We start from the raw sequence: 72,089 nt of genomic DNA on the forward strand, positions 1-72,089 counted from the left end.
TAATTCACTATTATCAAAAAAAAAAGAAAAAAAATAGAGTGAATTTAGTCAGGTACATCGAAAAGGGCTACCTATTGTCAAAGGTCAGCGGGCTTGCAATGATGAATCCGAGCATAGGTCCGTAGGGGAATCTTGATGCCCAACACCTTATGCCATCTGGTGTGGGAGTTGTTGACTGAATGTTCGCTACATGGAGGAATCATTATAAGAGTAAAAGTGCATAATTTATTTATAAATACAAAATAAATAAATAAAAAAAACAGCGAAATAGAAAATAATATTGACCTTGAAAAAGACGATAGTGTGAAAGCCGTCGTTGTAAAAATTCAAGTAAAATGGAATATTACAGATAAAGCCCATGAGGTATTAAAGTAAACATCTACAACTCTCAAAATCCTGCAAGATAGGATGATTTTGAATCAGTGATTAGGTCTTATCTGACCAACTCTTGGAAACTACTAGCTTTAGCAGTATTTTGGAGGATCTAAAGTCTTAGCTTGTGTATGGTCCAAATATCACCGAGCACCCAAGTATAAATTAGCCTTACAACTTTCTAACAGAAACTTAATAACTTCAACTTGAATTGCATTTTGACCTAGGATTTGGGCTGACTTAGTAATTAAAACTTTGTGTGCTTGTGAAATTCTTGGCATTAATGCATTTGAAATTAGATTTTATGAAACAATAAAATAAATTTTTTGAGACAACAGTTTGTGGGTATCTGAGCCGGAAACCCTCACGAGACAAAACTCGTCCACTAGGGCCACCTAGGGGTTTAAAGCCTTATTGCATACGGTAAATGCAATCGCGATTCCTGCGAAAGTGAGTTAGTTTTTATTTTGCTCGAGGACTAGCAAAATGTAGGTTGGGGGGTGTGATAAGTGCTAAATAATGCATAAATTAATATCTTATTCATAGCACTTATCATTATTTTAATTCACATATTTTGTAAATTCAACTAAAAAAAATGTGCTACCTTCATCATTGCATTTTAATAAATTATTAAAGATAATTCAAGTTTTACTTATTTACCAATTAAATTTAATGTATGCAGGTCGAGTCACGCTTAATTAGGTAAAGCCTAAACTACACTGCATCATTTCACAATTTTACATCCTCCAGAGTCGACTCCAAAAACTCTTCTCCAAAACCCAGTGCTTCCCATTAATTCCTGACTCTTCATATGTTCACCTAAATTTCTTTCCACTCGTTCCAACTCTTTTTCCACATGATCCAATTTTAATCTCAAAAACAATAAAATTCCTTCAATTATTTATTTCTCAGATCTCAAAGCATACTATCTTAGTTGCACGGATCCCAAAGCCTCATCCCATCTCAGCCATTCATCTTGCATCACCCAACTCCTCTCAAACCCATTGTTTTTCCCATGCGTTGGAACAAAGAACACCATCTTCCTCCACGTCATTCCTTCCCTCCCATTTCCAAAGACTAGAACCGCTTCCACCTGTGATGAATCCTAGCCTTTATCCCGTTAATCCATATCCCAAAGCCGGATCCCATGTGATCTCCACGTCCAAATACAACCCGGATAAACTCCAATCCCCTGCATCCGCCACGGAAGAACAGAGATCCCAACTATCCAACCTATCCCATCTTCCGGACTGATCCCAGCCGGATTCCCAAATCTCCCAATATCCAAAGCTCTCCTCCCAGCAAATCCAGACTCTTCCACATCCTCTCGTGTCCCACGAACAAAACCAGTCCAGCTAAAGCCGCATCCATTCCGGGATCCACCACATATGAAGTCTCACTTCCAAACTCCTTCCAAGTTAATCCTTATCCCCTGCATCCCAGCAGAACAGAGTTCATCCATGGGATGAATCCAAATCCCAGCATCCCATGAATCTAGCTTACATTTCGTTGTGATCCATCATCATCCAAAGATTTTCTCCCAGCAGCTTCATCCTCCCGAACTCCACATCATCCCCTTCTTTAGCGGAACAGCCTTGCATCCGTTCCCTTCCATCCGCATGAACCCAGCAACCTTCTTCCGGATTAATTCCCAACATCCCAGCTCCCTTGTTCCCAGCTGAAGGAAGTCAAACATTCAAGTCCAAGCTTCCTCTTTGATCGGTTCTTTCAATTTTGAAAATAAACCACACAATAGCACGTATCCTGTAGGATAGTGATTGCGGGTGTCGGTCCACAGGAATTGAAGAATAAGTTATTTTTCTTTTAAAAATAAATCAAGAAGAAGGATTTGCTAACTTGATTTAACTAAATTAATCTATGAGTACGAATTCAAATTTATCAAAGTAGATAGATCTAGGGTTTGGAATCCACCGCATAGCATTGCATTAGGGACTGTGTTCTTAATTTTTATCTTTTGGAGAGGCATGCAAATTGGCGACAAGCCTTTTAAAATAAAAGCATAAAGAGTGTTAGGAAGATCCATCTTCGGTGTAGCATGAAGTGCCTACCTAAGTATGCTAATCTAGGATGCAGCACACTTCATCTTCCTAGGCATGGATCATCTTAGACTACTTTAGCAAACATGATTAGTAGCTAGCATGCTCAAAGTTTAAATATCATAAAGGAATATTTCATTGAAAATAAGAATTTAAACAAGCTCCAAAATAATAAAAAAAATAAGAACTACAATGCCCTGATACATTGCTAGGGCTTCATCCAGCCCTAGACTAGACGTTTAGCCACACATGGCTTCCGGACGACCTCCATATTCAAATGAAATTGATCACCTCCCATTATTCCCAAAGTATCCAAAACTATTCTCTTTCCCCCTCCTTTCTCTCTTTTTTTATTTCTTTTCTTCCTCTTCCCTCTCGGTTTTCTTCTTCTTTTCACCGAAATAGGGGGTCTCCCCTGTTTTCTCCCCCCCAGCTCCCCCTAGCCGATGGCCACCCTCCTCCTTTTATAGAGGATGAAGGGTGTCAATCCGTGGAAATGGCTGATCTTGGGAGGAATACGTGGCCTGTGGAGCGCCGGATTGATTGTAGATGGCCAAAAATGGAGCTGGCCGCTGGATCGACGGGTGGTGGATGGAAGAAGACGAGATGGCCGCGGGATCGATGGGAGGCTGATGCGGAATGTCTGGATCTCGGAGAAGACGGGGACAGAGCTGGAGATAGATGCCGAGCTGGGTTATCGGCTGTTGGGAGCCGATCACGGCTTGGTGCTAGGGATCAATCCGGAAGGGGAGACGCGCAGATGCTTGGATGCTGGGTGATTGCTGGGTCGGAGGCGTCACGGGCGGAATAATAAGGTGGCCGGATCCATGGCATGATACGCTGGGAGGATGCGGAGCTTGTCTCGGACGCTCGGAACGGCAGTGCGGAGGTGGGGATGCAGGGATTTCGACGCGGCTGGGTCGCTGATCACGGAAGGCCGGGATCGCGGAGGAGTGGTGCTGGCTGCACCGGCTGATGGCGGAATACCCGGGGATGGCACGCGGGATGATACGCGGACGGGTGGGAAGGAATGGAAGAATGGCTGGCCGATTTGGAGAAGAAGTCTCCTGTTGCAGCGCTGGGAAGGAGAAGATAAACAGTGAATTATTTTTTATTATTATTATTTTTTTTGTAACACTGTTCATATGAACAGTGTTTTCACGGAACACTGTTCATATGAACAGTGATTCTAGTAATTTTTTTTCCAAAATTACTGTGGATATTTAATTATTTTTTAGTTTTTTTTAGTTTTAAAAAATATAAATTTTATACGAAGGCAGGTAAGGAATTGGTTGGAAATTGGCTTTAGATTTGAGGTGGGTCATGATCGTTGATTTGCTTGAACTTGTTCTCGAGCCTAATGTCATTTAAATTTAATTCGTGCTAAACTGCTTCAGACCGGACTCAACAAGACCAAAAATAAGACCGAGACTTAATAAAAAAGGTTAATCAAACCTTTTTTCCATACAAAAATAATTATCTAATCAGGACCAAAATCTATTTAATTATAGCCTTAGCTTGATTACAACTCCATTAGGTTACTAAACCGGATCAACCCAATCCCCTGTTTTTATGAAAGATCGCAACCAGGAGAGAGACGAGTTCAGAGTCTGTTTTAAGAAAAGAATTATTTACTTCTTACTATATTTTAAATTTATTTCAATGTTTATTCAATTTCATGGTAAAATATGTATTTATTAGTTTAAGAACATTGATAAGTGCTATGGAAAAATAACTAAATTATGAATTATTAAGCACTTATCACTCTTCTTCCGGTTTGATCTCATGGAGCAGCCCAACATCCTCCGGATCACATCTCCCCATTCCGTGGATCACGCCCCCGCTCATCTTCCCCGTATCCGCGATTAGCATCCCACCTTCAACCACCTACGGATAGCTCCCAGTTCATCTTTCCTATTCATCCCATTGTGATCCATCCTTATCCACAGATTCGATCTAAGCTTCAAGTCCAAGCCATCAGCCGTAAGCTCCATCCTTCTGCATCCACGATTCAGATCCCATCCTCTCCATGTTAGCATTCTTCCCTTCCGCATCTAAGGAACAAAACCAAGATCCTCCCCATTCTCCGCGATTTTATCATCTTCCTCTCACCCACTGCCTTCACGGCATCCAAACAGAGCTTATCCTCTTCCCATCGTATCACAACAGTCCCAACGTCCCAGCCATCATTTCGCTTTCCCAGCATTCCAGATCATTTCCCCTGCCTCAAAATAGAATTCCTCTTCCAGAAACAGAATCTTCTTCCCAGCATTCATCCTTAGAGTTCATCCTCTCCCCATCCAAGGATCAGCATCCTTATCTCCTTCTGCATCCAAAGATTCTCTCAGCTGTGAGCATCCACTCGAATTCCCAGCATCCTTATCTTTGATTTGAAACAGGGGAGTAGAGAGGGAGTGGGGGCAGCTTATAAAAAGGGAGTCAGACGTGAAGGAGGGGCATTCCTTCTTCCCCCACCGGGGGGGAGGCTTCTCCCATCTAGCTCGGGTTCATAGGCCAAGTTCCCACATTAATCCAAGGATCTGAGGAGTTCCTGCAGAGGCTAGAGAAGAGAAAACCAAACACAAGCGAGAGGAAGGAAGTCCTAATGGGAGGCCGCTGCTGCCGTCCACTACTCCATGGAAGGCTGAGCTCTTCTCTAGGGCTGGATGCAGTCCTAACAAAGAGATATGGGTTTTATATTTTATTTTATATTCTTGGAGTTGTATGAACTTATTGTTTTTAATGAATATCTTCTTTTATTTCATGTTTAATTTCTGTGATTTTAAATATGAAGTTTATACAACTGTTCTTCATGATCACTAAGTAAATATAAGATAGTCCATGCTTAGGGAAGATGCAGTGTCCTGCCACATTAGTTTAGGGTAGACATTTCATGCCAACTGAAGATGGATTATTTTCAAATTACTTTTGTGAATTTCTATTTAAATGCTTATTAGGCTTGTAGCCAATTTGCATGTTAATCCAAGAATAAATTGAAATACAATTAACCCTTATTCCGATGTTAGTGGTGAATTCCTTGCCCTAGATTTCTTCCAAACTGATATCATTTTAATTGCATTTCTCTTAAATTATTTAGTTCAATAGTCTTCCTAAACTTTCTTTTTAAATATTTTTTTAAGAAAACAACTATACCCCAATTTCTGTGGATCGATACCCGTAATCACTATTTTACCAGATACGTGCTATTGCGTGGTCTTTAATATTGACTATCAATAATTAAAAAACTTCGCCTTGCTGAGGTTTGGTGAGTAGTGGAGGGGAGGCGAGAAGGCGCCTGAGTTCCTCGAAAGCTCGCTGGCATTCCTCCGACCATAAGAAATCTTTCGGTCGTTTGAGGATTTTGAAGAATGGGAAGCACCGCTCAGCCGACCTGGAGACATATCTTTCCAAAGCTGCGACCCGCCCAGTAAGTCGCTGTACCTGCTTGACCGTCTTCGGTGGCACCATGTTTTGCAGCGCTCGGATCTTCTCGGGATTGACTTCAACTCCGCGTTGGGTTACCACGAAGCCCAGGAATTTGTCCGAGGTGACTCCGAACGCGCACTTTGTAGGATTAAGCTTCATTTGGTACTTCCTGAGCTTGGAGAAGGCTTCATTGAGGTCAGCCACATGGTGCTCTGCCGTCCGGCTTTTCACCAGCATGTCGTCCACATAGACCTCCATATTTCGGCCTATCTGGTCTTTGAAGATTTGGCTGACCAGCCTCGGATATGTAGCTCCTGCATTCTTCAGCCCGAATGGCATCACCTTGTAACAATAAGTGCCCTTGTCGGTGATGAAAGCCGTCTTCTCCTGATCTTCGGGCGCCATTCGGATCTGATGATATCCTGAGAAGGCGTCCATGAAGGTTAGCAGTTGATGTCCCGAAGTAGAGTCGACAAGCTGGTCGATGCTGAGAAGGGAGAAACTGTCCTTTGGGCAGGCCTTGTTCAAGTCGGTGTAGTCCACGCACATGCGCCATTTTCCATTGGCTTTCTTCATGAGGACGACATTGGCGAGCCAGTCTGGATAGGAGATCTCTCGGATGAAGCCGGCTTCGAGGAGTCTGTCCACTTCCTCGGCCGCCGCTCGCTGTCGTTCCGGGGCGGAGCCTCGCTTCTTTTGCCTCATGGGTCTGCAGGTCGGTTTCACCTGGAGTCGGTGAACCATGACCTCAGGGTCGATTCCTGGCATGTCGGCGGGCGACCAGGCAAAGACATCCATGTTGGCTCGAAGAAATTCGATCATACGCCCTCTTTCGCAGGAACTCAAGCCGGAGCCGACCTGTACGGTTAGTTCGGGAGAACTTTCTAGTAAAGGGATTTGGATAAGGAGCTCACCCGGCTCTACCCGTTTCTTCCAAGGATCGTCCCGCACGTCCAAGGTTTCGATGGGCAGCATACGGTCCATTGCTTGGGTCGACGCCTTGGCCAGTAGCTCCTGCTGGCTTAATGCTTTGGTCGATCGCTTCGCTTTGTGGGTCGCCATGTAGCACTGTTTGGCCACCATCTGATCTCCACAGACCTCGCCTACTCCTTGGTTGGTAGGGAACCGCAGGAGCAGGTGGTAGGTCGAGACTATAGCTCGGAAGACATTTAGCCTTGGTCGTCCTAGGATAGCATTGTAGGCCGAAGGCAGGCGGACCACGAGAAAGTCCGTCCTCACAGTACTTTCTCGGGGGGCGAGACCAACCGTGACTAGAAGGCTGACCTCACCCTCAACCGGGACTGAGTCCCCGGTGAATCCGACCAACGGGGCATTTATTTTCCGAAGCTGGCTTTCCGCTAACCCCATTTTTTGGTAGGCATGGTAATACAAAATATTTGCTGAGCTTCCATTATCAACTAAGACCCGCTTTACATGAAACTTGTTTACAATCATGGATATGACCACAGCGTCATTGTGAGGAGTCTCAACTCCTTCTAAGTCCTCCTCCGAGAACGAAATGGCTTCGGAGGTGCGTGGGCGCTTAAGGGGGGTCCTTTCCTCGGCTAATTCTTCAGCCGAGCTTCCTCGTCCAATGACGTTGATGGTGCCGGCGATGGGCCTGTTGTCATTTGGATTTTCGGACGGCATGACATTTTTCGCTGGCCTCCTTTCCTCACGTCGGTTCCTCACAAACCGATTGAGTACCCCACGGCGAATAAGGTCTCGGAGCTGGAAACAATCCTCCGTGTCATGTCCGTGGTCCCGGTGGAAGCGGCAATACTTCCTGGGGTTGCGCGGGACTCCTACATCCCGTATCGGAGGCGGAGGTCGGAAAAAGTCCCGACCTTCAATCTCCATCAAAATCTCGGTCCGGGGTGCATTGATGGGTGTGTAGTTCTCGTACCTCCCCGACTGCATTCGAGGTCTTGGCGGGGACCTCGGCCGAGGTGGGGACCTTGGTCGAGGTTGTCCCCACTGTCGAGGCGGACTCCTCAGACGAGGGAGATTCTTCTCTCGGCGGGAGATCGGCTCCTCTGGCGACCGCGCTCCTTGCGGCACTTCTTCTGCTTCTTTGAAGCCCGCTCGGTCGCACCCCGCCTGGAGGCGATAGCCTCCTCAGCCTTTGCATATTTCCGAGCTCGGGCCAGCATTTCGGTGAAGTCGGCGGGGAAGCTCTTCTCGACGGAGAAGAGAAATCTGTAGGAGCGAGCCCCAGTCTTTAGCGCCGACATGGCTATCGACTGGTCAAGCTCGCGGACCTCCCAAGTTGCAGCGGTGAAGCGGTCGAGATACTTCCTGAAAGATTTCTCCTCCTTCTGCTTGACATCCAGGAGGAAGTCCGATGTTCGCCGCTGGCGCCGGCTGGCAGCGAAATTGGTGGCGAACTGCCTGCCAAGCTGCTCGAAAGAGAACACCGTGCTCGGCTTTAGTCCGGAAAACCAAAACCGAGCTGTCCCCCGGAGAGTTGCTGGGAAGGCTTTGCAGAGCACAGCCTCCGAGGACCCTTGCAGTGCCATGAGAGCTCGGTAACTCTCCAAATGATCGAGGGGGTCAGTAGTTCCATTGTAGGGCTCCACTTGGGGCATTTTGAACCTCGGTGGGACCGGCTCGTCCTCGATCTGGCGGGAGAAGGGGAACTTGGTGGTAAATTCAAAGTCCCCCTCGCGCCTCGCCTTCCTACTATGAAGCGCCTCAATCTGGCGCTCGAGGTTCTCGACTTTCCTGTCGAGCTCCCCAACCTGGGGGGTTGCCACGGTAGCTTGTTCCGGCTCGTGGCGGTCCGAGGCTGACTCGGCCTCCGAAAGTTGCGGCCTTCGATCGATGCTTCTCCCTGGCAGCTCCCTCCGGGGTGACGCTCGGGCTGAGTCTTGGCGATGGCTCCACTCTTCGTCGTTGGCCCTCGAGGAGCCACGGAGATTTTGACTCTGGGGCACTGGTCCATTGGGAGGGAGCACTGGCTGGACCTGGGCCTGCGGGGGCGGCATAGGTAGGGATCCCTCGCGCTGCAAGCCTTGGACAGCTGCAGCCAAGGCTTGGACCTGCTGCACCAGGATGTTGAACTGTTCCGGCTGGACTTGAGGAACTGGACCAGCCGGAGATGGTGAGTTCTGGACAGAGTGTCCAGGACTTGGTGGGAGACGCCGGGAGGTATTAGAAGTTCCTTTGCTCCTCAACTTCATGGCCACAACTCGGTCCTTTCCTCTAGCGCCAACTGTTGCTGGAAATTGGACCCGGGGGCGGCCGTCGGCTGAGGAGGAGGAGCTCCGGCGCTGGGTCGGCGGGAGGAGGTGGTCCGTCGGCGAGCGGCGTCCTCCAGTAGACTTGCAACAAACCGATGGCTGGGGTTTTCGGCGCCGGCCCTCCGATGCTTAAGTCAGAGGGAAAATATAGGTAGAAACAATGTACCCAGAGTTTCAGCATCCAGCCCCCTTTAAGGTAGAGGGGTTCTTCTTTTATAGGGGGCACTGGGTTACCTGTGATGCGACGGGACCAGGCTGCCGTATGACTGAGCACGTCGCATGAATTGGTGCATGATCATGTGAATTAATGCCTTGTCGTAGAGGATGAGGTCAGAAGCAGGGAGTTGTCACGGTTGATCGAACGCAGCCGAGCTGGCTTGCCGTGGAGGACTGGAGATCTGCGGACAGCGGGAGCCCTACGCATTAATTGTTGAGTAAGCCGGGGGTCTGCAGAGACCATGCGCATTAATTGTTGAGTAAGCCGGAGGTCTGCAGAGACCATGCGCATTAATTGTTGAGTAAGCCGGAGGTCTGCAGAGACCATGCGCATTAATTATTGAGTAAGCCGGAGGTTTGCAGAGACCATACGCATTAATTGTTGAGTAAGCTACTCAGGGCATGGTCCCAGATCGGGCTGTAGGAGGATGTGACCGCAGCGGGCAGTAGGAGGGGTTCGTCTTCTGGGATCGGATGCCTTCCGAGATCGGTCGCTTTAAGGTTGAGAGTTCCAGAGTTGGACGCCTGGTCGGGCGCCAGGTGGGTCGTCCGAGGTCGGTCGTCCGAGTTCGGGCGCCAGGTCGGTCGTCCGAGGTCGGACGTCCGGGTGGGTCGTCCGAGGTCGGACGTCCGGGTTGGTCGTCCGAGGTCGGACGTCCGGGTTGGTCGTCCGAGGTCGGTCGTCCGAGCTTGGGCGTCAGGTCAGTCGCCCGAGGTTGGACGTCCGGGTTAGGGCGCTTCCGATCACGTGCTAGCGATGCGCCCACGTACTTGGGGGGACTTGTATTTTCCCCAACAGGGTCCTCATCTTTCCAAGCCCTTATTCGTTTAATGTATTTTCTGGATAAAATACGCCGGGAAGATCTTACGAGGCTGATGAGAACCCCTGGGACCCAAATAGGCCCTTCATCCGTTTGACAAACCTACTACCCGACTTTAATATTTATGTACATTTTTTAATCTAAAATTCAATTTTTATGGTCCACACCTAGACTGTCACCTCATTGCGTGAACTTGCTACCTGACTTGGACCAAACTGCCTCCAAATTGGTGACGGATAGGTTAGGCATGGGCCTAAAGCCAAATCCACTAAAACTTTCAAGTCGGTTGGGCTTGAGTTTTTAGACTGACTTGATCTGAAGCAAATCCAAACCCACATAAAGTACCTATTTATTATATAACTACATAGATATATGCACATATATATATATATATATATATATATATATATATATATATATATATATATATATATATATATATATATATATATATGTATGTATGTATGTATGTACGTACGTACATAAACATCCACATACACAGACAGATATAATATTAACTTTATAGTATTTTTTTTCAATTTTTAATGTCTTATCATAGAAACTTTATTTTATAGCTTAGAGAGGTAGAAAGAGTTAAAAGTAATCACATGTTATATTATGTTTTAATTTTTATACTTAGCTTTACATAATGTGTATCTTTCTAAAATTTAGTCAATTACTGTTGAATGGTAAATCATAAAATATTTATTGTTTATGATTTAATTCTTTTAGCATGTACTGGATATTTTATTGATAAATACCTTAAAGCATGAATTGTTTTGGCTTGATTAACTTTTTAAGATATAATATTTGATATTTGACGCGTATTTGAATATGTTCTCATCAACTTTTTAAGGTATAATATTTGATACTTTATAGATATTACTTGGATGCTACTTGATGGACCAAGCGCGAACCAAGATCTAATCTGATTCTTCAATGGACGTGTATGGAACAAAACAGACCCGAAACCCAACAGGTATGGGTCGGTTTAGTAAAACCCGACCCGGCCCAGCGTCTATGGGCCAATTGGCGGGCTTTGAACTGTGAATCAACGGCCGATGGACAAGTGTCGTGGCGAAAGCGAGGGCTCCCTGCTGTCGATCAATCTGGTCCTCACGCCTTTCATCTCATCATCCATCCACATGCGAACGCCAACGAGCGCACGCAAGGCATCGTGGACGCGAGGCAAATATTCGCAACCCACCCTAGAGACGAGGTCCAGTTCCGCCGCATCGTCCAAAACCACACCCCAAGAAATCCCCCCTCCACTCGTATAATAATTCCCGAGGGTTTCCTTCGTCTCCTCCGCGTGGGCGCTATCGGGGCTTTGGTTCTAGAAGATCTGGTGGTGAACCGCCCTTTCCTTGGCCTCCTCCCTTCCTTCCCACGAATCCAGTCCACTTTTGCGCTGTACAAAGGCGGCAATTGCCATCATGTCTTCGGGAAATCAAGGTTTTGTGCAAAACCCCAGCCATTTCCTCTAGCGAATGCTTTCGTTTTCTTTTTCCTCTTATTTTTTATGGGAATTGAGGAATTTTTATTGATTTTCTCCGTCGGTTTACTCGATGGTACCTAGATTAGGTCTACGAAGTTACTCTCTTTTGTCTGTTTTGCTTTTTTTTTCTCTCTCTCTTTATAATTGTTGTTTTTAAATTTATATTCCTCATTTTGAGAGCTAATAATTCACGATTTATGGGGCATGGAGATTTTATCGTTTTCTTGAAGCGTAGACCATCAAAATTAAACTTAAAGATGAAATCGTATGTTATGGATAAAAAACAAAAAGAAATATGCATTGCATGAGTAGCTTAATCAAGTGGCAGTGAGAGTCAGAGACTGGTGATTTTCCTTGCAGACAAGACTGCATCTGACTGGAAGATGATAAAGGGACCGAGTGTTCAAGTTTATAGTCAAGATAGGTTATGTGTTTGAGCCCACAGGCGTTTTCATAATTGAATTCTAGTCTCATCTGGTGCTTTGGAAAATAGCTCCATGCTGTAATGCCATTCTCTTCATATGTCTTTTATTAGACATGGTCGGCGATATTCCATAATCCTTGCCTGTGTTATTTAGTTTAGGAAGTATAAAGGACACAATTTATGGTGCCATACGGGTAACAAAGGGCTGCCTAGTAGGTAGAGGTCAACATGGCCCCTAGGTAATAAGTTACAATCAATAAATTCAGGTATATTTTTAATGAAAAGCTTAAAAGGATAAATTCTAAAATAGCACAAATAAATCTAAGGAGAAATTTGAAAGAAATAGTTATAATCCAACAATTGAAAATTAATGCATCAAGTAAGATGCATTAATTGAGCAGTAGGTATCAACTTGGCAACGTCAAATAATAATTTATAAGTCAATCTCATCCTTGATAGTCAAATATGATGCGAAATTTTAATATGATGCCTAGGTGCCCCAGCATATGCAGGCTGTTTGGTTGGCTATCTTTTAAACAATGTTTTGCATAAATTATGCGTTGGAGATTATAGGAAGCAGCGAACTAGTCGGCTGTTTTGCTGGTCCAGATGAATATTGTTTGATGCTTAATCTGATTCAAGTTATGGGGAAAAGCATTTTGGTAGAGCAGAGGGAGATATTTTGGAGTTAGTTATGGAGAAAGAATTTATGGTTCAAAGCTTGAAGTGAAATATTTGGAACTTTGATGGGCCAAGTTTTGCTGTTTTGCTCCATACGTTTCATTTAGAGAACATGTTTTACTTGAATCTGAAACCTAGGCGCTGACATTCACCTGATAGGTTTTGGCACTCTTTGGTTATCATTAGTATACAACATAATTTTACAGTGAACCCCAAGACAACCCCAAACTTTACCTGTTGTTGTTAGGAATTTGGAGAACCACCTGCAAGATGTGGATAAGAGAGATGGAGTATTGCACCAGTGCTGCAATTTATAATTTGGGCAGTGCAGAATCAGATAGGAGCTGGGTATCAAAAATGTGCTCACAAAGTTCGGAGGTCCATGTGTGCTAATTTTGGCTTTACCTAGTTTGCTGTAATCAGTAACCTGGCCTCTCTATTTTGTCATGCACCTTACAAAACTTATGGATTAACTTAGCCTTTTGGAATTGCTAGTTGGTTGTGGGAACTATGTACTTTTATTTGAGGCTCGTTGGTTGTTGTTTGGTACAATCTTGTTTCTGCAACGCTCTTCAACCAAGAAGAAAGGGCAAAGATGAAACAACAAGCCTTTGGGTAGACTTTCCTAAACAATGTCATTGTTGAATTATCTCAATTTGTTCCTGTCTTAGTAAATTTTAAATTCTAATAAAATGTTTTCTTGTATATACCAAAACTTGTTTGCTGAGATTTTTTCTTCTCCATTTTGAGTTATTCTTTTCTTACTTCATTGTTGATTGTCTCCTTTGCCTCTTATATTCTTTCTTGTAACTTTGTCTTTGAATTCTATTTGACACAATACACTTCTCTAAGTGAAAAAAGAAAAAAAAGAAAATGAAGAAAGGTCCTTATCCTTGCTGTGGATAAGTCATATAGTTTGAAGAGTTTGATAAAATTTGTTAATTGTTATGGACAGATCACTTGATTTTGTATCATGAAGTAGAATGTTTGGTAAATGATTTTAACTTTTCCAATGTGATACTTCTTCCAGATGACAAATCTAGTTCATGCGAAAACAAAAGCTCCAAAACTGAAGCATCATCTGCCCAGCAACAGTCAGGACATAGGACTGCTTCAATACCAACTACTGGGTTCCCCACAAATCCTTTTGACTTCTCTTCTATGAGTAATCTGCTTAATGTAATTATATCTTACTAAACAAACTTTTGGTTGGACTAATTCTCATTAGACTACTTAGTCTGATATGTCAAATAATGTTTAGTGATGAAAGTTTTATACAGTCAGCTATATCTTTCTTCCTTGTTGGGGCATAATGGCAATTTATTTGCCATATACATGTTCTTGATCAGATCCTAGTTTAGATGTCTAGATGTTTTACTGAAATTAGTAATAAAAAAATATATGAAGTAATTAGGTGTAATGTGAACACTTCCTTTTCAGTTGCTATATTCATTTAATTTCAGTAGGGCATGTGACTAATATGGATAGTAAATTGGGTGAGAAAATAGAAGTGGAGGAAAGTAGTTGAGGTCCATAAGGGAAAAAAAGAGGTGGTCTGACGTAGGATGGCAATTTGGAGGGGGCATCGAGATGGGAGAGCGCAGAAGAGGAGAAGTCAGGGACAGCAATCGTTGGTAAAAAGGGAAGGACTGAAAGTGATCGCAACAAGAGAGAGAGAGAGAGAGAGTTGGGAGCAGGGCAACTCAAACTGCAATTAAGTGCTTCATTCTAATCATCAGTTTGGGGGTAGAATGGAGGGGAAAAAATCAAATTAGTACCACACAATTTCCAAAGTGTCTTCCAAAAGTAACTAACAAACTTAACATCTTTATCAAATACTATGGAACTAGGTAACCCATGCAGTTTGATATCATTTTATTAGTGTGAGGAGACACTAAGAATTATTTTAAATAGAAAACATAAATGCCTATGTATATGTGGGTTTTAGAATAGCCAATTATTTGTTAGAAATTTTATTTTTCTCTAAATCTCTTTGCATGTAATGTTGCAGTCAAAGTCGGCGGAACCGTCCTGAGCTGCCCGGTTTGGGGCGTCCCGAGTTGTACCGGCTGTGGATTGGAACAGTTCCGACGACGAAAACGAGACCGGCGCTGGAGGGGAAGAAGGTGAAGGAAAAAGTGGAAAAAAGAAAGCGGGGGAGGAAGAGGGAGAGGAAGGTCGAGACCGGTTGGCAGAGGCCGGGGAGCCGTTGCGTGAAGGAGGGAGCCGCATAAGAGGGGCTTGCTCTGGTTTTCTGTTTCATTTGAAACAGGGACCGAAGGGGCCCCTTTTATTTTTGGAGATTTTTGGTATGCCGACTTTTACTTAAAAATATCAAAAATAAAAGGGCCCCCTCTGGCCCCTATTTCATTCGAAATAGGGGACCAGAGCGGAGCCCTTCTTCTGCGGCTTTCCGACAGCTCTCCGGCCTCCGCCTCCTTCGCTTGGCGGCTCCCCGACCCTCTGCTGGCTCTTCATCGGCTTCCTCGCCCCCCCTTCTCTCTCTCTTTTTCTCTCTCATTCTTTCTCTCCTCTGTCTCTTCTACTCTGTCGGTACAGGCCCGACACGGTATGATGCAGGCCCGCACCGACTCGTGCTGCCGGGCAATCGGTACGGTGCTTGGTACCGGCTCCGCCGACCCTAGTTGGAGTGCTTTATAACTTATTTTGTAAACTCGAAGATCAAAGCTTGATCTAAATGAAATCCTTCCAAGACAGAAATCAATAATTGATTGATGTTGGCATCGACAATTCTTGGGTACAATAAATATGGCCTTGTAGGTTAAGATTCATCCTAATAGCACTAGTTTGTCATTGATTCTGAGTGAAGCTTAAAGGTTTTGGTTTTGGGGTTTTGGGCAAAACTTTGAACCTGATTAGAAGTAGATAGGAGTTTAACCTCATGAAATTTAAGAGAAAATTATCATCTTCTTACATAAAAGAATTCTTTTTGGAGTTTTTGATCGATATTGTTAGAAGAATAAAGAGAAATCTACGTCGAGGAGATCGAGTTTCCAACTTTATCAAGATCATTTATAAGACTCGAACTTGAATTTTGAAAAATAAGCTCAAATATTATGAACAAATTGTTGAGCTATATCTAATTGTAGTCTAATTTTGAAGCATAATAAATACACATCAAGCTTTTAGTTAAGAACACTAGCCTTGGTGCAATGGTAAAGTTTTTCTAGTATGACCTAGGTGTTAGGGGTTTGAAACAAAAAACAACCTCTCTGTACATGGGGATAAGGCTATGTCCATTGACCCTCCCTGAAGCCCATAGTGGGGGGAGTCTCGTGCATTGGGATGCCCTTTTTATCAAGCTTGAAATTGTGTGCATTTTTATTTTTGTGCATTTACTCTTTATGTATGCATGTAATGGTGTCAGATGATTAAATATATCAAATAATTGAAGAATATTTCGTACTTGATGTGTAACATGAATCTCTTAGCATTTTAGTTGGTTTTAGTATAATTTAAAGGCTTTGACAATTTCAGCCCTTTAGTTCGAAATAGTAAAACTATAAACAAGTGTATATTTCTTGGATCTTTTTTTTTTTTTATAGATTGAATTTTTCAAACTCAATTTAGAACAACCAACCTTCGCATATTTCACCAAAGATGTAGTCTAACGGAGGGTGGGTGGGAAGAGAAGAAAGTGGAGGTTAAGTAGGAAAAGGGAAAAGATTAAAAAAGTGAGATGGGGGGGGGGGGGGATGGAGAAATACTTAACTAAGCCTTAATCCTAAACTTGTTAGGGTCGGCTATGTGAATCCTTTTCCTCCATTTTGCTTGATTTAGGGTCATACTTTTTGTAATATGTTGAGATATTAAGTTCTTTCTTGCTACTTCCTTCTGTATGATTTTCAATCTCTCTTTTTTTCCTTCTAAGCATATCAATTCTTTTGATACTAGTACATTTCTACTTCTATGTTGTGCATGTCTAAACCGTTTAAGTGATCATTCTCTCTACTTGTTCTTAATTGGTACTACCTCCACCTTTTTATGAATAATTTCATTTTTTATTCTATTTTTTTATGTATTACCATATATCCATCTCAACATTCTCATTTCGCCTATATTCATCTTGTGCACATGTTGTTTTCTAGCTGTCCAATACAAGGTTGATTGTACTAGAATTGGGATTCATATCGATTGCTTGACGGTATGGTATCGTGCTGTGTGTTCTGGGTTGTACTGACAAAGGGAGAACTAGAGAGGGTGGGGGAGGGAGAACGAGGGAAAAAGAAAGAGGGAGGGAGAGAAATAGAGAGGGAGAGGGGGAGAGAGTGCTCGAAGGCTCTCATCTCATCCTCTGTCCGCCATATATAAGCGGTTGCCCTCGTTTTGAATGAAATAAGGGAGTGCCCTATTTATTTTTTTTTACGAATTTACAACTGAAGTTGGCAAATGGCTTTAATTTCACAAAAAATTGAGGGCATGCCCCTATTTCGTTCGAAACAGGGGTGATCTCTTGTAGACGGTGGATGGAGGATGAGATGATGGCTTTTGAGCCCTCTCTTGGCCTCTCTTTCTTTCCTCCTCTCTCTTCCTCTCCTCCCTCTCTCCCAATCCTTGTCCATCGCTCCCTCTCTCTTTTCCTCTCCTCCTTTTCCCCCTCTGTTGTCAATTTATCGAATCCCTTTTCCTCCCCCGTTGTCAATTTTTCGAATCAAGGGATGGAACTATGCCGGTCCGCCCTTGGATGGTTTGCTATGCCCCGAACCGGGCGGTACAACGTTCTTTGGTCCAACATTTTGGATAATAAGGTATAGCTGGTCGTATGGTTCTTGTATAAAATTTTTCTTTCCACTTCGTTGATATTATGATTACATAATATCTTAACTGCACTCCTCCAAAAGTGCAACTATAATATCTTTGTTGCACTTGTGGATAACATCGTCTTCATTATCCCCTTTTGAATAATCAAATGCTACATACCAAAAACAATCACTTTTGGGAACTTCATAATACCTAGTTTTCACTCTACCTTTATCTGTATTTCTAATTTTACTAAAATTGCATTCTGTGGATTCTGTCTTGGTCCTACTTAACCTAAAACTATTAGATTTTAATGCACTTATTCATAATTTCAACATATGGTCAATCCTAACCTTAGTTTCTTCCACTAAGATTTTATCAATTGCAAATAGCATACACCAAGGAATATCTTCTGAATATGCCTTGTAAACTCATTAAAAATTAGTGCAAAAAGGAAAGGATTTAGAGCAGATCTTTTGTATAAATCTATTGTGATTGGAAACTCACTGGTATTACTTCTAATAGTTTTCACACAGTAACCACTTTATCATACATGTCTTTAATCACATTAATATATCTAATGAAAATTCTTTCTTGTTTAATACTTACTATGTGACTCTTCTAGAGATTCTATCATATGCCTTCTCTAAATCAATAAATATCGTATGAATATCTTGTCTGTTTTTTCTATACTTCTCTATTTACGTTTGAAGGAGAAAAATAACTTCAATGGTCGACATTTGTAGCCTAAAATCAAATTAGTCCTCTGATATCTTTGTGTCACATCTTAAAGTTTCATAGTGTGACTTATGAATTTAATATGACAATATTTAGAATAATTTTGAATTTAGTCTTTATTCTTATAAATCGGTATTGTAGTGCTCTTCTTCTATTCGTCAGGCATCTTGTTGGCCTATAAAATTTTATTAGACAAATTAGTCTATCACGTTACTCTTATATCACCTAAATACTTTCAAATCTTAATATGGATTCTATCGGGTCCAACCACTTTTTCTATTTTATCGTTTTCATAGCCTTCTTTATCATAGATACTTTAATTTTACATATATACTTAACATTTTTATCCTCAATGGAACTTGTAAGACATTCTAAATCATCTATGACTTTCATTGACTAGCTTATCAAATAACTTCTACATCTTCTTTGATCTCGCGCTTCTTAGTAATAACTTTTTGATCTTCATCTTTGATGCATTTAATCCTTGTCATGTCTCTAGTTCTTCTTTCTCTTAGTCTTACAATTTTCTGGATATCTTTCTCCCCATCCCTAGATTCTAACTTGGGATATCTTTGTATGTGCCTTGAATCTAATCTCTTGTACCATCTTCTTAACTTACTTCTTAGTCACCTTATAGCTTTTACACACTTCTCTACATTTGGGTAGTTTTCTATATCATTCTCTTTAACCTTATCCGCCAATTGAATTTTCTTGTTCCATCATCAAGTTTTCTTACTAGATAGCTTCTTTTCCTTTGGTTCTTTTAATACCTTGGTAACCATTTTCCTAATGTTCTTAGCCATCTCTTCCCACATGATATTGATTTCCACATCTGGATTTCATTTAACTTTCTTCTACATTGTATCCTTAAAAATTATCTCTCCTTGCAAATTCCACCATCTAGTCCTTGGTTCCTCTTTTCTTTTGTCATTCTTTTTCATTTTTTAATGTGTATATCTAAAACCACCAATCTATTCTGGGTGGTTAAACTCTCATTTGGTATAACCTTACAATCTTTACACAAAACTCGATCAATTTGACTAGTGATGTGCACTTTTAAATTTTATCAAATGAGAGTTCTTTCTAAAGCATGTTTTAGCTACTACTAGGCCATATGCCATCATGATCTCTAAGATGGCATCTCCTTTCTCGTTTCTATCTCCGAAACTATAATTATCATGCACTTTTTCAAAACCTACACTATATTTCCCCACGTGCCCATTCATATCTCTTTCGATAAATAACTTTTTTCCACTAGGAATCTTTTGAATTAGTCAGTCTATTTTCTTCTAAAAGTGGTTGCCTTGTAGTATTGTCTAATCCTACTTGAGGAGTATTAGCATTAATGATGTTAATAGACTCATCTTCTAACCCCGATTTTATGAAGATTATATTATCTGCTACTCTCTTAATATTTAAATGTCATCTTTTGAACTCTTGTCTACAATAGTTCTTTATGTTTATTTCTATCTTTCCCTATAAGTAATATTTGTTATACCGGTTGGTATCGCACCGTACTGGTACCAAATCGGTATATTGTATCGGCCCATGCACCGACACTCGAGATGTTGAACCTTATCATGCCGTACCACATACTAACACTGAAATAGAATGGTATTAGTATGGGGTTTGGTACTGAGACTGCGAACCTTTTTTATGTGTATATAACATGTTTTACCAACTTTCTTTGCTTTTTCTCTTGTCTAAGTCTCTTGCAGGCAAACTATGTTAAGTCTCCTCCTAGCTATTGTGCATTTCTTCAATTTCTTTGTCATCAATCCTATATTCCAAGTTGCTAAATATATCTTACATTTATGGACTAACTTTTTTACCTCACATCTGTCTACCTACTTCTCACCACATTCGAGCATCGATATGGCACGTCTTATGGGAATACCCTAGTTAACCCTTGCCCACGTTTCAGTACACCTTGAGGTTTGATGTAGTGTGCCACTAGTAGGGAACACTCCAACGGTTTCCTCAGGAATCATCTTCATATGATGTGACTATAATTTTATATTAGCCGTTAACCTACTACAATGCTCGTTTATTTGGGCTTGGGACCAGGTATGTACGAAGCATAAGCAGAGTTGAATGGAGAAATATAGGATATAAAAGCAATGGGTAAAAGTGTTTTTTCTAGCTGAGTAGGATTTAGGTTGCATTTTTTGAGAGGGAAAGGGTTGCAGTTTATTTTTTCACTACTTTCTTTCATTCTTAATCGGAGGACTATCATTTGATGGCTAAGCTTTTATTCATAGGTTATTTTTCCTTTAAGCTTTTGTGGGCCCGATAGTGACTAGGAATGGAGTAAGTTATTGAGCTAATATGAACCCAATAATGTCCATACAAAAGATAAGGCTTCGATGAAAATGGTAAAAAGCAACTTATATGGTGTTGGAACCCTGAATCATCATTTGTAACCTGGCCTCCACATCTATTTAAAATTGGTTTGGCATTTTTTAGTGTATTTTAGTTGGAAATTAAATTGTTCGACGTATTATACAATTTTGATGGATCCTATTTATATTACTAATCATGATATTTTCACCATTTTAGCCTTACTCAAGAACCATGTGCATACTTGTCATTGATTTAGAAGGGAGGTGACTAGTAAGACATTTCAACTTGTTTTTACTCATTCTCTTTGCTCGATCATGCACTTAAATAATCATACAATCGGCTCTGTTTATCACCACTTATGATCTTCCATGAGGTGTGGTATTTATTCTGACTTTATGCTACTACTCAGTCATACAGATTGCAACATAAAAAATTACAGCATCATGCAATTTCACCCATCTAACTTAAATGAATAAAATAATAGATGGTACATATTATGTCTAATTAATAGTCATAGGCATGGTGGTAAATTGACTAGGCATCTTGTGACAACTTATGAGAAGGGAATGTGAGATAATTCCTCTGAATAATCTTTACATGCACTATTTTCGCAGTCTCTTGCTACTAAAATTTGACTGATAATTTTATTTGATTCTAATACAACCAACTTCAAAGCCTCCATATTAACTTGCTTATAATGAATGTAGGACCCAACTATAAAAGACATGGCAGAACAAATAGCAAAGGATCCTGTTTTTAATCAGATGGCCGAACAACTTCAAAAAAGTGTCCAAGGTGCAGGGCAAGATGGTCTTCCTCAGTTGGATCCGCAACAATATATTTCAACCATGCAACAGGTTATGCAAAATCCTCAGTTCATAACAATGGCTGAGCGGCTTGGAAATGCTTTAATGCAGGTAAAATGATATTTTCCGATATTGTATTTGTAATATGCATAGTCCTTCCAAATTTTGTTGTTTGAAGCATGCCTTTGGTCAAGTGGTTTTGACTCGTTCCTGTATACTAACAGGAGCCTGCTATGGCCTCCATGCTTGATAATTTGACTAATCCATCTCAAAAAGAACAACTTGAAGAACGACTAGCACACGTTAAGGATGACCCAACATTGAAGCCAATTCTTGATGAGATTGAGAATGGAGGTCCCACTGCAATGATGAAGTATCATATGCTAAGAACCACTGCAAATTTTCCTGGAAATATGTTTACAAAATTTTCATTAGTATTTGTTTGGAACAGGTATTGGAATGACCCTGAAGTTCTTCAAAAGCTTGGTCAAGCAATGGGCATTGGATCTTCAGGAGAGGCTGCAACTTCTACTGAGCTTTCTGGACCTGAAGAAGCAGAAGAAGAAGGTGGATATGAAGATGAATCTGTTGTCCATCATATGGCCAGTATTGGTGATGTCGAGGTATTTGAAAATTCGGTTTTCTTTTAAGTTGTATGGTCTTTCTAAATTTAGAAGACACCAAGGTTGATAGGCCCCCTATATTTCCTGAGATGCTAGGCACCAAAAAGGTGCCCCCCTGAAGAAAGCAAGGTGCAATTTTTAAAAAGGTTCAATAAATGTATTACTGATAGATAATATATGTATCTTAAAACAATGCAAGCGTTAGAAAATTAAGTTTTAACATCAAAACGCATAATTGTCTTGCATATAAAATATTGTGTTTCACATCTTTTAAAACAGCACCACAAGGTACCACTTCCCATATCATGTTTTTATACAAAAGTCAGCAAAAATAAACCACTAGACATTTTTTAGTAGTTTCAAAATTCAATCGTGATAGCAAGATACCACTTCTCAAAATATGTTTGATTTTTTTTAACAAAATATAACACAATGTAAATCATTGAACATCCTAGATTTGCCATTTATTTATAAGGACTCCAATAGACCAAAATAACCCAAAAAATAAAGCTCGAAAAGAATAAGAAAGTATGGGTAGTTAGAATATTGTTGAACATTGGGGAGACAGTTGCCCAAAGGCTCCTGCTTTGTCCTAGGCAGCTGCATTGCCTTGGTAAACTCGCCTCTACTTGGAACTATTGAGGAGCTCAGGAACTTCCACGCCAGGGCTTAAGTGCCTAGGCGAGGGCCCGGAGCATCTTTGGTAACATTGGAAGACACTAGTTAAAAGCTTGTAAAATAATGACGTATCAAGCTGGCACGCATAGGAATACGTTGAATTTTGGCAGATAGAGGTTTGGTCTCAACTAAATTTTTCTATCAAACATTGTAAAGTTAGTACCAGAATGTTGGATTCCTTTTGTAAAGGAAAAATATCCCGCAAAATCCGATAAAATCGGATGCCAGGTCAGAAAATCAGTTTTAAAATTTTATCTATTTATTTATAACAGGTATAAATAAATAACATAACTATATTATGTTTACCATACCTCGATCCCGCAGCGGAAGATGGTCAAGGTACTCAGGAACAGAATCTGGTACAGGGCCAAGTGCTGGATCAGATACTGGATCGGATGCTAGATCTGGTACTGGATCGGGAACTGGATCTGGAACTGGATCTGGTGCCGGATCTGGTACTGATGGATCTGGTGCTATGCGAGGCCCGGATGTACGGACCCTCTACTTCACACGCACGCCAAGAAATGCAGGAAGGTAGGATGATGTCTGTATAGTGCAAAAACCCTTTTGCAAATAAACCCCTGGAAGAAAAGAATTTCAAAAATTCTTTCTTCCCTTTTTCTTTTTCTTTCTTTTCCTCTTTCTTTTCGTTTCCTTTTTCTCTCTTTTACGGGCTACTCAAAAGATCATGAATCTCCCCTCTCCCCAGATAAAATCTCTAGCTCAGAATGAAGAGAAAGCTAGCCTATTTATAGGCAAAGACAAGGCTGAACCAGGGAAGAGAAAACGCCAAAAGGGAAGAGTAAACGCCAAACGTTTCATGATTTTATTGAATTTTTTGAACCGTTTGATTTCAATTAAATCAGTCTTATATTAAAGAGGTTTCAAAACCGAAGAGACACGTCTCTTCGGATCTTCAAATGGTAGCCGAAAGAGGGAAGATCAAGCGGCCTTCGATGTGTTCGGAAGAAGAAGAACGCGGTCCACGGGAGAAGGTTTGCAGAAAAAAATTGGTCCACTGGACCGAGGAAGAAACCAGAACCAAAAACGTGTCATTCAAATAGAGGGGCAAACAAGTAAATTTCCAAATCAAATTTGACTTTTCTTAAATGGGTTAATTCAAATGGGCTGAATCAAATGGGCTTGGGTCTATTATTGGTTCTAAACCAAATTGAAGACCAATTTGAAAGATTTTGGATCCGAAAAAATTCCACATGAATCTGATTCATGTGAACTCCAATTAGTTCAATTTTCAGATCAATCCGAGTCACACTTGGACTAGAATAAATATAGAATAAATTCTAATAAAATCATCATTAAGCCCAATTACATTCATTTGAATCCAATTCAAAAACAAACTCAACAAATGAGTCCAAATCAATTTCAATTACATTAATTGAAACTTGATTAAGCCAGAATACAGACATAATTAAATACACATCCATGAAATTCAGTATGTACCTCATGTTCAGTGCTAGCTGAACATAGACAAAACCAAATCTCAAATGACCCACAATTTAATTCTCAATTAAATTGGATCAAGTCCTTCCTACTTAACTTGACTTATGTACGTGACTCCGATAGGTTCGAACACTAAGCCGGTAGTACATGAACCACTCCATGCACTAATCGAGGTGACCATTTAGCAATGATACCCGATGTCCGGATAGGTCGAATATGCAAAGCAACATTCAAAAACCCATTCATATGGTTACCGCATAATTCATCCTTTTGACCAACGATGCTCAAGATGACCTAAAGTGAACTGTCACACTTTGGTCCGGTCATCCATATTGTATTTCAATTAATTAAATTCGAATGACCAATCACTTGGTTTACCCTGGCCAAGGTTTTACTAAATTGAAACACAGCGAAACATCAACTCCTATAATCTGGAGCGGTCAATCCCTTCTTGACTCATACACAGACTTCGCGAGTACTTGACTGCACCCAGCAACTTTTCAATATCTGAATTAGAAATTCAGATCGTTCAGTGCCAAAGTACAGTGAGTTGCTTGCAAGTCACCGTGATAGTCTCAGGTCTAAGGGATACTTATGCCCATATGCTTTGTGAGCTAACTCCTGACAGTGGAGTGCTCAACAGGTGAGTCACTGTTCAGCGACGATGTACTCCTACATCTCACCTATATGCCATACCAGTGTCTCCACACTCCTTGGTTAAGAGGACAACCAACTAAATGGCATACAACGACCTATACTTGACATAGCTATTGTCCAATTAATAGCTTGTCAATCGGTCGCGAACCAATTTAAGGACTAAATGATAAAACCTCCTTTATCCACTAAATTAGTCCTAAGGATTTCATCACAATACACAGGAGTTCCTATTTGAAGATGCAACACTTGTGATGAAAAGAATGCCAGAATAGATTTTATTATTCATTAAATAAAACATATACATTATTCTTACAATAAAAATTGGCTTTGGGACACAATTCCCAACAACTCCCACTTGAACTAAAGCCAATTTGTACAGTATCTAATATCCATCTTCGATTTGTGGTAATCGAACTCCTTTACAGAAAGGGCTTTAGTGAATGGGTCAGCTAGGTTCTCCTTTCCATCGATCTTTTGAAGATTGACGTCACCTCGTTCCACGATTTCTCGTACAAGGTGGTAGCGACGCAGAATGTGCTTGGTTCTATGGTGGGACTTAGGCTCCTTTGCTTGTGCAATGGCTCCAGTATTGTCACAATACAAAAGAACTGGACCGTTGATTGAGGGAGCAACACCAAGTTGATTTACAAACTTCTTGATCTAAACAGCTTCCTTTGCCGCATCTGATGCAGCAACATACTCTGCTTCGCATACAGAATCGGCTACTGAATGTTGCTTGGAACTTTTCCAGCAGACTGCTCCTCCATTCAGGGTAAACACAAATTCTGATATACTCTTACTGTCATCATGGTCTGACTGAAAACTAGAGTCTGTAAACCCCACAAGTTTTAAGTCAGATTCTCCATAGATTAACCATTGGTCCTTAGTATTTCTTAAATACTTAAGGATGGTTTTCACCACCTTCCAATGGTTCTCATCCGGATCAGATTGATACCTACTCGCTACTGCTAGTGAGTAAGCAACATCCGGTCTTGTACATGTCATGGCGTACATAATAGAATCTACTGCAGAAGCATATGGGATTCTACTCATACGCTCTCTTTCTTCGGAAGTTGTCGGACAATCTTTCTTAGAGAGAGAAATTCCTTGGCCTATCGGAAGATAGCCCTTTTTGGAATGCTCCATGTTGAACCGCTTCAACATAGTGTCGATGTGCGTGGATTGGGACAATCCAAGCAACCTCTTAGATCTATCTCTATAGATTTTCATCCCTAGCATGTAGGATGCTTCTCCCAGATCCTTCATGGAGAACTGTGATGACAGCCAGAGTTTCACATTTTGTAATGCAGGAATGTTATTTCCAATTAAGAGAATGTCATCCACATACAACACAAGAAATGTGATCACTGAACCGTTAACCCACTTGTAGACACAAGGTTCTTCTTCGTTCTTAACGAAGCCATATGTTTTGATAGTTTTATCGAAACGTATGTTCCAACTTCGAGAAGCTTGCTTAAGTCCATAAATGGACTTTTGTAGCTTGCATACTTTGGACTCGTCTATGGATGTGAAACCCTCAGGTTGTATCATATACACCTCTTCTTCCAGCTCTCCATTTAGAAAAGCTGTTTTCACATTCATTTGCCAGATTTCATAATCCGTATATGCTGCTATAGCTAGCATGATCCGAATAGATTTTAGCATTGCCACAGGGGAAAAAGTTTCGTCATAATCGATACCATAACGTTGACGATATTCCTTGGCAACCAGACGGGCTTTATAGGTCTCCACCTTTCTGTCTGCGCCTCTCTTTCTTTTGAAGATCCATTTGCATCCTATGGGTTTTATCCCTTCGGGTGGATCAACTAGTGTCCATACACTATTGATTTCCATGGACTCCATTTCGGATATCATGGCATTAAGCCACAACTCAGAGTCGGACCTCTGCATAGCATCCATATAGGTGATCGGATCCTCATTGTTCTCATCGAGCTCAATAGGATCCGCGTCATGGACCAAGAAACCGTAGTATCTATCCACTTGACGCGGTACTCTACCGGATCGCCTTAATGGTGCTTCTACATTGGGCTCCGGGTTTGATCTAATCAAAACCGATTCTGTGGGTTCAGTAGATTGTGTTAAATCTTCCACCTGCTGAACTTCACTAAGTTCAACCTTAGAGGCAACAATTCCTTCACCAAGGAATTCCTTTTCCAAAAATGTTGCCTTAAGTCCTACGAACACCTTTTGTTCATTAGGAAGGTAAAAGTAATAACCCCTAGTTTGCTTGGGGTACCCTACAAAATAACACTTATCGGACCTAGGACCCAGTTTGTCAGTTTGAGAACGTTTAACATAAGCCGGACATCCCCAAACCCTAAGGTATGAAAGTGTCGGCTTACGCCCAGTCCATATCTCATATGGAGTCTTCTCAACAGACTTACTTGGAACCTTATTTAGTATTATACACGCAGACTCTAAAGCATAACCCCAAAAAGATAGAGGCAGACTAGTAAACCCCATCATGGATCGAACCATGTCTAACAGAGTTCGATTCCTCCTTTCGGATACACCATTGTGCTGAGGTGTTCCTGGAGGGATCCATTGTGAGAGAATCCCATTCTCCTCTAGATAAGTCAAGAAATCACCGGAAAGGTATTCTCCTCCTCGGTCTGACCGAAGGATCTTAATACTCTTTCCAGTCTGTTTTTCTACTTCATTACGAAATTGTTTGAACATTTCAAATGATTCCGACTTATGCTTCATCAGATAGACATACCCATACCTGGATAGGTCATCTGTGAAGGTTATGAAGTAGGCATAACCACCTTTGGCACTTACGTTCATAGGTCCACATACATCAGTATGTATGAGGCCAAGAACATCGCTGGCTCGTTCACCCTTTCCAGAAAAAGGTGACTTGGTCATTTTACCCAGAAGACAGGATTCACAAGTTGGCAATGATTCACAATCATTGATTTCTAAAATGCCTTATTGGGCTAACCTGTTTATCCTGTTTTTGTTTATATGACCAAGCCGGCAATGCCATAAATAGGTTTCATTGACTTTATCTAATTTAGGGTGTTTATTAGATGTGTACATTACATTTACAGGCAATGATAGAGTATAAATGCCATATTTCATTTGTCCACTGAAAATTTTAGTATCATTCAAAATGATATCACAAAATCTTTCATTTATATAAAAGGTATAACCATTCTTGGCCAAAAAGCCTACAGAGATGACATTCATCAAGAATGCTGGACAAAAGTGACAATCATCTAACATAACTACTCCAGACTCAAAAAACAACTCAATGACTCCTAAAGCTAGGACTGGAACAGATCTTCCATCACCAACATTTAGGAATCGATCGCCGTTCTTGAATCTTCTACTTACTTGAAGTCCCTGCAAAGAATTGCAAATATTAATTGGACTTCCGGTATCCAATACCCAGGTAGTAGAATCATAAACAGAAAAATTACAAGGTGTTATCATATAATTACCTTGTGCAGCAACTGTTTGCTGCATTTTCTTCTTTGGCCTGTTTGGATCAAGGGACGCTAAATAAGCCGGACAGTTCCGCTTCCAGTGACCCTGCTTCTTGCAGAAGAAGCATTCTGCCTTATTCTGATCAGATTTCTGCTTCATAGTCTGTTTGGGCTTAGAAGCCCTAGCACGAACTTTATTTACCTTCTTTTTCTTTCCTTTCTTAAAGGAAGAACGACCTGCAGAAGTTCCACCCACCACATTCACCGACCCCTTAAAGAGTTGGTGATCCTTCTCATAGGTCTGCAGTAAACCTAGCAATCCATGATAGGATACTGCAGGTTTAGTCATTCTATAATGACTAAGGAAGGTCAGGTAGGATTTGGGAAGTGAGTTCAAAATAGCATCCTTGCCCAATTGCTCGTACAGAGGAAAACCAAATTTACTCAGGAGATCAATTTTCTCGACCATGTACAATACATGTTCTGTGATTGATTCCCCTTCCCTCATGCGGGCATTGAAAATCGCACAGGAGGTCTTATGACGTTCGACATCATCAGGTGTCCCGAAAGACTCTTTCAACATTTGAAATATTTCTACAGGCTGTGCTTCTTCGAATTTACGACTAAATTCGTCATTCATCGAAGCCCTCATGATGCAGCGTACGGTAGTGCGATCATTAAGCCACTTCTGATAAGCGTCTCTGATTGCACGTGGTGCATTTGCTGCAGGTTCCTCAGGTGCTAGATCCAATATCACATATAGGATCCGCTCGTGCTCTAATACAATTTTCAACTTCCGATACCAGCTATCGAAGTTAGGTCCATTAAGTTTATCGTTGTCTAAGAGTGTTCGGAGGGACAAAGAGTTAGCCATATCTGAAAGGAAAAAACCAGAGCTAATTAGTATATGATTTATTTTAATTCTAAAGACTTGGACTTCAGTCTAAAGATTTCTCCCACTATTTTAGTCAAATTTTTAGCCTCTACCTTTAATTCGAGGAATTACTTTAATTCCTTAGCGGGTACTAGAATCCACATGGACTGTATACAGGCCCGAGGAAAGCTCGGCCAACCCATATGCATCTAAGGGTAGGTACATTACCAATTATTTCTCTAAATAATTTCTAGTATTTTATTTTGCCCCAGGTGGTAATCAGTAGGCGGAGGCCTCCACTGAAAATCCTGGTCAGATCCAACCATTAATGAACTAACTCGATGACACTACCTAATGTATGATCAGGCCCGAGGAAAGCTCGGCCAACCTAATCACAATCAGATAGCTCAAAGAGCTATCATATAATGAAGGATAATTCCAATATTCAGATGAACACCAGACGGAAGCGTCCTGCATGTCCAACTGAAATACTGGACCAATTATCATCCATTTTAATGGGAGGCTATGACCTAGTTATCTATATAACTATATCATTTTAAGGACCTAATAATTTAGAGGATTTTAGAGAGACCGATAATTCTATATCCTCCCACTGACTGCACTGAGTCATATAGAGGACATAGAATTTCATTGGTCTATGGACATCTAAATCAGTCATACTGATTTCCTTATTGACATGGGTGAGTACCAAGTCTCAAGATATCTAAATCAAAGCTTGAACGACCACATTGGCCAGGTAAGAGAGATCACGGGAGGGTTCCGCCATTAACCGTCTTTCCTAGACACCAACAGAGTTGGCCAGGAAAGAGGTAGCCCCAATTAATAACCGTAGATCCAACTTGCCTTAGACACCAAATGGTATGTCAAGTTGATTTAGATAGTCATTGAGAACTCAGGCTCGACCACTGAGCCACAATCAGATCCAATTGAAGTGTTTGGACATGATCAACTAAACTATTGAGTTTGATCAAATTAGAAAAATGAATTTAGTCTAATACAACTATTGATTCCAATTCAATTCTAACATTAGGTCTAACCTAATCAACTAATCTGATTGTGCTAACCCATGCCCCAAAACCTATGTTCAAATTTAAATTTTAATTCGAATTTCAAATTTTAAATTTTAAATCTTTATTTGAAATTCAAATTTTAAATTTTAAATTCAACATTTAATTCTTTATTAAATGTATTATGATCATGGATTCAAGGTGTCAATTTATTCCAAATATAAACAATTTATATTTAAACTTTGTAGTCATAATAAATTTAAAACTGAAATTTCATAAACATCAATTATGCATAATTTCACAAAAATAAACTATTTATTTTATGATACAAATTAATCTCAATTTTGTGCTAGGACAACCTTTTCACTATAAGGGGTTAACCTTATAGCAGGACAATCTTATAATTCAGCACAAGATTGATATTTTATCAATAAATCTGGATCTAATCTAAATTTAAAAATTAAATCATGCATAATTCTAGATATTATAGGCCAATTCCATCGGCCAACCTGGCTCTGATACCAATTAAAGGAAAAATATCCCGCAAAATCCGATAAAAATTGGATGCCAGGTCAGAAAATCAGTTTTAAAATTTTATCTATTTATTTATAACAGGTATAAATAAATAACATAACTATATTATGTTTACCATACCTCGATCCCGCAGCGGAAGATGGTCAAGGTACTCAGGAACAGAATCTGGTACAGGGCCAAGTGCTGGATCAGATACTGGATCGGATGCTAGATCTGGTACTGGATCGGGAACTGGATCTGGAACTAGATCTGGTGCCGGATCTGGTACTGATGGATCTGGTGCTATGCGAGGCCCGGATGTACGGACCCTCTACTTCACACGCACGCCAAGAAATGCAGGAAGGTAGGATGATGTCTGTATAGTGCAAAAACCCTTTTGCAAATAAACCCCTGGAAGAAAAGAATTTCAAAAATTCTTTCTTCCCTTTTTCTTTTTCTTTCTTTTCCTCTTTCTTCCCGTTTCCTTTTTCTCTCTTTTACAGGCTACTCAAAAGATCATGAATCTCCCCTCTCCCCAGATAAAATCTCTAGCTCAGAATGAAGAGAAAGCTAGCCTATTTATAGGCAAAGACAAGGCTGAACCAGGGAAGAGAAAACGCCAAAAGGGAAGAGTGAACGCCAAACGTTTCATGATTTTATTGAATTTTTTGAACCGTTTGATTTCAATTAAATCAGTCCTATATTAAAGAGGTTTCAAAACCGAAGAGACACGTCTCTTCGGATCTTCAAATGGTAGCCGAAAGAGGGAAGATCAAGCGGCCTTCGATGTGTTCGGAAGAAGAAGAAGAACGCGGTCCACGGGAGAAGGTTTGCAGAAAAAAATTGGTCCACTGGACCGAGGAAGAAACCAGAACCAAAAACGTGTCATTCAAATAGAGGGGCAAACAAGTAAATTTCCAAATCAAATTTGACTTTTCTTAAATGGGTTAATTCAAATGGGCTGAATCAAATGGGCTTGGGTCCATTATTGGTTCTAAACCAAATTGAAGACCAATTTGAAAGATTTTGGATCTGAAAAAATTCCACATGAATCTGATTCATGTGAACTCCAATTAGTTCAATTTTCAGATCAATCCGAGTCACACTTGGACTAGAATAAATATGGAATAAATTCTAATAAAATCATCATTAAGCCCAATTACATTCATTTGAATCCAATTCAAAAACAAACTCAACAAATGAGTCCAAATCAATTTCAATTACATTAATTGAAACTTGATTAAGCCAGAATACAGACATAATTAAATACACATCCATGAAATTCAGTATGTACCTCATGTTCAGTGCTAGTTGAACATAGACAAAACCAAATCTCAAATGACCCATAATTTAATTCTCAATTAAATTGGATCAAGTCCTTCCTACTTAACTTGACTTATGTGCGTGACTCCGATAGGTTCGAACACTAAGCCGGTAGTACATGAACCACTCCATGCACTAATCGAGGTGACCATCTAGCAATGATACTCGATGTCCGAATAGGTCGAATATGCAAAGCAACATTCAAAAACCCATTCATATGGTTACCGCATAATTCATCCTTTTGACTAACGATGCTCAAGATGACCTAAAGTGAACTGTCACACTTTGGTTCGGTCATCCATATTGTATTTCAATTAATTAAATTCGAGTGACCAATCACTTGGTTTACCCTGGACAAGGTTTTACTAAATTGAAACACAGCGAAACATCAACTCCTATAATCTGGAGCGGTCAATCCCTTCTTGACTCATACACAGACTTCGCGAGTACTTGACTGCACCCAGCAACTTTTCAATATCTGAATTAGAAATTCAGATCGTTCAGTGCCAAAGTACAGTGAGTTGCTTGCAAGTCACCGTGATAGTCTCAGGTCTAAGGGATACTTATGCCCATATGCTTTGTGAGCTAACTCCTGACAGTGGAGTGCTCAACAGGTGAGTCACTGTTCAGCGACGATGTACTCCTACATCTCACCTATATGCCATACCAGTGTCTCCACACTCCTTACCAACCAACTAAATGGCATACAACGACCTATACTTGACATAGCTATTGTCCAATTAATAGCTTGTCAATCGGTCGCGAACCAATTTAAGGACTAAATGATAAAACCTCCTTTATCCACTAAATTAGTCCTAAGGACTCATCACAATACACAGGAGTTCCTATTTGAAGATGCAACACTTGTGATGAAAAGAATGCCAGAATAGATTTTATTATTCATTAAATAAAACATATACATTATTCTTACAATAAAAATTGGCTTTGGGACACAATTCCCAACATTTTGGATACTATCAACTTGATTTATCTGTGAATTCTTAGTTCTTTGACCTCTTCTCCTTGTTTTCCTTCTACGTATTTGCAATGTTTTAGAGCCAAAATGCACGACCCCCCATCTAGAATAAGAACTGATTTTCCCTCCGCCATATTCTGCATTGCCTAACATGCAAAACCAAGGTTGTATCCATATTGGGGATAAATTACTTCAAGTTTTCATTAGCAATAAATATGTTAGTCATGATCTTCTAAATCATTATTTGAAATAAGAAGTTTTGGCCTAAAGATGCGGCAAATCATGTAAGTTGTTCATAAAGATTCTGTCATGCATTTTGGCGCCATAATGTAAGCATGTTATTTATGCTTCAGAGAAACTTAAATCCATCTCCTAGTAAATAACATTGTAAATGTTGTATATCATGACCACCAACAAGCCCTCAAATTTGATAGCCTCTCCTGTTTTTGGACTCAAATCCTATCAACAAGTTTCTATCCCAAGCAGTCGTACATGAGGAGAAAGGGAGGGAGGGAGGGATTTTGTGATGTTTCTTATCCCTATGTAACTCTGTCTATGTATCTCTAGTTCTTTGGTGCCAAAGTGCATGATTTAGGGGACGGAGGGAGGTTGCATCCATTTAATTTTTTTTACAGCTTTTTTCTTGGGTGACCTCTCTCTTAACCATGGGTAACTTCATGTCAATGTGTCTCTGTTATTTGGTGTCAAAATTCATGATTTAGGGGAGGAGGGAGCATCCCACTCAATTTTATTACAGATTTTGTGATATATCACTTTATTACCTATGTAGCTTATGTCTTTCTCTGGTTCTTTGGTGACAAAAATATGCAATCTCCATACAAATTGGTAATGTCCATTGCATCAAGCAATGACAAGGGCAAAAATGTTTCACTAACAATTGTTTATGGCAATATACTTTTCACAATTGAAAAAGCAATGATCCATTAAGTATTTTCCTTGCACCTGGATGTTTATGTCATGATGAACCCTTCTTTCTTAATTTTATTTATTTATTTATTTTTGGGGGAGCATGCCAATCGTATATATAAATTATCATTTATGTTAGTTATTGGGAATTATATGTGGGTAAATGCTTTTTTTTTACATTTATTTATTTTGATCCTGTCTTCTTTGGTTTTTTGTGAAAAAATTAATGTTTATGCCTGTTTGCTGATATATTTATGCATATCTGACATGCATAAATTTGTGTTCTTACTTTTTATCTGTAAGTCCTGCTATTTTTTCTATATTTTCCTTTATTATTCTAAATTAACATTGGATTTTAGCTCATAATGGCACAGCTCATTTTCTGGCTCATTTATCTTTAATGAATTAAAATATGCTTTAGTGTTCTGTTCTGTGCATTATTCTTGAGTATATACTTGTGTCCTGTATAGGGCTTGAAGAAAGCCTTGGACAATGGTGCAGACAAGGATGAAGAAGACTCCGAGGGAAGAAGAGCTTTGCATTTTGCATGTGGTTATGGTGAGGTATGATGGATATTCTTGATATTTTTTACCTTATCAGACTAGTACTTCCTAGAAGGAAAAAGCTATGGGGTCCAAACCAGTTACAGACAGCCTGCCAATCTGCTGGTGCCCTATGAATGGCCAAACCTCCTGTCAGTAACACATATCCCCCATGAGTTGATCAATATCCTCTTGCTGCATCTGTTTGGAACCAGTTTGATAACCGGTTTGGGAGCCTGTAGCATAACTCTTCCTAGATTTTTTTTTCCGTTCCTGGTTCTCATTTTTATTAGTGATTCTAATTTTGGTGTAATGTCCCTTTTGTTTATGTTTCATGCTTGAGTTATCATTGTTCTCAGTTAGATTCGTTATCTTGCTGGCATATTATTTTCAGACACATTGCTAGGCTTGTTCTTCCCTTTAACTTTTAGATTCTTCTAACTCTTCTGAATTAAGAACAATTGTAGGAAAGAATTATTGGAACCCTAAAACCAAATCTTGAAACCACTAGATTACGAAAACATATGCACGATATTGGGCTTAAAGGTATAGAGGAATTTTGTTGATGAGTTACATTTGTCTTCGTATCCACATGGATATATGCTGTAAAAGGAAGCTTCTGCTATGACTTAATAATCTGGCATATAAATGAAACGCACTCTGCGGACTCCTATGAGATCTGTCTCTTGATTAGTGTGTGCATATGTCCATGCAGGTGCATGCAGTCATGTCAGCCCATGCGTGTGCATGAAACAAGGCTTAATTTATGACAATAATCTGGCATCTAAATATGCTCTGTTGATTTATATGAGACTGTCCCTTGATTTGCGTGTGTGCGTGCATGCATGTGTGAGACAAGGCTTCTTATATGACTTAATAATCTGGCATATAAATGACAATACACTCAGTTGATTTCTTTGAACAGTGTTGGTCAGCTAGTTATAGATGGAATTTTATATGTTGACTATTTGACTATTGATTTTGAATAATAAATTTGATCTATGTTTTTACATCTGTGATTCTATTTATTCACCTGTATTGGTGTCACTCAAAGAGGGTGGTGAAGTTAACATCTCATTTGTGTACCTAACACTTCTAATATCTAGGCAATGTAATGACATAGTGCTTTGTAACTTAAATTATGCATAAAATGTTAGGGTATCATTTCCTGTTTTAGGGATCATCCAAAGTTTATCCATCTTTGGTGTCTCTTAGTTGATTCAACTAGATACGCCTCATCGATCACAGGAGGAATGGGTTATACAAGCATTTATGTGAAATCATGGGATTATCAAGAAAGGATACATAAAGGAAAGAGTTAGTTAGGATCAGATAATCTATTTTAATATTAAAAGAAAACTCCCCCAGTGTCTCTGTTCATGAAGCACATTTGTGCATATCCAATTTTTGGGTTCCCAAACTACACTGTTGCACATTCATGCATTCCCCCACACACATGTTTTGAGCGCTACATCTCACTCACAGTTTCTGGCTGTTAACCACAAGGTAAAGGATTCAAACCCTTCCTAAAATGTTTATTATTTATTGTTTTTAATCTTTTTCCTTTTTTAAAAAGCATGTGCCACAATCTTGTGAGGGAAAAGCAGAACAGTGTAATTTCCTCCAAGGTGGTCCCAACTCAGAATTAATGAACTGAAAATAAAGGGATTGGCAAATAAAGGATATTCATCATTTTCGAAGATCGGTCATGTTGACAATCCATCGAGGCTTTTAATTTTTATTCCCCTTTTGTTTCACGGATGGGGCATATTTTTTGAGCCAATTTTGGGCTTTCGGGTGCAATATTGCAGAGTAAGAGGACTATATATAACCAATTCAGCTGGTATAAACAATGGTAAATGGTGAGTTTCCATTCCCCGTGCCAATTGAACAATAACATTGTCACTTAGAGGGTTCAAATTTGAGGGTTGCCCCATTCCGCTGGCCCCGGTGCGGTTTTGTCGAAAAAAGAGTCGGAGAATGTAAAAATTAAGCATTTTTGATTGATTTATGATTGAATAATAAACATCTAAAAATGTCGGAGAATAAGATGCAAGTGTCGGAGGTCTCCTAGGAAACATGTCGGAGTTCCGCCGAAAGAAAAATCTGTAAAGCCGAGCGGAAATCTGAGATTCTCCACTGCCCTATACCAGGACTGAATATAGGGCGGCGGAGAACCCACTCAAATTCAAGAAAAAACTACTCTGTGCATTAACATAAATACGGCAGTAAGAAGAGGCAATATCATTTTTGATAAATTGATATGTGCATCGGAATACTTTAACACTTTAAATAAGCGTTAGTCGACCTCCGGAGGACAACAATTTGCTTTTCCAACTGTCGATTCTCTTTTTCATTTTCTCCAATAGAGGAAGGCAATGTCAATCTAAGTGGTACACTTGAAGGTATGGTGGACTCTATCCTCAACTAGGTGAGCTTCAAAGGTTTTTAACTTATTAATAATTGATAAAGAATAATCACTAGATGAACTGAGTATTAGGTGTTGATTTTTTTTCCTTGTCCATCTGCAGAATGAGTCAAATTGTCATTGAGGAAGAAAGTATTGCAATTCCGATTGTAGATACTTTGTACTTTCTTCCCTTCATATTTGTTGTCTTTGTTCCTGAACCTATTAGTTGCATCATGTGAGCTCGCTGAGGCTGTTGTATTTCGGTAGTTGCTTAGAAAGATTTCTCTTAGGTGAAAAGATCCATGCGACTGAATTCATTGCTCAAAACCTAACTGATGCCCTTCATCAGAAAGCAGTATAGTTCTCCAAGTTCTAATCTATATTGAACCTTGCAATCTTAGATCTGAAATCTTGAGTCACTTAATTATTGGTGCCCTTTTGGCTTCTTTAAAGCCAATTTACCAGGACCATAGTTATTTGCATCCAATTCACATTTTTAAGAGCAAAGGAAGGGAACCCTTTTAGGTCTACTAAGAAAGAGGAGAAGAGTTTCGTTGAAGTGGGGCAGTGGGATGGGGAAGCTGCTATATCAATACAAAAGAACTGCAAGTCTAGGAGGGAAGCCAGCTTCTCCCAAACAGAAGTTTTTTTTTAACTTGTGGAGAGGATGGACTAGTCCTAAATAGAAGCATAGAATGGAGAATCATATTCTCAGGAGGATTTTTTTTTTTTTTGGTTTAGAAAACACTATCACGCATCTTTTCTTTTTCTTGGGCAGTATTGTGCCTGTAAACTTGGTTTTTGCATTTCAGGTGAAGTGCGCTCAGGTGTTGCTTGAGGGGGGAGCCACAGTGGATGCACTGGACAAAAATAAAAATACGGCGCTTCATTATGCTGCTGGTTATGGGCGCAAGGAGTGTGTGGCTCTTCTATTGGAACATGGTGCAGCTGTGTAAGTAAAACAGTAGTGTACTTACCTTCATTTCCTGATAATTATTGTTTACTTTCGAGTTCATCTGGTGCAGCACCCTGCAAAATTTGGATGGGAAGACACCAATTGATGTTGCCAAGCTGAATAACCAGGAGGAGGTGCTGAAACTACTCGAGAAGGATGCATTTCTATGAAGGGTTATACTTCAAATCTTGTTTTGGGGGGGGGGGGGGGCAACGGCCTGTCTTGGCATCTCCCCTAGTTTGTTTCTCTTCTTTGTGGGTGGTTAGTTGGGGTCAGTCGAACAAGTTTCATTTCTGTGAGTAAATTATCAACTCTTTTGATGGATCAGGGGATGGATCTTCCATTAGTGATCTTATGCTGTGCTGTCGTATTGAATAGTATTCATTTCTGGGGGAAGTGAGCCATGCTTAATAATGTGTTGTTTCAAGTTTGTCAGCTTATTTTGGTATGTGCTTGAGTTTATGTAACTGAACGTGAAAGGATGATGCATGTGAGGTACGAATCCTCTTATAATACTTGTGAAGTAATTTGCATTTGGTGAATAATTCATACATTAATCTAGGTATCATGTAAATTTATCTTTGAACTGCACGCTAGCATTTTTAATGTGCATCTCACTTGCCTTGAGGTGATGGAAGCCTGGGGAATGCGCTCACGGGGTTTGCAGATCATTGTGCATCTGATCCGTAGACCGAATGGCTGCAATATGATTTTTTTAGATAAGCTGTGATATATGATTTTTCAGTTACTCGTAATGTAATGTATCATATAATACAACCTGGAAAACTCAGACTGGGTTTGAACAGGCATCTTGGACTGGAACTTTTGGTGATATAGTTTGGATTCGTCAATCTTAAAATTTTGTTTGATAGCTTAGCTTGTAATCAGATGATGATATATATCCAGTAAAATCAATATGTATCCAGTAAAATCAATGACCAAATTTTAACAATCAGCAAGATTGGTTCTAGCTTAGTGTAATATCAATACAGTTAAAAAGGAATATTGTAACCGACTCGACTAGATTAGTAAATAAGAAAAGCTGATCATATTTAAAATGAAATATTTTAATTGCTCTCGTCAGATGGGAAAAAAAAAGAGTTCTAACTATTTGTCCACTTATTTGTAAACTTTTCTCTATAAGTATCGAGCATGGGGATCCTACCATGCTCCTTGAGGTACAAGGAGAAATTGGAATATTATATCCTCATACTTCAATCTTTCTTTTACTCTTTGGTTTTTTTCAAAATTCTATTTTGACTTGGGCATCGAAAGGTTTCTAGCTAGATATGTTTTAGCAACCTTTTGATCATTTCTTTTGAATGTAAATTAGCTTTAGTGTCGTATGATGCTCCTCTAGCTCAACCAAATAGAGCAATCTTGTCCATTGTTTTGTCCACTTGTCAGGTCCGGTTTCGAGTGGTAATAAATTGGCGCTAGAGGAAGGATCTTCTTCTTTTGAGGAGGTTTCTTTTAAGATTTAAGAGAGATCAAGTCCAAATGAAATAATCACCATTTCACTAACCAACCTCAGTAAGAGTCTAACAACTCCTAACCTAACATTGGATGGTCTTCGACTTCATAGCCGACTTCTGAGGCGGTAACGGTAGAGTAGCTTAACTTGCTGATCTAGTAAGTATATACTCTAATAAGGTAGTTTGGCGTTTGCAATACCCGAACCAATAATCTACTCCTGCACCATCTGACCATTAGGATGGCCCAACATAGCACACTGGTCATTGCCTTGAGAACTCGGGCTGATACGAAGAAGACAAGCATCCTAGTGCTCATTTCGAAACAAGCTCCATCAGGAGAGCTTCGGAATCCCCTAACTGAAAACACACTCCAAGAGAGAAGTCAATTCATTCATACGAGGATTTTGGCTACTTTGATGAAAGCTTGCCTTTAGTATTTTGGCCTCCTACCAGGATCTATTCATTTCTTTGATCAACTCAGTTGTCAGTTTGTCGCCCACTTTGTGAGCAGCTGGGGGTAGGACAACTAGTTTGTTCATAATGAAGCAGGGGGAAGACGAGTTCCTTGGAAGCTATATTAACTGCTTTAGTATAGAGATGTTGGAGATTCATGACCTAGACCAAAAGACAACAGTATCATTAGTGAGGAGTGGGTTGAAATCTTCTCATTTCTACTTCTTTTTGGAGAAGAGGACTCCTAAGGATTTGCGTGAGCTACTATCCCGAGCAGAAAAGTATATTAAGGCCTAGGAGGTAATGGCTGCTCGGATGGAGGCAAATAAAGGCGGAAATGGTCGAAGAAGGGACTGAGAAGAAAGAGAAGTATAGAGAAAGAGGCTTAGACATGACGGGGATAACCACAAAGGTTTTCTTTTATGGAATTTCTTTTTACCTTTCATGAATTTTCTGAATTTTCTTGCAAACATTGCCATTCCTTCTTCATCATATTCCTCCTCATCACCGGACTCCTCTGATTCAGTTTCCTACTTTGGAGTTATAGACTTCAAGGCAATGGTCTTCCTTTTCTTAACCTCCTCTTCTGAGTTTTGTTTCATGGTCAGCTCATAGATCATGAGTGATCCTAAAAGTTCTTCCAATTACAGTGTATTGAGATCCTTTGCTTCTTGAATTGTAGTTATCTTGGCCTCCCAAACTCTTGGTAGAGATCTGAGAATTTTTTGCACTAGTTCAGAGTTAGCATAAGACTTTCCTAAACTCTTTAGTCCATTTATGATTTCAGTGAATCGAGTGAACATTTCAGTTATAGACTCAGTAAATTTCATTTTAAATAATTCATACTTATGTACTAATATATTTATTTTTGACTCTTTGACTTGATTAATTCCTTCATGTGTGATCTCTAGTTTATCCCAAATTTCTTTTGCGGAGATGCATGTGGATATTCTATTAAATTCACTTACATCAATTGAGTAGTAAAGTACATTAATTGCTTTAGCATTTAATTGTGCAAGTCTTCTATCACTCTCATTTCAATCCATTTTAGGCTTAGGAATGATTGTACCCTCTATACTAACTGTTGGTGTGTGTGGCTCCCTAATTATGATGTTCCACAAGTCATAGTCTAGTGCTTGAATGAATATCCTCATCCTAGCTTTCTAATAAGTATAATTAGTGCCATTAAATAAGGGTGGTCTATTTGTGGATTGTCCCTCGCTAATAGAACATTCTACTTGGGTTGTCATGATCTTTGACTCTTGATCGTAAGATCAACAAATACTATGAGAGCATCTTGCTCTGATACCACTTGTTGCCCAAGGTGACAAGCCAATAGGGGGGCTGAATTGGTTTTTCTTGATTTTCGATTCCTTAATTATGTTAATTGAAGAGTGAGTGACTTAGTTAATATAGATTAAATGCAAGTAGTGAAGTTAGAACAATACATAATACAAACAACAAGAAGTATAGTAGTTCGGTGCTCTCCTATGTACCTACGTCCACTCCCCAAGCGACCCCTTGGGAATTCATTATAATTCCGTGGATTACAGTTGGATTATTTTCCGGGCTCACAATCCAAAAACTTTTACACTTTGGTTTTTTCGGGATCACCAAAAACCTATGTTGGTTTTACGGGCTTACCAACAAACCTTCACTGTTGGTTTTACGGGTTCACCAACAAACCTACACCGTTGGTTTTATGGGCTCACCAATAAACTTTACAAGATTGTTAAGAAGAAGAAGGTTGAAACTCCTACATGAGCAGATATAACAATTATAAGCTACAAAGAAGAGTTAGAATATAGTTATCGCTTTGATAAGGCTCTTCTCTTCTTTGTCAAGGAATGCTTCACTCTTCAAGGGTTGATGGAGCTCTTAAATGCTTCTTTTGATCTGCTCAACCACTTCCTTTTGACTCTTGAATGAAGCACCTCTATGAAGAATACTAGGGCTTTGTTTTTCTTGAGTAAGCTTTGATTTCTATGCAAAGGATGTCTTGTTCTAATGAATAGTGTCATTATAAATACTTTCCCACATGTTTAGCTTACTCCCCATTGGTTAGATTTGAAAAACTATCCGTTACTAGCCGTTGGGAGGTCAAAAAGTACTTCTGCGGAACTAGCCGTTATGCTTCTGCTCGTGCTGGGATCGACCCAAACTTTTCTGGAGTCGACTCAAACCACTGTTCATCATACTTGGGGTCGACTCAACTTCCACTGGGGTCGACCCAACTTTTACTGGGGTCGACTCCTGCTACAGCGGGGTCGGCCCTCTTAGGAATCACAGAACCTTGTATTTCAGCTGTTTTTCACTGGGGTCGACTCAACTCTTTTTGGAGTCGACTCAAGCTACAGTGGGGTCGACTCAAGTTCCATTGGGGTCGACCCTCTCAGAAATTCCAGAGACACAGTTTTGAATGACATAACCTTGGGGTCGACTCATGTTCAGTTGGGGTCGACTCTATGGGGGTCGACTCAAGCATTCCTGGGGTCGGCTCCATCTGGGGTCGGCTCAAGAAAAGTTGGAGTCGGCCCTCTCAGTAAATTTCAGAGACTTGTTTTCTTGAGGCTTGAAGCTGGGGTCGACTCAAGGTTCTTTGGGGTCGGCTCCGCTCCTGGGGTCGACTCAAGCCTACTTAGGGTCAACTCCACTACTGTTCATCCGTGCCATTTTTGCAGAGGTGTGCCTGATGGTTCCATGATGTGCCAGGGTCGACTCCACCTATGTTGGGTTCGACTCATTCCACACTTTGCTGCATCTTAAGGTTAGACTCATCCATACAATCAATGAAATATATTTCAAGCAAATTTGAATGTATGCCATAGTAGTGCTACATACTCTTAACAATAAAAATTACTATTTTGCCCTTAAGAGTACATTTCACTTGAAACTTTGTTGAATTAGAATTTAGAATTCTCTATCCCTTTTTTATTACAAATTTTATCTCATTCTTAATCATTGAAAGATATCTTGATCTCATTCTTCTAATGTATCGAGAGTGTCGAACTCAGTAGTGATGTATCATGTTAACCTTGTAGTACTAATTAGATATTTCCTCAATGGTTGTGTTAATCATCAAAATAACACTATCATCCTCACATGTGTTGTTTGGTAAGAGTCCTAGCTGATTTAGACTCTTAATCCATGCGCCATGAAGAGTTCATGAGTCAAGTTACATTGAGTTCATAAGTTGAGTTACATTGAGTCTATTTGAGAGTCTTAGTTATTTTGGAGTCTTAGTTGATTTGAAAGTTCTAGTAAGTTAGAGTCTTAGTTGTTTACTTGTTGACTTGTTCCAAATTCTGAATTTATGAGTGATGAAACTAGGGGCGCTTCAAACTCATAAAGCTTCCTTGTGAATAAGATCAAGCTACTCCAAGAACATACAAACATCCAAACATACTCAATTATTTTGTGATCATCAATCAAATCAATCCTTTGGGTCAACAGTGGTTCTTTATGGAGGGTCGTTCGAAAATATTTCCAATTGCATTTTATCTTGTCATAGTTTATCCGAGTTTCTTCCTCACAAGTAGGAGTAATGAGTAGCTTAGTTTTCACTATCATAGCCTAGTGCTCGGTTGGGGGTCGGTTCCAAAGAATAGAGGAGGGAGGAGAAGTCGAGCGAGAAGGGAAGAGACTGCCGGCTTGGGAGAGAAGAGTTTTAGAAAAGAACAGGGGAGCTCTGTTCCTTTTGGAGAAGAAAGAAAGAAAGAAAAAAAAAGCATATATTTCATTGTTTCTTTTAGTGCTCCACCGAGAAAAATTGCTTGTTCCCTTGTTTTCATTTTCTTTTCTTCTTACTTTTGTAAGCATTTTTCTTTTTATGCAAGTTATTAAATTTTCTTTTATGCAATCGGGGCTCTAGGTTTTGTTTAATCTCTGCAATTTATTCTGAAATTCTTAGTTTCAAGATAACTCTGAAATTAATCTTTGCTATTCGACTAGTGATTTTAATTCATATTCTGTCTTTCAAAATCGACCCCTACTCTGCATCCAATTTCAATTGCAAAGTTTTCCTTTGAATAGTTAAACATTTCATGAATTCATAAATACTCTTTGATTTCTAAGTACTTGTCTTTTTATTATTTTTAAATTAAAAAAATATTCTCCGACAGACTAGAGAATCCATCAACATCCTCAAAATAATGTTTTTCTTTAATCATTCAAAAATCGATTTCAAATCCGAGTGAACGTTCTGATTTTTATGCAACTCCAATCGCCTCCCTGTGGATCGACCTCTTACAACCACTATTCCTCGAGTAGGAAAGGTAAGAGTAAAATTAATTTAACTTTTGTTCGTCGGTTCTAACAACGATCTGTCTAGCATATTTTTAGGTAGACAGGAATCGGACGAATAGAAATTTGGCGCCGTTGGATGCTTGCACGAATAAAACATTAATTAGTTAATTTTATTTTTAATGATTAGCTAAAATACTGATTAAAATGGTCTGACGATTGTACTTTTGTGCTCTCATCACACCCCCCAACCAGCTTATTGCTAGTCTCTAGCAATTTAGTGCGACAATGATAAAATAGGAGTGCAAAAGTTTTATTTATATACATGAACTAAGATAAATACTCACTTTCGTAGAGCATTACGATTGCACTTAGCACGTGCAACAAGTCGTTAAACCCCTAGGTTATCCTAGTGGACGAGTGTTGTCTCATGAGGGTTTGTAGTGAAGTTACCCACAAACTTCAATCCCAAAATAAAATTTGGTTTGTGAAATGAAAGTCTAATTTCAAGTATATAACTGATAAGAATTTCAAAAGCACACAAGGTTTTAATTACTAAGTAGCCCAATTTCTAGGTTAGTATGCAATTTAAGTTGAAGTCATTAAGTTTTCCGTTAGGGAGTTGTAATACTTATTTATACTTGAGTGCTTAGTGAAGTCTAGACCATGCACCAGCTAAGGTTTCGGATCTCCAAAATATCGCTAATATTAGTAGTTTCCAAGAATTGGTCGGACAAGACCTATTTGCTGATTCAAAATTATCTTATCTGCAGGATTTCGAGAGCTGTGGATGTTTACTTTAATACCTCATGGGCTTTATCTGTAATATTCCAGTTTACTCGAATTTTTACAATGACGGCTTTCACACTATTGTCTTTCTTAAGGTCAATATACATTTTTTTTTTCATTTTTTTTTGTTTTTGTTTTTTTTTGTTTTTTTTTTGCATTAAAGAGAAATGATAATGTATATATTGTGTACTTTTACTCCTGTGATGATTCCTCCATGTAGCTAGCAATTGGTCGACAATTCTCACACCAGTTGGCATGAGGTGTCAGGCATCAAGACTCCCCTACGGACCTATGCTCGGGTTCCTCATCACAAGCCCGCTGACCTTTGACAATAGGTAGCCCTTATCGATGTACCTGACTAAATCCGCCATTTTTTTTTTGGGATCAGAAAAAGATGGTTCATCAGGATTCGAGGTTGCTACCATATTCTCAACACAATGTCGAACCTATACCTTAGAAAATGCAGGCCAGATGTATTGTGAAATTCAAAGCACTAATTAGCTTACAACTCACTAAAAGGAACTTAATAAAAAGAACTCACTTTGCACTACTTCCAACTAGTCATTGGGCTCTTAGATTTTATATATCTTGTGTGTTGTATATATATATTTTTTTTCAAAAATTTTAACTAAAAACTTTTTTTTAATAAAATTTCAAATGCGTAAAAATATCCCCAAACCTAAATCTATCGTTGTCTTCAATGTTAAAGAAAATTTAAAGCAGTAAGAGGACAGAGGAGAAGTACCTGATATGGGTGGGTTAATTGAAAGTTGGGGCAAAATCCCCCAAACCTGCATGTTAGTAATTTATTGAATTTTTTTTTAATAGAAGATATTTACATGTTGGGTTGCCTCCCAAGAGCGCTAAGTTTTATGTCTTCAGCCAGATAATTCCGATTTACTCATAATAGACAGGGTCGGTCAGAAGTGTCTCCTCGACTTCTGGACTCAGATACTCAAGGTATGGTTTTAAACGATGTCCATTGACTTGAAAGGACCTACCATCCTTGGTATTGCATATTACTACTGCACCATACGGGTGCACTTTCTCTACTGTGTATGGGCCAGTCCAGCGAGATTTAAGTTTCCCAGAAAATAGATGTAATCGAGAATCATATAAAAGAACTTTTTGTCCTTGGTAGAACTCTTTATGAGTAATCATTTTATCATGCATGACTTTCATGCGATCCTTGTACTTCTTAACACACTCGTAAGCATCGTTCCTAATTTCTTCAAGCTCGTCGAGCTGAAGCTTTCTATGTTCTCCCGCCTTGTCGAGATCGAAATTTAGGCGTTTGATTGCCCAATAGGCCTTGTGTTCTAACTCGACAGGTAAATGGCAAGCCTTGCCATAGACAATCCTATATGGGGACATTCCAATTGGTGTTTTGTAAGCCGTTCGATATGCCCATAGTGCATCTGTTAGCCTAAGAGACCAATCCTTTCGAGATGGATTGACAGTTTTCTCAAGGATGGTCTTGATTTCTCTGTTGGAAATCTCAACTTGTCCACTCGTTTGTGGATGATATGGTGTACCGACCTTGTGGGTGATGTTGTACTTCCTAGCAAGGGCTTTAAAAATTCTATTGCAAAAATGTTTTCCCCCATCACTAATGATAGCACGAGGGGTGCCAAAACGAGCGAAGACAGACTCCTTAAGAAACTTGATCACTACTTTGTGATCATTGGTCTTACATGCGATAGCCTCAATCCACTTGGACACATAGTCAACAGCTAGGAGTATGTACTGGTGCCCAAATGACATAGGAAAAGGACCCATAAAATCAATACCCCAAACATCAAAGATTTCTACAATTAAGATTGGGTTTAGGGGCATCTCATTTTTTCTTGAAATTTTTCCTAGTCTTTGACATCGGTCACATGCTTTGCAATACTCGTGTGAGTCATGAAATAGTGTGGGCCAATAGAATTCGCACTGCAAAACCTTTGCAGTCGTCTTTTTACCACTGAAATGACCACCACAAGCGTGGTCATGACAAAAGGAAAGGACTTTCCTTTGTTCGTATTCCCGCGATCCACGCGCCTCCTTCCTTCCGCGACTGGTCCAGCCTCTACCGTGGCCATGATCGGATTCTCCCCAAGATCTCAGCTTCCAGCCGGATCAATCTTCCCGAGTCCCTGCTCCTTCCACATTCTCCACGATCCATCCCGTGATGCACTCCCGCAGCTCTTTCGCGATCAAGACTGCAGCCCCTCCTCCTCAGCGCGCGTCTCCACCTTCCGCTTTCAACGCCAGCATCACGCGTCCGTGAATGGCGTCCAACCTTCCGCATGCGTCCCCCTCTTCCCATTTTCCTCTGTTTCCTCAGCTGTCCTTCCGCCGATGATTCAGCCATCCATGCTTGCTGTGGCACTATAAGAGGACGTGGTGGCCGGCTGGTTCAAAGAGAACAGGCGGAGAGGAGGAAAAGAAACAGGGGAGGAAGGCGTGCTCGGTTGGGGGTCGGTTCCAAAGAACAGAGGAGGGAGGAGAAGTTGAGCGAGAAGGGAAGAGACTGCCGGCTTGGGAGAGAAGAGTTTTAGAAAAGAACAGGGGAGCTCTGTTCTTTTTGGAGAAGAAAGAAAGAAAGAAAAAAAAAGCATATATTTTATTGTTTCTTTTAGTGCTCCACCGGGAAAAATTGCTTGTTCCCTTGTTTTCATTTTCTTTTCTTCTTACTTTTGTAAGCATTTTTCTTTTTATGCAAGTTATTAAATTTTCTTTTATGCAATCGGTGCTCTAGGTTTTGTTTAATCTCTGCAATTTATTCTGAAATTCTTAGTTTTAAGATAACTCTGAAATTAATCTTTGCTATTCGACTGGTGATTTTAATTCATATTCTGTCTTTCAAAATCGACCCCTACTCTGCATCCAATTTCAATTGCAAAGTTTTTCTTTGAATAGTTAAACATTTCATGAATTCATAAATACTCTTTGATTTCTAAGTATTTGTCTTTTTATTATTTTTAAATTAAAAAAATATTCTTCGGCAGACTAGAGAATCCATCAACATCCTCAAAATAATGTTTTTCTTTAATCATTCAAAAATCGATTTCAAATCTGAGTGAATATTCTGATTTTTATGCAACTCCAGTCGCCTCCCTGTGGATCGACCTCTTACAACCACTATTTTTCGAGTAGGAAAGGTAAGAGTAAAATTAATTTAATTTTGTTCGTCGGTTCTAACAACGATCTGTCCAGCATATTTTTAGGCAGACAGGAATCAGACGAACAGAAATTTGGCGCCGTTGGATGCTTGCACGAATAAAACATTAATTAGTTAATTTTATTTTTAATGATTAGCTAAAATACTGATTAAAATGGTCTGACGATTGTACTTTTGTGCTCTCATCACCTAGCACTGCACTCGTCTATCATAGCCCAGCACCATACCCCTTCTCCATCCATTTGAATGGTGTTGTGGCGACACAAAATTCCTTGAGGGTCAAGGCACTTAGACTCTTGATATTCTCTATCCTCCTTTCAATTACTTTTTGGCTAATCCTACACTAGCAACACACCTGTGCATGCCAACCTTTGCCATTTGACTTGTCACCACTCTTCTCTACCACACTTGGATGGAACTCTGCTAGCGAGCTCTGTGATACATTTGAACAAGATGGAGAGAATGCTAGCATCTTCCTATTTGTACAACATGACCCTAAACCGCTAATAACCATTGGTTTTCCTACTTATAACTACCCATATCACTCATCATGCATCCTTAGCAAACCTAGAAGTTACATTCCACGAGTGTGCTTGGTTTTGTAACTAGACACACACCTTCCTCACTATGTACTTGTAAGCCAAAATCTGCATTGACTTTACCTAATTCTAGCATTGTTCAGCCTATACCCTTGATACCTCTTGCAATCATTTAGCTAGCACAACCAAGTCCCCTAATTGGTTTGATAGAAGTCGTACAACCCTACTCCACCTTGGCCTAGTCCTCAACTTATCCATATGGCACCTACTTAGTTGATTGCTTCTGTAAAGAGGATGGGGTAAAAATAGGGGTGTATTGCGGTTAAATCTTGTTGAGAGGCGGCATTGTTCTTCTACTCCATCATTCATTATAGTGGACTCTTTTCTCCTAATGTGCTAGTAGATGTAGGCTAGTGGTTGAACCATGTAAAAATTTGTGCACTTTATGTTTTTCTCTCTCTATCTTTTTGAATCTCTTTTTTCTTCATCATTTTGAGAGGCCTAGGTACCGTGTTTTCTTGAGATCCATTTTAACATATTCAATTTATATGTTCCTAGTGAAGTATTCAATTAACACTCATTTTCTAGATTTTCCTCTCCTTATTTCATATTAATAAGTTCAGGTACATGGTGAAATGTAATGCTTAGACCAAAGGAAAAAATAAAAATCCTTTTGATTTTCTGATGGTCATTTTGTTAATAATTCTTTAGATCATAAAATAACCCTTATATTTATTCCTAAAAATATATAGCAACATCCAAGAAAGGATTATAACCTGAGACTTAAGTTATCTGCTACTTGAAAAATGCCTTTTACTATCAGCTTGTGGGCTCATGTTTTATGTGATTTGACCAATTACAAGTTAGATCATAAAATATTACATACTCATTGTCATGCTCTTGACCCAAAATCAGGAGTCAAGATCGCAACAATCTCCGCATACTTATAGAAAATTCTTTCCACAAGTATGCAATGCATCCCATCATGATGTCATAAAACAAGCAATATAATAAATAATCAGGTAACTAAGTTCAAACTTTAAGTAACTAAAATTCAAACATAATGTATCACAAAATTCCAACCAAAGTCTTTCATAAAATTTAAATAAAATTCTAATCTAACTAGGAGACCAAAATTATGCTTCTAATCACTGTCTCTTGATGCATATCTCCATGCCATCTTAGTTTTTTAGATTTGTAAAAATAGTAAAATATAGAATAATGAGCTAGACAACATAGTAAGCAATGGACAATTTAACCAAATAAATCAAGCAATAAAAAAATATCAATTTATAGAAAATAAGCGTATTGAATTAATTAGTTCAAAATCTAGATCTAGATATATATCATTATTGAAATATCATACATACAAATCAAATCTTTCTCGAAATTTAAATTTCATTCATAAATTCAAATTCTTTCAAAATATGAAGTTCATCTTGTTAGCCATGTGCTATGACCATATTTTTTTTCTTTAGTAGGGACATGATACAACACATCATTTTTTGTTGTGCCATGCATCATTTTGCAGCATAGTCCTTTAGGATCGCATGGCTTCATTCAGTTGGCCGCGTATCTTCTTGCAGTTGGCTACGTATCTTCTTGTAGTGTTACCCTTTAAGACCAATTATTTGCCAACGTATTAACCCCCACTAGCGGAGTCCTTAACATAGTTAAGTTGCGAGTCCAAAATAATCATATGATTTCATATTTCAATTCGACAAATATATATTAATCATGCGACATTAAACTCAATCGAACAAAATCAATATTTTTGATCATTCTTCATCATTCTATTTCAAAATAAAATATATTCAATAAAAATTATCATTTATCAAATTTATGTAATATGAATAGTGCGATTGAAAATTTATTAATATAATAATTTTAATTTACTGATAAATGTAGAAAAGTTAGAGCATTACTTACCTTACAAATACACTAACTATTCAAATAATTCCAGATTTTTTTTCTCAAAATCCTCAGTCATAGACTATCTCATTAATATCTCTTCGCGTCACATATTCTCATATAAACAACTTTACTCCTACATCGATCCAACTCCTACAATTAAAGAATATCAATGAAAAATCAATGATGGAAATGTATAAGAAAAAGGTGGAAGAGGAACAGGCCTGATCAGGCGGCATTGCCCAATGGTACAAGTTGGTCCGATCAAAGCAATTTTATCTGATCAAAGGCCAACCTAGGGTACCAATGGCTCAAAAAAATCAAGGGTGACCAAATCTAGTGGTGTCCAGTAGTGCAGGTTAATTTGATCTGGTAATCTAACTGGTAGGGCCAACATACTTCATGACCATCAAGACAACTCAGGACCCCTTGCTAGGGTCAATCGAGATATCAGGATGAAATAATCTAGGGTCCACCTAACCTAAAAGAGAGAGTGGAAGTGAGAAAAGAAGAGGGAGTACAAAAGAAGAGAAAATGAGAGAGAGAGATGGGGGGAGGCATGAGGAAATCTCAAAACAGAGAAGGCCCTCTCTACTCTATCTTAGGAAAGAAGAAAGAGAAGGGAGGCAGTGGAGGATCACCGGTGCAATGGCAATTCATGGCCGAAAGACGGGCAACTAGGCACGATGGTGGAACAGTGGCTAGGAGGTTCTCTAAACGGAAGAAAAACAAGGCTGATAGGGTCTTTGGATTAATTAAAACTCAAAGGAAGGGGGCTGGGGTAGTGGCCATGGTGGTGCTGTCAAATGTCCTACAACCAATGGTCGGTAGCGGTGACCAACATAGAAGAACTATCATATGATCTTAAGACACTCCAACTTACTCTTTGTAGAAGAACATTTGAGCATAGAATATTCTTCAGGATAGATAAATAATCTCAAATTCTCTCAAACAAATAGAGGAGTGTATGCTTCAAATCTAGGAGAAAAGAAATCAACACAAAATTATTGCAGATCCAAGATCAAGAATCAATGGTCCACTAAATCTAGACTTAACATGCTAAAAATTTTCTTACCACAACATAAAATTGGAGAATTTAAAATAGCATAGTAACATCCAAATTAGCCAAGAATTAGAACATTGTCCTTTCATTTATAAATGAATTTCTCCTATACAAGAAAACCAATCAAGTCTTTTATCATAAACCTTCTAGAATCAAAGAAATAATGTTTTTAACTAACTTAAAATAATTTACATCACCATACTTCCATTGCGTACTCTAATTTAAGTTACTAATATTTTCTGGTTTCATCAAATGACTTTCTACCAAAATACTATTCTATATTGTAAACAGAAAATATCCAAAATTTCATATTTTAGGTAAAGCTAAAGGGGAACTTATGAGTCTCGTCTCCAATTTTCCTGGAGCACATCAATCTTGATTAACCCTTGAGTCAATTGCTACATCTAAAATTATCATATGAGCCGGTTACCACATGAATTAACTTATTATTTCCTAAACGCGAATTAAATCTTGATTTCCTTATCAATCCAATTAGATGCTTTCAAATTGAACTCTTATAAGTAAAATCAATTAGAAAAATTGTCTCGATGCTCCATCGAGTTAGAAGGCCTTAAATTAATACATATATGGGTATAATCAACCTAGTTATCTCTTCTAGAGTTTTCTTCATCAAGATCCTTACCATCTGTTAAGAACCTTCTATGATGATCATGTAAGCCTCTGGAAACCATATAATACTAAATTTTTTTAGCAACCTCAACAACAATAGCAAGAGAACCCTAGATCATCTCATAATCCAAATTTTAAATTAATGTTTTACATGCGTTCCATAGTCTCTGATTGATATAAATAAGATCTTTTATCTTGATCCAAAGATGGCAATCATAGATTCCACCAAGATGAATACTCTATAATCCCAAATAAAATTAATTTCTTCTATGAGAAATAGACTTACTTGCAATAGATTCAAATATATTTTCCTTCTACATGCTAGTTTTATACGTCATCCACATACCAGCTTCAAACCTCAGAGAATATTCCAATCAAATATTATAAAAAATTTTCTAGTCCAAACCTAAATAAACTTTTTATGAATAGACCCTACCTTGCCACTAAATAATAAACTTTAAACTCAGCAATATCACAGTATTCTCCCTTATCAAATTTGGGCTTCCAAATCCATTTAAATAAATAATGAATACATAATCACATTGCACGATAATATTCTATTGTCAATCCTTCTGCACTTATTTTAGATCAAAATCCAGTTATCATGACATGGTTCACAGATTGTCTAGCCTTCTAGCATATGTCAAACCCTACGAATCTATTTTATCATAATTCCTTGATGATGTTTTCATACATAAATATAAAGCTTAGAAAATTAATTCAGATAATTTACAATGTAATCAGCACAAATACATCCCAATGTACCTAGTGTCCACCCATCTATACTCATACTATATCTGGCTTTATACTATAATTTATCCTCTTATGCTTTGCTACCATTTTAATTGTCATGCCCTCGACCCGAAATCACAAGCCATAGTCACAAAAAACACTACATACCCATAGAAAACTCATCTCACAAGCACGCAAGGTATCTCATCACAGTATCATAAAGCAAATAGCAGAATAAATAATCAATTAATTAAATATAAAAAAATTGAATTTAATATATCGTAAAATTCCAATCAATACACTTTTATCAAATTTAAATAAGATCTTAATCTAATTAAGAGACCAAAATTTTGCTTCTAAATCACTCTCTCCTAATGCATGTCCCCATGTCAGTCTTAGTTCTTAGGTTCTAAAAAAATAGTAAAATATAGAATAATAAGCTAGATAGCATAGTAAGTAATGAATATTTTAACTAAATAAAACAGGCAATAAAATAAATATCAATTTATAGAAAATAAGCATGTTGAAAAATTCATCATTTCAAACCCCATATACTGCAAATAGGAAACATGCAATGCATGTTTGAGATATTTAAATTTTAAACTATATTATAAATAAATTGTAAGCAAAACAGTGAGACCCCTCTTGTTTTCTTCTTGTATCAGCACCTTCAGAAAGAGTAATTAGAATTAAATTATTTCCTTCTTTCCTTAATTTAAAGACAAGGATTTGATTGTTGTCTTTTAAAGTTTACATAAGGGTTAGGTATGTACTGTATGAGATATGCAAGGGTATTTTCAGAAGAAGAAAAAATGACAGATTCAGAATGGAATATTTCCCAAATTCAAAAATGTTATTTTGTATACAAACTATTAAATAAATCCATTTTATAATGCCTCATAATAGCACTCGATCCTACTACGTTATACCCACCCAACAAGCTGAACACTAAACGCCAGCCCTACCATGCCGCAGTCCATAGCTCAAAAGGCAAAGACAACTATGTGGACACAAAACTACAAACCCTAGTAGACCCACAAGGTGCATTGTCTCCTCATGCAGGTGGAAGAAGAGGAATGGTAGGGGCAACTGACACGCCCCGGACCCGGATCCATGACACGGCCGTGCCATTGCCGGCTATCGCCCATAATAGCACGCAGCCTCATACAGGGGTAACAGGTAGCCAATGGATTTCAAACTTTCATATATTAAAATATTTGCATTACAACCTTGAAGATTGATACAAAAATACAGAACTTCTAAGCTGTTCAAATGTACAAAAGTATATAAGCTTCTCCAAAAATAACGAAGCTCTGTAACAAAAGAAAAATGTATCTGATGGCGATCACTAATGATGATCTGGAAGAAAATGAAAAACAAACAGGCATGAGCTACACGGCTTAGTAAGTAATCCTGCATAATTCTACCGGATCAACTAGTAGGCTAAACATGTTTATCAGGATTTGAGAAGCTGACATGCATATTTATCTAACAGTTATCATGGCATAATATGTATGCGAATTAAACAGAGCAGTATTGCAAGTCACAAAAATTTTCACAAAATATGCATATCTAACCGTGCCCCGGCATGCCGTGGTCCATTCTCTCGGATGCTACTGCAAAGTCCATTCGGCCACTGGCGGGGCCAGCTTAGTCATTCTCGGCCACTAGCATGGCCAGCTCAGTTGCATTCGATCAGTAGCATCTTTGAGCCCATTATAGTATTTTGCTGTACTAACTTGCATATATGATTAACATAGCAGCAAAATCATGGTACGATACATGGCCATAGTCTATGAGATCAGGCAAGTTACTTATCCAACATAACACATCATGCATGAATCATATATACTTTAAAAAAAATTATTTAGAGGATGTTAGTAAACATGGCATGATCCATAACAGGATTAGAACAAGTTACTTACAATAAGTTGTTATCAATTCTTTGAGTTCGGACGACGAGTCTTTAATTCCTAGAACCATATTATAAGACTCACATTATCCTCTATTTATCATAAATTTTAGTCCAATTGAAGTAAATTTGAGTCTACAAGGCCTAATTGGGCCTCTAATGGAAAGGTTGGGCCTGATTTGTGGTTAAGTCCACTCTTTTCTAGCCAATTTGGCCTTCTGCCAATTTAATTGGGCCTGGTCTGGGCCTCATTTAGGGCTAATTGGGCCTCCTGGAGTCAACCTATTATGAACATGGTTCGGACCCAGTTGAATTGAGTTTAATTGGGTTCGGATTTAGCCCAATTTGCTTAATTTGGGTTCATTCAGGCTTGGTCGGGTTCAGACCCAACACCAATTAGGCTTAGTTGATCCGTTTAATTCGATTGGGCTTGGATCAACCCTTTATTGGATTCACCCAAACCGAATTGAATTATTTGGGCCTAACGGGTTTCGGATCCGGACTCGGATCCGACCCGCTAGGCAGCCCGTTAAGGCCCCTCTCTTTTTTTTTTCTTCTTCCGGGAGATTCCAGAGGCTTTGGCCCCCCCTTCGCCCGTGTCTCTCCCTCTCCCCCTTCCTCCGGTTCCCTTCCGCCTCCCGTCTCCTCCCTCTTTTTCGCAGGCGGCCGGGGAGATGAAGCGCCCTCCGATCCGCCGGCCGGAGCGGTGCTCCCTTCTCGGGGCAGTGGCGGGGGAGGCCGGTCCCCTTTCTCCCCTTCTCCGAAGTGACGCCGAAGAAGAGGGGAAAAGCCGAGAGGGGGATCGACGTCGGATCTCCTCCGGGGGTCTTCACCGGCTCCGACCACGGCGAGGTAAGGCCGTGAACCGAGGTAAGTACTTAACCCTCTTTTTTTTTTTGTTCCGTTTACCCTCTTCTCCTTTTTCTTTTTTTTTTTTTGTGTGGGAGCCGCGCAGCCACCTCTTCGCCGGCGGAGAGGCGGGGGGCTTGGCAGAGGCTGGCGGCCTCGAGGCCGCGTCTGTCACTGGTACGGCCAGACCCAGCGGCCCCTTTGGCTGCCCCTCAGCCCTAGGGCGGCGGCGGCCGAGGGCTGTCACCCGCAGGCCGAGTCCGATTGGGCTTGGCCCGGGTGGCAGTTGGGCCTGGGCTTGGGCCGTCCTCAGGCCGGCCCGCGGCCTGTGGGTCCGGTCTGCAGCCCGTGAGTCTTTCTCTAGTTTTCCCTATCAAGAATAACCCTCACTGCCTCACTGTGCTGGTCTCCTCCTCCCTGTTTCGTTGATGAAACAAGGAGGGGAACACCCCATAGAGGGGTTCCTCCACCCCTTTCTTGCCTAGACCTACCTACAGGGTTCCATACCTTGTTGTGGCTGGTTGAAGCTGTGCAGTATCACCTCGGTACACTCCCTCCTTCCTCTCCTGAAGGAGAGGTGGCATCCTCTCCTTCCTCAGTGTCCCGGGAGCCACCAGCTGCCCCTCCCCTTCAGGCCAGCTCACAGCTCGCCTACCGAGGGGAAGAGGAGGTGGCGGGTTCCCGTTTTGCATGTTTGTGGAGGTCTTCTCCGTTGGCCACCTGGTGGTCCTGTCCTTTCAGCTCTCAGGCGGGAGATCACTGTCATCTTGGGCCAGTGTGGCATGCTAACCCCCCTGTTAGATGTATGCCCTAGAAGCCAATCTAGCTGACACATTGTTAATTCTAGGGACATAATTTTGTACTTGACTAATTATTATTGAATAAATAAAAGGCATCTTTTCATTCATATTATTTATGTGTCTATGAATCGTCCAAGAAATTAATAAGATGATGATGCATATTCTCAAGAGTTGAGAATTTGAGCCATGTATCATTGGTGATTAATTTCTAAATGCTCCTGATCAATGGATCATCACGAGGACGGTGATCGATCCGATCAGTGCACAGATCACTTTCCTTCTGGATGGACGAGACTTGAGTCCACAGTGTAGGGACACTGAAGTGATAGTGCAGGTGCTTGTTAGAGAACAAGGGTACTGAGCGTGACCAAGACAAGAAGTCACTTGGATGTCTATCCACTCGTCAGTGACTTGCTTGATGTTGCAGTAGTATGACTGGTCCTTTGACCTGCGGTGCTTCAGCTACTCACAGTGAGGTTATTGTAGTTTGACTACACGTATACATGGTCTCTAGTCATATGGATCCTTGTAGTGTAGATTGGCTGCAGTAAGTTCACTGTAGGAGTAGGGTATGCACTCACATGGAATCTATCGACCTTGATAGAAGAGGAGTGATCCTATGTGATTTGTTAGACTGAGTTCTAAGACCTTGGACAGGGCAGTAATATAAAGTGGAGAAAGAGTTTTCCACTAACGAACTCGAGTCGAATAAATCTTGACATATGACAGACGAAGGGGTTTGACGAGTTATCCATGACCTCCGTCCTGTAGGGATCCACGATAGTAGGACTGTATCACACGATTACTGCACCTAGAGGTTCATCATTCTATTCTACTGGGTAGCCACTACATGCTGCTAGGTGTCACTGGTGGATGGTGGGACTCACAGGGATTATCTCGATGATCGATAAACCCTAATGAGTAGAGTTGGAATCGTTTCAATCCATTGAAAGGAGTTTTCAATGATATTATGATAGAGATCATAATATATCTCACTACCAGTTAGAGTAGAACCTATGGGGTCACACATACTAGAAGTATTGACCGATCCGATGGTTGAAAAGTGATTATGAATCACGAGTAATCAATTCGATTGATAAGAAGTTGAAGAAGGAATGGAAATTGATTAATTGGACTTAAAACACAAATCCTACTTGAAGTAGGATTTCTAGAGTTCTAATTGGATTAGGACTGGGAATCCTATTTGGAGTAGGACTGGGATTCCTACTTGGAGTAGGATTCCTACAATCCTAATTAGATTAGGATTTTGAATTCATCTTTGGATTCCTACTTAGAATAGGATTCCTAGAAATCCTAATTGGATTAGGACTTCGGATTCAAATAGAGTCCTAATTGGATTAGGACTAAAATTAAATATGTCCTAATTTGGATTAGGATTCCTTAAGTCCTAATTAATTATTAATCTAATGAATCAACATGACTCCTAATTGGATTAGGATTGAAGAGTTCAATTGAGTCATGGTTCATTCAAGTTCTAATTGGATTAGGACTAGCATAGCATAGAACCCGATTGATTCATGATTTGGTTAATCCTAATTAGATTAGGACTAAACCATGAAAAGGGCACCTAATCCTCTTTGGAAGAGGATTAGGTTAACCAAGTAAGAGGGCCCCTCTTCACTTGGTTGGTGCGACATGAAGGGAGAAAGGGGCCGGCGCCTCCTCTTAAGGAAGATAGTCTAGGGCTCCTAAATTGTAGGAGCCCTAGATAGTTTTTAAAGAGGACACAAGGGGGCTGACGCCCTAAGCTTGGAACTCCTCTCCTTCAGCCGTCATCACCCTCTCCCCTCTCCTTGTTTCATCCGCAAGCAAAGAAGAGAAGAAAGAAGGGTTGGCGGCACTCTTCTTCCTCCAATCCTTCTTCCAACGCAGGGAAAAGAAAGGCTGTGTTCTTCTTCCTTGAGTTCATCCTTCTTCTTCCTCCTCTCAAGCACAATCAAGGGTTGATTGATAGAGAGAAAATCAGCCATCAAAAGAAGTCTTTGCAAGGGAGCTAGCACCCCGGGAAGACAAGAAAGCTTTGATCGGTCCTCTGCTTCGTGTGGATACCCGTAGAGGCCGGGCACTTGAACGGCTTCAAGCGAACCTTCATCCAAAACCACGATCATCAGTTTGCGGTGATCATCTACCCACACAAGGTGAAGATTTGATCTTCTAAAAGTTTTAAAAGTTTTAATCCTTATCTATCTACGAACGGTTTTTGAACAACGTTCATGCGATGAACGGTTGATCCCGCGCATGCCTCTTCCGCTGCATCTGAATTTTTTTAAATTTCAGCAGCATGATCGAGATTTTCTAACAGTGGTATCAGAGCCTAGGCATCGTAGATTAAGGTAAGAATTAATTATCTAAAGGCTTATTAGATCTGAAAATTGAATGATCATGCATGCTGAAAATTTCTGCATGCAGATTTTTTCTAGGGTGCTGATTTTTACATGCTGATTTTTATGTGATAAAAAGATGATTCTAATTGCATTGTTAATGGGATTACAAAGTTTAGAATCATGATTAGCATGATCAACAACCTATGTCATAAGATAATCAATTAGTTTTTAGATCTGAAAATTATAATTGCTGCATGTGGTGATGATCATAGGATTCAAACCCTTTTGGTATCAAATGTTATGACCTGCGATGTGATCTGTGATGTCATGTAATTTTTCAGATGCTTGCATGCATCTTGTTTAATGTTTTGAGAAGCCTGCGTGCCTCCTAAAAGGGGATGTAATTTATTTTTATTTTTATTTTACATCTGGTTGTATTTCTGTGATGTGATGTACGTCAACGATCAAGTTGAAGACAAGGCATGAGATGAACAGGGGTCTAAGCGGTTGATGGCGATTGGATCAAGAGTTGGTCAAGGATCGAGTCAAGGAGGCTTGGAACCAATTCAAGAGTTGAAGACCAGTTGATCGATTGATGTGCATGTGCTTGTAATACGACCTAACTAGAATCCATGATCATCACCTATTTAAAGTTTGGCTTTAATTATTGCTGCGATTATAACTGCCTGCAATGTGCCGTTTGCATGTGATGTGAATGTGAGTCGGGTAGATAGGTTTACATGTGATGTAGCAAACCCAATTGAGACCTAAATTAAAACCTCCTCAATCAAGTCGAGAGTGAACCGACATGAGCAAGTCATATTAGATTAATTGATCTAATTGGTGTCTAGGAAAGCATGAAAGGTGGTTACTTAATTAGGACCTTACTCTCTGAGTAAGGGGAGCCTCCCACCTGCTTACCTGGCCAATTGTTCGATTATCTCTTATGAAGAGCTCAAGTTGCAAACACTAAGACCTGATTAACCAATATTAAGTCAATAGGTCTTCCACTGTAGTAGAGCTGCTAAGGCCTTTCTGATGTTGATTTGTCTCGGCTGGATACAGTGGTCAAGTTGCATCGGGGGGCTGGACCTCTCTATAGACATGAGATGTTGTAGGGTAAAGGTGGGGTTGGGCACCAATAACTGTTAGGTGAGGACCCAATGATGACTTTATTCCTACGGTTATCCGGTGGGTCTGACTTAACTAAGAAATGAGACCAATAACTGTTAGGTGAGGTTTTCATGGCTTAGAGACCAAGTTACACTGCAACATGCTTAAAAAGCATTGTACAAGAGTTGTACATTCATCAATCTATGTGTCACCAATAACTGTTAGGTGAGGTGGCATGTAAATCGGTGGGACCGCAGTACCCACTAGAAACCCTAGTCGTGTGGGATTTCCGTTTTCCTACCAGGGGAGTGTGAGGAATTCGAGAAAATAGTGGGAGTTACATTTGTTCTAAAAAGACCTTAGAACAGATTAGGATCAAGTACAAAAGTCTAACTAGAATCTTTACTCTCTAAGGATTATAAAGTCAGCTTCTAGACTCTTAACTCATATCCTATAGAACAACCGTTTGACCAAACCCAATTATAAAGATTGGCTCAGCAAATTTCAAAATTAGTTTTGAATTGTGAGAAATTCGGATATATGCTAGACCATGGAATCCCCATGTTACCAATCCGTCAGATCACTGATCAGCGTAAGACGCTTGTTAAGTGGACGAACAATGACAATAAAGTTAGGTGCTGCACAATGGCATCCATGTCCAATGAATTACAATGCCAGCATGAGAACATGAAGACTGCCAGGAACATATTAAATCACCTGCAAGAGTTGTATGGCGATCAGAGTCGCGCAGCATATTTTGAAGTGTCCAAGAGGCTCTTCAAGGCAAAGATGCGCGATGGGCAGTCTGTCCATATTCATGGTTTGACCATGATAAAGGACTTAAAGAAGCTTGAGAAGCTCGGCATGACCATGCACAAGGAATTGCAAACGGATTTGATCCCACAATTCCTTCTAGCTTCATATGAACAGTTTATAGTAAATTACCATATGAACAAGATTGTATGCACCAAAATAGAATTGTTGAATAAATTGGTAACTAACTTAGGGACCTTGAAGAAGTTCAAGGGGCATCGTTTTCGCTGTCAAGTTGGTTTCTACTTTCAAGAGAGAGTCTATTTGGAAGAAGAAGAAGCCTGCGAAGAAGCAGAAGACTAAGAAAACACCAAGTTAGGAAGTTCCAAGGAAAAGGCCAATTGCAAGGAAAAGTGTTTCCATTGCATCATGGACGGCCGTTGGAAAAGGAACTGTCCTATGTACATGGAAAGCATAAAGAACATGAAGGGTGACAGACCTTCAGAAGGTATGTCAGATATGCTCAGGATACTTAGGGACTGTTACCTATTGCTAGCAGAAATTTGATCTCTGTATTTTATTTAGCACAGAAAGATTTTTATTTGAAAAATAAATTGATTCAACATGGTTTTATGATTGACAGTCTCTATCACATACATATGGATGTATCTGTGAATATATCTAAGCAAACAGTGAATACCATAGGATCTAATAGATCCAAAAATGAGATAAATCTAAAGTATTTGTGGCACCTCAGGCTTGGCTATATAGGAGAAGACAGAATAAACAAATTGGAGAAACATGAGCTTTTGGGCTCATTGACTTTCGAGTCATATTTGATTTGTGAATTCTGCCTTCAAGGAAAGATGGCCAAGTTATCCTTTGTAGGACACAGGGAGGTCCACTGAAATACTTATCCTAGTACATACTGATGTGTGTGGCCCATTCGATGTGCAGGCTAGGGGTTATAATTTTTTACTTCATTTACCGATGATTACTCACGGTATGGATATGTGTATGAGATACAGATATGAAACTTTTGAAAGGTTCAAAAAGCTTAGATATGAAGTAGAAAAATAAGCACAAAAACTCATTAAGGTTCTTCGATCAGATCGAGGTAGTGAATACCTTAATGGAGAGTTCCGTGATTATCTCAAGGAGAATGGTATAGTTTCATAATGGACTCCTCCTGGTACACCTCAGCTCAATGGAGTGTCAGAGAGGAGGAATCGGACTCTATTGATATGGTCCAGTCCATGATGAGCTTCACTGATTTACCCTTATTTCTTTAAATAGATGCCCTATTTTCAGCTATTTACTTGTTGAATGAAGTTTCCTCTAAATCCCTTCCTACCACACCGTATGAGATATAGCATGGTAAGAAACCAAGTCTTGGTCATCTCAAGATTTGGGGATGTCCGGCCCACGTCAAGAGACTACAGGCGGACAAGCTAGAGGCTAGGACCATAAGTGTTCGTTTTATATGATATCCTAAAGAGTCATTAGGATACAATTTTTCCGTCTCAGAGGATCACAATGTGTTTGTGAGCTGTCATGCCATCTTCTTGGAAAAACAGTTTATCCTTGATAGAGGCAGTGGGAGGAAAATTGAGCTTGAAGAGAAAGTCTCTGAAAAACAACGAGTCATGGATCCTATCGAACCCATTCATACAGAGCTAGTACATGATGTCCCTCGACCACCTCGTAGATCTAGTAGGGTCTCCCATCCTCCCGATAGATACTTAGGTATACTAGAAGAGGATACTGAGGAAATGTTCCTAGTGGGAGATAGGGATCATACACAAGATCCCAAAACCTACGACGAGGCGATATCTGATATCGATTCCGAGAAATGGCTGGAAGCCATGAAGTTAGAGTTAGACTCCATGCATTCCAACCAAGTCTGGACCTTAGTAGACCCACCAGGAGGTATTGTACCTATTGGATGCAAATAGATCTACAAAAGGAAGATAGGTTCGAATGGAGAGGTAGAGAACTATAAGGCAAAGCTTGTGGCGAAAGGGTATAGTCAGCGCAAGGGCATTGACTATCAGGAGACCTTTTCACCTGTAGCCATGCTGAAATCCATCCGAACATTGCTTGTCATTGCAGCATTTCATGATTATGAAATCTGGCAGATGGATGTGAAAACAGCTTTTCTGAATGGATATCTTGATGAAGACATCTATATGGAACAGCTTTTGGGTTTCACTTCCAGTGATGGAGATCACAAGGTCTGCAAGCTGCAAAAGTCCATCTATGGACTAAAGCAAGCATCTCGGAGTTGGTACACTCATTTCGATGACGCAATCAAAACGTTTGATTTCATCAAAAACAAAAAGAAACCATGTGTTTACAAAAGGGTTAGTGGGAGCGCTGTCGTATTTCTCGTACTGTACGTGGATGACATCCTCCTGATAAGGGAATGATATTTCCATGCTAACCTCGGTCAAGGTCTGGTTGTCAAAAGAATTGTCCATGAAAGACCTTGGAAAAGCATCCTATAATTTGGGAATAAAGGTCTATAGAGATAGATCTAAAAGGATGCTTGGCCTATCATAGAAGATGTACATAGAGGAAGTGCTGAAAAGGTTCAGCATGGAAAACTCTGAAAGGGGTCTCTTACCCCTAAGGCATGAAATTAATCTCTCCAAGAAGATGTACCCCAATACATCTGAAGAGATTCAACGCATGAGCAAGATCCCCTATGCATCAGCAATAGGGAGCCTCATGTATGCCATGCTATGTACATGACTTGATATAGTACATGCTGTGAATGTCATGAGCATATGTCAATCAGATCCAGGCAAAAGCACTGGATAGCTGTGAAGAACAGTCTTAAGTACTTGAGAAGAACTAAGGACATGTTCTTGGTCTTTGGGAGAAGATCAGAGTTGAAGGTAGAAGGATGCACACATATTGATGATAGAAAGTCTACATCAGAATATGTGCAATGATGGTTCAGTAAATTGGAAGAGTTCCAAACAACCGGTCATTATAGATTCTACCTTAGAAGCGGAATGTTAAGCCGTCTCTAAGGGTGCAGTGGAAATCTTTTGGTTTAAAAAAATTCATTGCAGAGTTAGGTGTAATGACATCAGATGTCATAAACACTCTACTGCGATAACAAAGGCACCATAGCACTAGCTAAGGAGCCAAAGGTCTCACCAGAAATCGAAGCACATAGAGCGGCAGTTTAACCTAATAAGCGACTACCTCGAAAGAAAATAAGTAGAGGATCAGAGAGTAGACTCCACAGAAAATGTGGCGGACCCATTCACTAAGCAGCTAAGTCGGCAGAAAACTAAAACGCATCTTGAGAAGATGGGGCTTAGGTTTATGGCTGATTGGCTTTAGTGCAAGTGGGAGATTGTTAGATGTATGCCCTAGAAGCCAATCTAGCTGACACATTGTTAATTCTAGGGACATAATTTTGTACTTGACTATTTATTATTGAATAAATAAAAGGCATCTTTTCATTCATATTATTTATGTGTCTATGAATCGTCCAAGAAATTAATAAGATGATGATGCATATTCTCAAGAGTTGAGAATTTGAGCCATGTATCATTGGTGATTAATTTCTAAATGCTCCTGATCAATGGATCATCACGAGGACGGTGATCGATCCGATCAGTGCACAGATCACTTTCCTTCTGGATGGACGAGACTTGAGTCCACAGTGTAGGGACACTGAAGTGATAGTGCAGGTGCTTGTTAGAGAACAAGGGTACTGAGCGTGACCAAGACAAGAAGTCACTTGGATGTCTATCCACTCGTCAGTGACTTGCTTGATGTTGCAGTAGTATGACTGGTCCTTTGACCTGCGGTGCTTCAGCTACTCACAGTGAGGTTATTGTAGTTTGACTACACGTATACATGGTCTCTAGTCATATGGGTCCTTGTAGTGTAGATTGGCTGCAGTAAGTTCACTGTAGGAGTAGGGTATGCACTCACATGGAATCTATCGACCTTGATAGAAGAGGAGTGATCCTATGTGATTTGTTAGACTGAGTTCTAAGACCTTGGCCAGGGCAGTAATATAAAGTGGAGAAAGAGTTTTCCACTAACGAACTCGAGTCGAATAAATCTTGACATATGACAGACGAAGGGGTTTGACGAGTTATCCATGACCTCCGTCCTGTAGGGATCCACGATAGTAGGACTGTATCACACGATAACTGCACCTAGAGGTTCATCATTCTATTCTACTGAGTAGCCACTACATGCTGCTAGGTGTCACTGGTGGATGGTGGGACTCACAGGGATTATCTCGATGATCGATAAACCCTAATGAGTAGAGTTGGAATCGTTTCAATCCATTGAAAGGAGTTTTCAATGATATTATGATAGAGATCATAATATATCTCACTACCAGTTAGAGTAAAACCTATGGGGTCACACACACTAGAAGTATTGACCGATTCGATGGTTGAAAAGTGATTATGAATCACGAGTAATCAATTCGATTGATAAGAAGTTGAAGAAGGAATGGAAATTGATTAATTGGACTTAAAACACAAATCCTACTTGAAGTAGGATTCCTAGAGTTCTAATTGGATTAGGACTGGGAATCCTATTTGGAGTAGGACTGGGATTCCTACTTGGAGTAGGATTCCTACAATCCTAATTAGATTAGGATTTTGAATTCATCTTTGGATTCCTACTTAGAATAGGATTCCTAGAAATCCTAATTGGATTAGGACTTCGGATTCAAATAGAGTCCTAATTGGATTAGGACTAAAATTAAATATGTCCTAATTTGGATTAGGATTCCTTAAGTCCTAATTAATTATTAATCTAATGAATCAACATGACTCCTAATTGGATTAGGATTGAAGAGTTCAATTGAGTCATGGTTCATTCAAGTTCTAATTGGATTAGGACTAGCATAGCATAGAACCCGATTGATTCATGATTTGGTTAATCCTAATTAGATTAGGACTAAACCATGAAAAGGGCACCTAATCCTCTTTGGAAGAGGATTAGGTTAACCAAGTAAGAGGGCCCCTCTTCACTTGGTTGGTGCGACATGAAGGGAGAAAGGGGCCGGCGCCTCCTCTTAAGGAAGATAGTCTAGGGCTCCTAAATTGTAGGAGCCCTAGATAGTTTTTAAAGAGGACACAAGGGGGCTGACGCCCTAAGCTTGGAACTCCTCTCCTTCAGCCGTCATCACCCTCTCCCCTCTCCTTGTTTCATCCGCAAGCAAAGAAGAGAAGAAAGAAGGGTTGGCGGCACTCTTCTTCCTCCAATCCTTCTTCCAACGCAGGGAAAAGAAAGGCTGTGTTCTTCTTCCTTGAGTTCATCCTTCTTCTTCCTCCTCTCAAGCACAATCAAGGGTTGATTGATAGAGAGGAAATCAGCCATCAAAAGAAGTCTTTGCAAGGGAGCTAGCACCCCGGGAAGACAAGAAAGCTTTGATCGGTCCTCTGCTTCGTGTGGATACCCGTAGAGGCCGGGCACTTGAACGGCTTCAAGCGAACCTTCATCCAAAACCACGATCATCAGTTTGCGGTGATCATCTACCCGCACAAGGTGAAGATCTGATCTTCTAAAAGTTTTAAAAGTTTTAATCCTTATCTATCTACGAACGGTTTTTGAACAACGTTCATGCGATGAACGGTTGATCCCGCGCATGCCTCTTCCGTTGCATCTGAATTTTTTTAAATTTCAGCGGCATGATCGGAGTTTTCTAACACCCCCCTGGCTCAATACTCTCCAACTAGGCCCTATAGTATTGGGCCCGGTCTGTATTGGGCCGGACATTACGTCCTTCACCCCTTAAATTAAATTTCGACCTCAAAATTAAACATACCTCGGTTCTCGAAGAGCTAAGGGTAGCATTGTCGCATCTCTTCCTCCAATTCCAGGTAGCTTCCCTTTCAGTGTGATTGGTCCACTGAACTTTAACGTAGAGAATGGTGCGCCTTCGGAGGATTTGCTCTTTTCTGTCTATGATGCGCAGGGGAGCCTCCTCATAGGTTAAATCTTTATTTAATTGCAGAGGCTCATGTGGCACCACATGGCTGAGATCCGGGATGTACCTCCGTAATAGAGAGACATGGAAGACGTCATGTACGCCTGATAATTCTGGAGGTAGAGCCAACTTGTAGGCAACCTTGCCTATTCTGGCAAGAACCTCAAATGGGCCAATGTAGCGAGGACTTAACTTGCCGTGTCTTCCGAATCGGATAATACCCTTCGATGGAGAAATTTTTAGGAAGACAAAGTTCCCCTTCAAAAATTCCAAGGCCCTTCTTCCTCTGTCAGCCCATCTTTTCTGTCTGTCTTGGGCAGCCTGAAGCCTTTGCTTAATCAGGAGTACTTTGTCTCTAGTGTGCTGGACCAGTTTGGGGCCCAACATTTTCCGCTCCCCGACATCATCCCAATGTAAGGGGGATCGGCATTTTCTCCCATAGAGAGCTTCGTATGGGGCCATCTGGATGCTGGAATGGTAACTATTGTTATAAGCAAATTCCACCAGTGGTATATGACTATCCCAATTTCCACCTAGGTCCACAGTGCATGCCCTCAACATGTCTTCCAGAGTTTGGATTGTCCGCTCTGACCGGCCGTCGGTCTGGGAATGGTATGCTGTACTGAGTCTCAGTCCGGTACCCATAGCCTTCTGAAAGCTTTTCCAGAATCTGGATACGAATCGGGGGTTGCGGTCCGAGATGATGCTCACCGGCACTCCGTGCAGGCGTACAATCTCATCGATGTATAAGTGGGCCAGCTTGTCCAAAGGAGTCCCAATCCTGAAAGGTAGAAAGTGAGCCGATTTTGTGAGGCGATCAACTATCACCCACACTGCATCATTCTTCCGTACTGTTCTGGGAAGTCCTGTAACAAAATCCATCGTGATGTGCTCCCACTTCCATTCTGGAATTTCTATTGGTTCCAATAACCCTGCCGGTCTCTGGTGCTCTGCTTTTACTAGCTGGCAGGTCAAACATCGGGCCACAAACTCAGCTATCTCTCTCTTCATTCCCTTCCACCAGTAATGTTCCCGAAGGTCCCTGTACATCTTAGTACTGCCAGGGTGGATGGAGAAACGGGATTGGTGGGCCTCTTCCAGTATTTCCTTTCTCAGGTCAGCATCCGCTGGTACACACAGTCGGTGGCCAAACCTCAGGGTGCCATCTGGGTGGATTTGGAGCTCGGGTCGCAACCCTTTCTCCACTTCATCCTTGAGCTGGCAGGTGTGCTCATCAGACTGCTGTGCGACTTTTATTCTGTCGATCAATGTTGGTTGTATACTCAAAGTGGCCAGCAGACTTCTTGCGGTTTGGGTAACCACCTCAACCTGCAGTTTGTCGAGATCCTTCTGAATCTGTGGTTGAGTGGTGAGTAATGCGGCGGAGCCCACTGCTGACTTTCTGATCAGAGCATCAGCCACCACGTTGGCCTTCCCTGGGTGGTACTTAATACTCAAGTCATAATCCTTCAGGAGTTCTAACCACCTTCTTTGCCTCATATTCAGTTCCTTCTGGGTGAATATATACTTTAGGCTCTTGTGGTCGGTGTACACCTCACAGTGTTCGCCATACAAATAATGTCTCCAAAGTTTCAGGGCGAACACCACTGCGGCTAGCTCCAGGTCATGGGTCGGATAATTCTGTTCATAGGGTTTCAGCTGTCTCGAGGCATAGGCTACTACCTTGCCGTCTTGCATCAGCACACAGCGTAGCCCGTTCTTGGAAGCATCACTATAGATAGTAAATTCTCCAGTTAAGGACGGCAATGTTAAAATTGGGGCAGAAACTAACCTTTGTTTAAGCTCCTGAAAGCTTTTCTTACACTTGTCGTCCCAGATAAACTTGGCCCGTTTTTTAGTCAAATGGGTCAAGGGAGTAGCTATTTTGGAGAATCCTTCTACAAATCGCCGGTAATACCCGGCTAATCCCAAGAAGCTTCTAATTTCTTTGACGTTGGTAGGACGAGGCCAATCCACCACCGCTTCTATCTTCTTGGGGTCCACTGACACTCCTTCCTTAGAGACCACATGACCGAGAAACGCCACACTGTCCAGCCAGAACTCACATTTGTTCAGCTTGGCGTACAGCCTTTTCTCTCGAAGGGTTTGTAGCACCACCCTCATATGGTCTTCATGCTCCTTTCTGCTCCTTGAGTAGATTAGAATGTCATCGATAAAAACTATCACAAACTGATCCAAATATTGCCTAAAGACTCTATTCATCAAGTCCATAAATGCAGCCGGAGCATTGGTCAGTCCAAACGGCATAACCAGAAATTCAAAATGCCCGTACCTGGTTTGAAATGCAATCTTTGGCACATCATCGGCTTTGATCTTCAACTGATGGTAACCCGACCGCAAATCTATCTTGGAGAAGACTTGGGCGCCCTGCAGCTGATCAAACAGGTCATCGATCCGGGGTAGGTGATATTTGTTCTTTATTGTTATCTTGTTCAATTCCCGGTAAACGATGCATAGCCACATACTCCCGTCTTTCTTTTTCACAAACAGGATAGGAGCTCCCCATGGCGACGCACTAGGCTGGATAAACTTTTTGTCCAGAAGTTCTTGTAGTTGTATCTTCAATTCCCTTAACTCAGCAAGGGCCATCCGATAAGGAGCCTTGGAGACTGGCCCCTCTCCTAATGCGAGGTCGATAGTGAATTCGATCTCTCGGTCTGGGGGTAATTCCGGTAATTCATCCGGAAAGACATCCGGGTATTCTCTGACTACTGGAATATCTTCCAGTTTGATCTCTTTTTGGGCATCCGTTACACAGGCCAGATAGGCCATACACCCTTTTCTCAGAGCCTTTCCAGCTTTCAAAGCGAAAATGAAGTGCAGGGTAGGAGTACCTCGAAGGGGTGTGTCGCCCTGAAAGAAAAATTCTTGCTCCCCAGGTATCCAAAATACCACTCTTTTATGGTAACAATCAATGTGGGCGTGGTACTGTGACATCCAGTCCATTCCCAAGATAATATCGAAGTCCTGCATGTCAAGTTATAGAAGATTTGTCTCTAATTCTTTTTCCCCTATCTGAATTATGCAGTCTTTGCGTTTAGTGTCAACAATTACGGTTTTCTGAAGGGGTGTAGCAACATGCCATGGTTCTACTAATTTCTCAGATATGCTATGTAACTGTCTGGAAAAGCTAACTGACACGAAGGAATGCGTAGAACCAGAATCAAATAGAATGAGGGCAGGGGTCGAGTTGACTGAAATTGTACCTGTCACCACCTGATCGCTAGCACTGGCATCCTGATGAGTCAGTGCAAAAACCCGAGGGTTACCCCTCGATCTCTGGTCCTCCGGTGCAGTACGCCTGGGCTCATCCCTTTTTCGGCTCGGGCAGTCGCGGGCGATGTGTCCTGTCTGTCCGCAGGAGAAACAAGCCCCAGTCTCCTCAAATAGGTACCGCCGTGGTTTTTGCCACAGGTGGGGCAGCTTCTGCTCTGTTTCTTCTTGGGCACAGCCCCCTTGCTGCCTCTGGACCCACTACTCTGAGCTCCCGACGACCGGGTCCTCTTCAGGTCTTCCCTCTCTCTTCCGGACCGTATCAGGTCAGCCTCAACCTTCAAGGCTCGGTCCAGTACATCCCGGTAGCTCGAGAACAGATGGGAGGATATTTGGGACCGAATCCCGTGCCTCAATTTCTGCTCAAACCGGTTTACCTTACTTCTCTCCTCCTCCATGAACTGAGGGCAAAATCGTCCCAGCTCGTTAAATTTATTGGCGTACTCCAGAACGGACATCTGGTCGATCTAGGTCAGCGCCAAGAATTCATTCTGCTTTGACTGGTTGACTGAATCCGGAAAATATTGGTTGTAAAACAACCTCTTGAAGTCCCTCCAGGTGAGTCCGTCGACGGCATAGGCCGTCTCCATGGCCGTCCACCAGTACTCGGCGTTCCCTTTCAGCATAGAGATCGCCAGCTGGACCTTCACCTCATCGGAAAAATGGAGAGCTCGGAACATCTTCTCTATCTCCCAGATCCATGCTTCTGCCGCCATGGGGTCAGGCCCACCCTCAAAAGTCGGGTGGTTCAGTCGGCGAAACCTCTCGTAGTAGGAGTCTGCCGGTGGCATAGCAGCTATCTGCATCATCTGCTGCTGTTGTAGCAGTTGTGCCATGAGCTGATATACTCCGGCAAGGCTTGCCTGACCTGCTGCAGACCGTGGAGTACCCGGGGGGACTGACTGCTCACTAGGCTCCAGGGAGGGTGGTCTCGTGTCGTCGTCCATGTCTTCTGAACGATCGCCTAGCAGTCAAAATTTAAATTAAGATTATGATAATCCTTATGGACTGCAATATTTTTTTAACTACCCGTTGCCCCAAAATATTTCGTGATTATTCTCTTGTTCAACCTAAGGCTTTGATACCACGAGAATGTCACGCCCCGGACCCGGATCCGTGACACGGTCGTGCCATTGCCGGCTATCGCCCACAATAGCACGCAGCCTCATACAGGGGTAACAGGTAGCCAATGGATTTCAAACTGTCATATATTAAAATATTTGCATTACAACCTTGAAGATTGATACAAAAATATAGAACTTCTAAGCTGTTCAAATGTACAAAAGTATATAGGCTTCTCCAAAAATAACGAAGCTCTGTAACAAAAGAAAAATGTATCTGATGGCGATCACTGATGATGATCTGGAAGAAAATGGAAAACAAACAGGCATGAGCTACACGGCTCAATAAGTAATCCTGCATAATCCTACCGGATCAACTAGTAGGCTAAACATGTTTATCAGGGTCTGAGAAGCTGACATGCATATTTATCTAATAATTATCATGGCATAATATGTATGCAAATTAAACAGAGCAGTATTGCAAGTCACAAAAATTTTCACAAAATATGCATATCTAACCGTGCCCCGGCATGCCATGGTCCATTCGGCCACTAGCAGGGCCAGCTTAGTCATTCTCGGCCACTAGCAAGGCCAGCTCAGTTGCATTCGATCAGTAGCATCTTTGAGCCCATTATAGTATTTTGTTATACTAACTTGCATATATGATTAACATAGCAGCAAAATCATGGTACGATACATGGCCATAGTCTATGAGATTAGGCAAGTTACTTATCCAACATAACACATCATGCATGAATCATATATACTTAAAAAAAAATTACTTAGAGGATGTTAGTAAATATGGCATGATCCATAACAGGATTAGAACAGGTTACTTACTATAAGTTGTTATCAATTCTTTGAGTCCGGACGACGAGTCTTTAATTCCTAGAACCATATTATAAGACTCACATTATCCTCTATTTATCATAAATTTTAGTCCAATTGAAGTAAATTTGAGTCTACCAGGCCTAATTGGGCCTCTAATGGAGAGGTTGGGCCTGATTTGTGGTTAAGTCCACTCTTTCCTAGCCAATTTGGCCTTCTGCCAATTTAATTGGGCCTGGTCTGGGCCTGATTTAGGGCTAATTGGGCCTGCTGGAGTCAACCTGTTATGAACATGGTTCGGACCCAGCTGAATTGAGTTTAATTGGGTTCGGATTTAGCCCAATTTGCTTAAT

The 72,089-nt window shown here is 40.4% G+C and overlaps 1 protein-coding gene across 5 annotated transcripts; it reads left to right on the forward strand.

The window, feature by feature from the left end:
* The first annotated feature begins 11,273 nt into the window (after positions 1-11,273).
* Positions 11,274-38,319, forward strand: LOC103696354 (ankyrin repeat domain-containing protein 2B-like). 5 transcript variants are annotated; one of them, XM_008777952.6, is made up of 8 exons: positions 11,274-11,589; positions 13,768-13,916; positions 21,287-21,496; positions 21,610-21,758; positions 21,837-22,008; positions 34,368-34,460; positions 37,662-37,801; positions 37,875-38,319. In XM_008777952.6, exons 1-8 carry the CDS (start codon positions 11,571-11,573, stop codon positions 37,972-37,974), a joined length of 1,032 nt encoding a protein of 343 aa, XP_008776174.2. In that variant the 5' UTR covers positions 11,274-11,570; the 3' UTR covers positions 37,975-38,319. The 5 variants fall into 5 exon arrangements, with proteins under 5 accessions (XP_008776174.2, XP_088564390.1, XP_038985791.1 ...); XM_088708263.2 differs by lacking the exon at positions 13,768-13,916 and adding an exon at positions 14,749-14,863 and having other exon boundaries at positions 11,351-11,589; XM_088708264.1 differs by lacking the exon at positions 37,875-38,319 and having other exon boundaries at positions 11,298-11,589; positions 37,662-37,805.
* Positions 38,320-72,089: the final 33,770 nt, after the last annotated feature.

Source organism: Phoenix dactylifera, chromosome 12 (genome assembly GCF_051530095.1).
Source record: "Phoenix dactylifera cultivar Ajwa chromosome 12, Ajwa_hap1_PhDact_Kaust_v1.1, whole genome shotgun sequence".
Taxonomy (NCBI): Eukaryota; Viridiplantae; Streptophyta; class Magnoliopsida; order Arecales; family Arecaceae; genus Phoenix; species Phoenix dactylifera.

Bases quoted from the DNA above. Each gene is read 5' to 3' on its own strand.
- LOC103696354 (XM_039129863.3), top strand. The intron at 21,497-21,609 runs GTAAAATGATAT...GTATACTAACAG, and splicing joins TTGGAAATGCTTTAATGCAG to GAGCCTGCTATGGCCTCCAT. The intron at 34,461-37,661 runs GTATGATGGATA...TTTGCATTTCAG, and splicing joins TTGCATGTGGTTATGGTGAG to GTGAAGTGCGCTCAGGTGTT.